The sequence below is a fragment of the Anoplophora glabripennis genome, unplaced genomic scaffold, assembly GCF_000390285.2.
Source record: "Anoplophora glabripennis isolate ALB-LARVAE unplaced genomic scaffold, Agla_2.0 scaffold1114, whole genome shotgun sequence".
Taxonomy (NCBI): Eukaryota; Metazoa; Arthropoda; class Insecta; order Coleoptera; family Cerambycidae; genus Anoplophora; species Anoplophora glabripennis.
Window position 1 is genome coordinate 1 of NW_019417188.1, and position 72,089 is coordinate 72,089.

Here is a 72,089-nt window from a genome sequence, read left to right on the forward strand (position 1 = left end):
GAGGAGAGGGGGTAAAATTCGTCAAAAATGACCAGGATGAACCTCCATAAGAAAATACATGGGATTTTGGCTCCGTACGCCTATAGCTATACTACTGTCACCGAACCCGAGACTTTGCATTAAATCTAATGTAAAATAAATACAAAATCATCGTAGACAGAAAAAACACAGCGACATCGCTGTCATCAGTCATCAGACATCAATAAAGTTAAATTTAGATAGTGACAGACACTTAAATACGAATCGACTAATGACTCTCGGACCACGGTAAACCAAACCTCTGACTATTATTTTAATATCAAACCATTTTAGAAAGTTTCTGATTTTTTTTTACAAAAAAAACAGCAATCCTAAGTTTTACGCCTTCCTAGAAGTCTCACTAGCCGCGGCTTCGAAAAAATCGGGTAACAAGAATCTACTAGGAAACGGAGGCGTAGACATTGGTGACAATCGCGGTCGTAGTTTGCTAACTGACGAATTTCGTGAAGGCTGCCCAAAATTGTTTGTTGTTCTAGAAAACATTGATGTTGTACGAGAAATAATATTGGCCGTCAAAAAAAATTGTTCGGCATTGGATCACACATAATTTTACAAACGCTCAAAAAGGCTCGTGTCGATTGGTCGAGGGAAATGCTTCAGAAATCCGATTACGGTACTGCAACACAGATGACAAATCATGAATCTATGCGTATGAGCCCGAAAGTAAACAGCATTCGACTGTATGGATCTTTCAAGATGAGTCAAATCCAAGAAAAGTTGTTTAGTTCAAACCAAATGGTCGCGTGTTTTTGCGGAAAAACCAGACATGTGGTAACTGTACCATTAATGTAACATCGGACGGTCAACTCTGAATGGTACTCAACCATTTTTTGTCAGAAATCTTCGGAAAAATAAGGGAAACCAACCGCCGAAGACGCATCATTCTTCTCCAGGACAATACGAGCTCTCATACATTGGCTCAAACAAAGCACTTTTTGAGAAATGAGAAAGTCGAATTCTGAGTCATCCTCCGTACAGCCCCAATGACTTTTTTATTCCCGCACATCAAAATTAAATAAACGAGGTCAACGTTTTTCGAAGCCTAAAAAAGCGGTTCATGCGATCAAAATGCATGTTCTGAAGGTACCTCATTCGGAATTGAAAAAGTACTTCGAAAATTGGTTCAAGCTCATGCAGAAGTGTATTGATTTTCTCCTTTTGTTCTTTATTCCCAAAATATAAAAGGCAACTCGTATGAACATCGCCCTGGAATCCCTAAAATCCCTTAAATAAAAATTCACTACCATCTGACTGTCAAGTCCTAATTATAATTAGCCCTGTTCCTAAAGCAATCTAAAACAGTTTCCGATATTCAGTCGCATACGTATTCCTATATGTAATATAATGCTTACATAAGATTCAAAATTCTTTGTTTCGAATCAAATGCAATTGTCTCGGACTGTAGCAAACTGTTTCCAATGCACGAACAACAAAGCCAATTGTTCTTAAAGAGAAAGATGTTTAATTAATTTTTAGGTTTGGAATTCAACGCTTCTACGGAAAAAAGAGCGGATTATTATTATCAATGATAAGTTTTGTCACTTACCCTGTGTACCCTTGGAATTCTTGGAGATTTCACACATGATAGCGGTATAGGCGACGACGATGACGAAGAGAGGAATGAAATACATGAACATGACGCACATTAGGTTGTAGGCCACTTCTTGAGCAGGAGAAGTAAAAAACTCAAAGGAAACACACTGGGTGTAGTTAGGGTAATTGGGGTGGCTCATCACTCGAAAAATGAAGCTCTGTAAAAAAAGAAATAATTTGTATGATGGCGTTTTTTATAAAAAGAATTATATTATAGAAGTAAGAATACCGGAAAAAGGCTTATCATGTTGCTAGGAATATATTCCTTTGAAGCAATGAAACGGAACGAAAGAGGAAAGCATCAGCGTTCCGCTTGCTTATTTTTTCGACTGTAGTAAGAAATAAGGTAATTCTCAAATTTTATTCGGTTATGCTGTAAACCTCACGAAATTTATTCAGTGAATATGCTCTCACAGCTTTCTTATCTGAATTTCTTAGACGTCGCTTAAAGTGAGACTCTCTGAGCTTGCAGAAAATGAAATCGATTATCAACACATGCAAAAATAGACTAAATTTGCATACACCAGTTTAACTCCTACTAGGACTTTTTATCATCCATTTTTCTTACAAATATACTTGTTTCGTACATCCCTCGACACTTTCAATTAACAAATTGAGTCAATTTTATATGGTTGTCTTATATTTAATACTGTTTATTATGTAACTTAAGTTATTAATATATATTTAATAATTAATATATATTAATATAAATTATTGAGAGTAAACAAATATAGGTGCAAAAATTCGATTTGATGAGGGTTTTAAGTAGCATTTTATCCACGCAAGAATGTTTAATATTCTTAAGTGGAGTCAATTAAAACACGAATGCAATACAACGTTTTATCCACAACCACATAATCATATTTGTGGAGAATTATTGGAATAATATAAAAAAATATTAGCAGACTTGATATTTCTTACTAGTAGTCAATGAAACGTGGTAGGTTTTATTATACCTACTGGTACGTCGTTTATTATCAATTATTTAGTAAACAGTTCTATCTGATTTTGGTAAAAATACAAGAAAGTAATTGTGTTCTTCTGGCTGTTTTTGAAGAAGCTCAAGTAGCAATTTTTCATTTATTACCAGTGAAATCCAGGGAACATTACGAAAAAGTGCTCGCCGAATTTAACGAATAGAGGGAAATACAGAGAGTAATGACTATAAATGAAGAAGTCATGCTATCATATTTTTTAAATTTGTAGAAAAAATATGCAATTTCGTCTATGTAGTCGAAGTATTCGATGTTGAAGGCTACTATAAAGGTCTACAAAAAATATAGATATTAGAAAATATGATAAACTTACTGCTTATTTAAGCCATTACTTGCCAAAACAAGAAAAACTCATTTTTTAAAGATTTTTTTTATTATTAGTATAGTATATTCAAAACACATACATTAAGACTAATTTGCTATTGAAAAAAATCATAAACAGTATTTTGAAAAAAAAAAAACACGTAGGTGCGTATACGCACCTTTGGCTGAAAACAGTTATTAAAATTAATAAAACTAAATTAGTTTTTTATGTGAAATTTTCAAAGTAAGCTGAATGCAAATGCATTTTACACAAGTAAATAGTATTATTTTTGCGAAATCGACACTTTTTTCTTGCACTATTAACCTCTCTATAATAAAATATGCCCGATATTGTCAAATTTGGCTTCACCTGGTAGAGCGGATTGAGAGGGTCTTCCATGGGTTCAGTTGAATACTGCGGTATTTGAAGCAACATCGCTGTTTTCTTTATCTAAAGAGAGAGCTAAATCCGAAAGAAATTTTAGCTGAGATTTCGTTGTGTGCACAGTGTAAAGTGCATTTGCATCCAGCTTACTTTGAACATTTTCACATAAAAAACTAAAAGCGCCATCTTCCAAATCATCATCACTATCTATACTTGGTTGTATTTCATACGTTCCTGCAATATCCGTCTGCAATCCCTCTTCTCCAATAATATTTTCATCAAAGTATTCCTCATCTGTTTCTGGCGGCACATAAAAAACATCAACCAATTCGGCATTTTCACAATCTGAGTTCTCTTCTAACAAAGCAAGTAACTCTTTAGTGGCTGGTGCCCTTTTCATTTTCTATTTTAACAAATGACTGCAATAATATAAACAAAATTATATCTCTATAGCTTCTATACAACTCAAAAATCTCTTGCCTCATATTGGCACTAGATGTATCCAAAAAAATAACTATTATGCATTACAAAAAACTTTAGTTCAAACAATATTTTATACAAAACTACACTTTTTTATGCAAAGGAAAACCAAGAAGTACACTCTGCTAATAATGAACTGATATATGTTCTGACAAGTCCTGTATTTTATATGCCAAGGTTTGTCCAGACTTGCATAGGGTGAATAAATATGTCAATCGTTATTGGCCAAAGGTACGCATACGCATCCACTACATATATGTATCATTATGACCATCGTTTTGAAAACATATGTAAAAAAAAACTACATGAGTATCAAAATAGATATTTTATTTACGCCTGGCTCAAAAAAAAATTGTCTGCTCATTTTTACTAACTTAGAACAACATTTGTTTGAAAATGTGTTCTAAAGTTTTAAATATCGTATTTTCTTTAAAAAAAGTAATATTAAAACAATATTATTTTTAATTAAATAAAAATACTAGTACACTCTCTGGACTAATGGGTTAAAGAGTGAATCGAGAGGATACAAAGCAAAAAAGCTGCAGTATTGGAAATAGCACATATTGAAGAATTTTGACTGGGGCTTCCGATAAAGAATCTTTAATGATTAAGATAATATCTCTTTACCTTTTACATGTTGTTAGGTATACCTATAGAGAACGTTGAGTTATTTTACGTTGCACTAACAATGAGGGTTTCTGGTGCCTGTCGATGCTGCGAACTGACAAATTTGAAAATTAGTTAGGTACAGAACGTTGGCAGTTACCTACTTGTTTCAATACCTGACACCAAGTCGGGCATTTCAAGAAAATTTACAATATAGAATTTACAATTATAGAAGAAGGATTTTGCGTGAATGCTGTTGAAATATGCAGAAAATATATTTCTCTGCGCCCAATTCGCCTAACACAAGATTCTTTTTAAGATAGATCAATCAGAAATGTACTTCTCAGCCTGTTGGAATCAACACATTGTCGAAGGTACCCTCAACAGTTGCTTCATTCCCGAATATCACAAATCCAGAAGCATATATTGGTCATTGTATGAGGCGCACTGCATCAACTTTATTGGCCAATAAAGGTGCAGATTTTACAACCATCAAACGGCATGGTGGATGCAAGAGCTCCTTTGTAGCTGAAAGTTATGTTGAGGAGTCTATATCTAACAAACTTGATATTGAAAGGAAAATCCAAGGAAAATGTAGCTGTTTCTTACAAAAAGAGACATTCGTAACTTGTGCAAATTCTTCACAAACTTCGGCAGATTTTATGTGTTCTGAAAATGATTACGACTGTTGTTATTAACGGAAAGGTTAAGGCGTTAAGTTAAATGTAGTAAAACAAAAATGGTCTATTAATATAAATGTAAATGTTAATGTTAATAAGTAAATTAATTAAATTTGATTTATTATAGGTTTATTATTTTTTCATTAATCTACTAGTGAAATAAAGTTTATTTTATTCCACTAGTGGATAAAGTATCACTTTAGACGGTTCATATGTGTGGATAATAGTTATTTATTGTATAAATGTTTTAAGTAGCATTTTATCCACGCAAGAATGTTTAATATTCTTAAGTGGATAAAAGGCAATTAAAACACGAATGCAATACAACGTTTCATCCATAATCACACCACAATCATATTTGTGGAGCCAGAATTATTGGAATTTAATTAAAAAATGTTCGCACGACTTGATATTTCTTACTATTACTATAAATGTAATTGTTAATGTTAATAAGTAAATAAATTAAATTTGGTTTATTATAGGTTTATTATTTTTTCTTTATTCTACTAGTGAAATAAGGTTACATTATTTCATTAGTGGATAAAGTATCACTTTAGACGGTTCATATGTGTGGATAAAAGTCCGATTATAAGGTGATTGTGGATAAAATATTTTTTTTATAATTTCCACTGTCTTACCACAATAATAAGAAGAAGCATTTTTGGAATCGCTGACTTTATATAAAGTTGTGTAACTAATTCACAGTTTACTTTATAATTTTTATACGATTTGCCTGGTTTATGGTTATGACCTAGTATTGTGGTCTGAGCACTACTTTTATCAGAGATAACAAGAAACTTTATGTTATTTTTTATTTTTAAAGATGTCTCTATATTTTACATATTATTCAGAAAAAAAACCTTATTTCTTTACTATTAACAATTATGCAAAGTTTGATGGGGCTGTCTCTAATAGTAACAGGGATGCGTCAATAGCATTACATTCACTGCAAATATGCAAAACATAATCCCACACGATTTATCGTAAATTAAACATGTGGGTGCTATTTTTTTCTAGATTCATATTAATATCCAGTCAGCATATTAGGCATATACTAATTAAATCGAGATATTGAATTATAAATTCTGCCAATTAAATTGATGTACCTCGATTTTAATTTCATACATGCATGCATGCATGTAATTTTAGGTGAAAACTACAATTTTTTTATTTCAGTAAAATGTCAACAGCATTAACATTTTTTTCATGGTCTATAAAAATTCCAGCGAAAAATTTGCATAAGATATTCATTAAGCTATCTGCTTCACATGAAAAATTTTTAATACATCCCAAAGGGAATAAAAACTGAATTCGTCTATGTATGAACCCAGGGATAACAATTCCGATATCACCACGAACACTTGTATTTTGGCGCATTAATCAAATTCTCGTTTTTGTAGGGATCTTTTATATACAATTCTAAGAAAAAGACATTAGATTAGTAAATTAACTCTTCAGCAGACGCAGAAGTCACTAAAACTAATTTCTTTACAGCTGGTAAGCCGGTAATGAATTTATGGACTGAATTGCAAGTATTGAGACCAAGATATTCGCTCATTTCTACAGAAGCTTCAAAATTTTAAATTAAATTATTATTTCCCGAACAAAATCCGTCTCATTTGGCCTTTTCAATATTATAACCCGGTCAAATTAGCTCAAAAAATATGGGTAAGCTTACAATAATTCGCATAAAGCTGAACATTGGTACGAATGTTGGAAATACCTACATTATAAATGAAATGTGAAAGTCCCCATCGATCCCATATCTGCAAAAAAATTTATTCAAGGTCAAAGTTCGCAAATATGGGTTTTTTGCATTTTTGAGCCAAACGGTAAGTTTTATCAGAATAATAGATCTGACAGAAATTGTAGGCCATGCAATTGTCCATAAAATTGTTCTTACACTTTTTGAAAAACAGTTGAAAAAGTTGTGTTCTCCATAATATGCACTCGTTTCCACGCCACTTGTGAAGTATTGTATTTGGCGCTTTTTTTTTAACGTGGTTTCTCCAGTATGCCTATTCCACAATCTATTGTGGTCCTATTTAATTAAATAATATTGTATTAAATAAAAAATGGTACTACTGGAAATGATAAAAGCGGTATGAATTATGAATAATTGGGGAAAACTATTCGTCTGATTGATAATTATCTAATGGAACTTCAATTCAAGTAATGTACTGTCTTATTCTTCTTCTTTTCCTTCTTCTTCTTCTTCTTCTTCATCCTGCTGGATATAAGTAATTTGTTCTAACAGCGATGCATCAGATATCTCCTCGCTAATATCGTAAGAATCCTCTTCTGATGGCGATTCAACATTGGAGCACGACTGGCCTTAACAACTGGTACACGATAATGAACAAAACAATCCAACTATTTTGCAGTCGCACTTAGCACTACACCCCCTTTTGCAATTGCAAAAAATTGTATTGAGGAGTTTTTCCGGTGCAGGTGGCAGTAAACCCTGGATTGGTTCCAATGTACTGTTATTGGAATTAACTTCAAGAATTAACTTCCAACACCAGTCTTCTGGGGTCCAGTTGATTACTAAGCCACACTTGAACTTTATAATATACCCGAAATAGAAGTTGATGAGCAGAAGCAGAGGTTGGGGGAAGACAAACTAATTGCGCTCGTTTGTTGTCACTAGTATCTTTTACAAAAGTTAAGTATCGAAACTTATCTAAGCAGGTAATTTTTTTGGAGCTCCATTTACAGAAAGAAGGAAGCGAATTCCGTTGGTGATTACAGTTTGGTAAGTTTTGCATGACACGTGGAGCAAAGAAAAGTAATTAACAAACGATTTTTTGAACGGACAATGAGCTATTTCAAATTTCAACCCAATTTTTTATACGCAATAACTGGCTGCGATACGACATCAGCAATTTTCAGAAGAGATAAAATAACAGTTTTTAAATTGTTTGAATAACAAGATTTAGTTAATTGTGCTAAAGTTTTTAAACTTTTAAACACTCGAGAATGATGGAGATATCTATGCGTTTATCTCAACTTTTATTTTGACTGTCATCAGTATAGATGGGAAAAGATTCAGCTGTACAATTTAATTTATAATGAGTTTAAGTCTAGACGACGTCTATTGTGCTACTTTTAGAATATGAAGTGGAAAGGAAAACTACTTTTTAAAGCGCATTTTTTGTTCATGAAAAGTAATATCATAAAGAAAGGAAAAGCAAATATATTCCAAAAGTCTCGGTTAAGCCTTGGTTAAGTAATCACATAATTAGACTGTACGTATTTACTTTATAATCGTCTATTCACAGTCTAATCGCCTGATTAATTAATCAAGTCAACCGAGACTCAAAGTACCGGGCCTTAATCTGATAAAAATTTTTTATGTATTTTTTGCATGTAAATTTGTCGTTTAGTTTGCATAGTGTATCGATAATATAATAAAGAGAGACGACTCGAGCTACATGGTTTGATCTCTTGAGATCCCGTCCTGTGTCAATTTTTAGCTGATATGATGTGATGTTTTAGTGACGTGAAAGGGTAAAAAATTTAGCATATTAGACCGATCAAATTAACTTATTTAGAGGGAAAAAAAATAAATTATTACCTGGAGTTTTATAAGTGGAAATGGTAAAGGGGCTTATAACAAACGAAAAAAAAAATAAATGCGAGAGCAGGGGCGGCGGAGGGTTGATTTGGGGGGTTGAAAAGTTCTGAAAAATTGTATCATTGGGATTTCTGGCGAAAGTTGACGTCAAACAAAAAAGTACCTAATACAAAAGTTGTAGATCATGCAAAAATCTATAACTTTTGTAGAAGTCATTTTTTAACATAACCTCAAAATTTCCGAAAAAAATGCGAAAAACCGATTTTTTCTGATTTTTAGTTTTTTATTTCTCATTTCCGCAAAAATAATTTAATTTTGACGAAACCTGGTGAAAGTATACCTTTTTCTGTCTTAAATAACCTCAAATGTTTTTAGATAAAAAAATCGAGAGGTTTTGAGATATTCATTTTTTTCGGCCTGAAACACTTTTTTTCAAAGAAAAATTCTACTTAAAAAAATTATCGTACAGAGTTCTGCCGGTAATCATTTTTTTCGTTTTGACATATACTTTTTGGTGAAATAAATACATTTGCAATCACAATTCAAAAACATACTCAAAAATAAAAAATGACTTGCAGCAATGAAATTTTCAGTAATTGTTGTTAATTTGTTTAAATTTAAAAAAAAACTGATTACACCATTCAATTGTACGGAAAAAATACAAAAAAAAACTGTCTCATTGTTTGACCCAAAACTATTTTTATGCAGTCTATAAACATTCTTTGAAAAAAAGTGTTCCAGGCCGACAAAAATGAATATCTCAGAAAGTTCTTGATTTTTTCATCTAAAAAAATTTCACGTTATTTAAGACAGAGAAAGGTATACTTTCACCAGGTTTCTTCAAAATTAAATTATTTTTGCGGAAATGAGAAATAAAAAACGAAAAATCAGAAAGAAACCTGTTTTTCGCATTTTTCTCGGAAATTTTGAGGTTATGTTAAAAAGTGACCTCTACAAAAGTTTTTACTTTTGTAATGGATACTTTTTTGTTTAACCTCAACTTTCGCCAGAAATAACAATGATACAATTTTTCATAACTTTTTCAATCCCCCAAATCAACCCTCCGCCGCCACTGCTCACGCATTTATTTTTTTTAGATTTATTATAAGCCTTTTTATCATTTCCACTTATAAAAGTCCAGGTAACAATTTTTTTTTTCTCCTAGTGTAATTTGGTTGGACTATATATGATTAATTTATCTATTACAACGGGCAACTTTCTTAAAATTACTGTTATTATTGACCGCTTCAATTATTCCAATACATAAAAAGAATGAATTGCAGAGTAAGTATAGTCAACCGTAGTAGTTTCTCAGTCTTATAAAAAAATTTTGTAGGAAAAATGAGCAATTTGTTAATAAAGTCTAACCAATGTCAATGGGTTTTTATAAAGGCAAATCAACCAAATCTGCCTTACTGAAGCATATTTATAAGTGCCATGATAAGGGTAGACACGTGGCAGTTTTTTTTGACATAACAGGAGAATTCAATTGCTTAAACCTTGGTTTTGTTGAAAATAAATCATTTAATTTGGGATTTAGAGACATTTTCTTGGAATGGCTCTAATGAATGAAAACTGAGAAAGGTGCAAAGTTTTCAATGTTTTAAAGTTTTTATAAAAATTTTAAGAAATTTCAAATATAATACAGGTAACAGTAAGTATCAATTGAATATGTCGCGATTATAAAAATGTATCACTTTAGCTTTGAAAGTACGAAAGTGATCTCGATCAAAACTGAAAATTGCTGTAGATACCAGTAATTTTTGGCCTCTTGAATAAATAAAAACCCCGGTTGGTTTGTTTGTCCGTTTTTGGCCATTTTTACTCCTTTGCAGACATGTGTGTAGATGGAGCAAAAACGCAATGCGGATAGCAATGCCACTCTTATGCAAGGAAGGTAATACCCATGAATATCAGTATGTAAGGGTACGGGTAACGTGACAGTTCACGTTACACCTCCCCCAAACCGAGCAAAAACTGCAACGAAGAGGGGTTAAACGCATACATTACCTATTCCACTGGCCACATCTATAACATTCATTTTCAAGAGAGATAGAACTCACAAACATATTATTCGGGGCAGTTTTCGGGTGGTTGAGGGGGAGGGGTACGGATGCGAGCGGCGTGACAATATGTTCATGGGCTTTTCCTTTCCTGCAAATGGGTGACATCTCTATCTGCACTGCGTTCTTACTCTATCTGCACACGTATCTTCTACAAAAAGGAATAAAAGTGACCAAAAACAAACAAATGATCTGCCTGGGTTTTTATGTTCGGAACTTCATTCCAGAGACCAAATGTAACTGGTATCCAAAGCAATTTTCAATTTTGACCGAGATTTTTTTTAATTGCCAGTGTTGCGAGAAACAACTACTCCGTGGGCTATATGCCCCGACCGGCATTGAATTATACTCGCAACACCTACAGCTAGGATCGTTCGTCAGTTTAACACACCAGGCACAGATCGGTTTCGGACTTATTAGTCGTCATCAGTGTGTCATAGGTGAGACAACCAAACCGACGAACGATCTAGCTGTTATGCTGCCGTACCCTCATGACAAAGAGATACATTGTACGCGGAGCGCAAATGGCTCCATCTGTCGTGCTGACTCCCAACTGTACCATTCAAATGCCTACAGTAGGAAGCGACCTGCTATATTGCCAGGTACTTTGTTGCATGACTGCCGCCCATAGAGGGCGAAACACAATGTTTTAATTGCCAGCTAGTGGTCGTGGTGGCTGACGAACGATCCTAGCTGTTGCGCTAGGTGTTGCGAGTATAATTCTATGGCGGTCGGGGCATATAGCTCGCGGAGTAGTTGTTTCTCGCAACACTGGCAATTAAAAACATTGTGTTTCGCCCTCTGTGGGCGGCAGTCGTGCAATAAAGTACCTGGCAACATAGCATGTCGCTTCCTACTGTGGCCATTTGAATGGCACACTTGGGAGTCAGCACGACAGATGGAGCCATTCGCGCTCCGCGTACAATTGACCAAGATTACTTTTTAATGTAATTAGTGCGTGGTCCTTTGAAGCGGCTATCATAAGAAAACCTGTAAAATAAAGAAAAATAATAATAAAATTTGATCAACCTTTATCTCAAAAACGAAGCGTTTGCAAAAGTACTGTGCAAAACCGTACTTGTCTTATCAACTTCGACGTCACCTGTTACATAGGTGTTGTATAACAATGAAAAAGTAATATTAACGGTCGATAGAAAGAAGCACAAAAAACAGGCACTTAGGTAGGAAATTCTGAAAGGAAGCCTAGTTAGTCGAAGATAGGGAGTTGAAGTGCGAACAGTGTGGAGATCGGTAGTAAGACGATCGGCGAGCAGTGTGTCAAGTTGTGAAAAGTTAATTGTTTAAAGTGTTATTAGTTAGCAGGTAATATTCTTTAAGTACTTTGTTGTTAATTGTTCTATATAATCTTATGATTGTGATGGTTATAGATGTTTCATGATAATAATTCTTTGTATGTTTAGCTTCCATTGCTTTATGCTCAAGGGCATATATTTTTCCAAGGTAAAATTGTTATAATTATACTTAAAGTTTGCCCATTATTTATTTCATGTTAAAAATATATTTATTGTCCTGATTGCCAGACATTGCAATAATAACTCCTTTGTTTCACATCTAACTTGTTTTTGTCATGATTACATTGTTCGTAAAATATAGATGTTTCATGATAATTCTGTATATCTTTAGCCTTCATTGTCTTACGCTCAGGGACGTGTATTTTTCTAAGATAAAATTGTTACAATTATTATTATAGATTGCTCATTATTTATTACATGTTAAAATATGTATATTGTCGTGACTGCCCAGATATCTTGTTGAATTTACTAACATTTTCGCCCGTGCGGAGCAAATCTGGATTAAGCTCGATTGCCTCCGGTATTAGACTCCAGTGTTATGAAAGATCTTCCGAAATCTCAACTATAGCTGGATTGCCTCCCGTATGGGACGCCAGTACCTTCCGGCTCTGCCGGCTAACTAACACCAAACCTCTTCAGTTTTACTGGAAGTGTGTATGACCAATATGAGGTAACAGATGACATTTAGTGACACATTAAATGAGACAGGTCTTATTTATCACCAGCAAAGGATCTTAATTTATGCCTTTGGTTAGCGGTTGTTTTGTATTTATATTTGGGTGGTAAGAGCAACGATCGTGGGTTTCTCTGCCATGCTCTTTCCCCACAGGAGCTTTAGGTGAGCTTGGCACTCTCCTTTTATGTTTAATGGTTGTTAATGTTTTTGTTGATCTTTCTATTTGTCACATGTTTAATTTGAATTGTATGTAAATAAAGGTTAGGTGTATTTACTTTGCTTTTGTTTTATATAATTGAACCATACATCCCCTCTACAAAGTTAGTAGCCAGCGCCTTCCGGTCAATTAAAAAAATGGATACACACAACGTAGGTTTTTCTTATGACGATCACATATTTTTGGCCACAACTACGCTTACTTATTTTTTGTCGAACCTAGGGTTGTTATACTACAGTACGTTCATATAATTTTTTGTTTTCGGCTATAGAATCGCTTCTAGAATTTTGCTGCTGGAATATTGGAACACCCTGTACATAGATTGAGTCACTCTATGGGTAAGACTGATTAAAAAGTTTCTAATTTTTTAATACTTTATTGTAATAAAATTTCAACTAAGAAATGCCAATAAATTTATTACATCACAGTACATTTATTTCCGAACAGTCATAAATCGAGATTGAACTTGATATATATCTTTAGAACCTATACAAGGCAGACCATACGTACATTTATTTAGTTTTTTATACAAAAACTCGCTGAAACAACGCAGAAAGGCCAACTGAAGCGTGGAAAACGTGACGATATATAAACAGTAATGATAAATATTAGGCTAAGGATGAGTTATGTATCATATTTTTTTGGTTACGCCAAATTTTTTATATGTTATGTCTGTAGTCCCTCTTGGACCATATTCGGATTTTGCTACAAAACGCAGTACTCTGTAATCAATAAGCGGTATATTTTTAAGCAAATCCTTTATTCAAATCAGTATCTAAATAATAGTGTAAGGTCAAGAGTTAAATGTTGTCGTCAGCTTAAATTTCGTAATAATAGTACAGGATGTAACTTTGAGTGGAGGTCATATTTTTACAGAGGCTTCCTTCGACCTTTAGAAACATGTATCAGTAGTTAAATTTTTCAAATTTCGTCGTGAAAGCTAATTTTTTTATCCCTTTTTTCGTAATTTTCTTACCCCGCCGCTGGACAAGCGAGTGTAACTACGGCGCGCTTTAGTCGCAAATTTTATTTTTAAAGAAAAGTTCAAATTTCCACACTAAGTACTTGCCGTGCGGTTTGGCACGTTTCTTTTGTTGTGTCGGTATTTACCACGAGCTCTTCCATCCCACAAAAAATAAAGTTATCATTATAAATAAAATAAACTATGAAAAAATATTTGATAAGTAACCTAGCAGCAAACTCAAGCAGTAATCAGTAATGATAAATGAAATACACAAAAATAAATAAATAATCTGTATCCTCTTCCACGGCGTTTAAAATTTCAGCAGGATTTTCATTAAGATTTTATAAAAAATAAGACGCAACTATTTGGATATTTTATTAATCCGCTCTGAAATAATAAATAGGAAAAAATTTTCACGTCATTTTTTATTACGGAGATCTTCGCCAATAGTCATACTATAACCGTAAATTAAAAAGTTATATTGCTATTCATATATTATTAATAATATCAGAACTTTAAAAATTCTATTTACAATAAAATTAAGTACTTAACAGAAAAAAACAAACTGACATATTTACCGAATAATTAACAAAATTGTTCCTACTTGGTTTATAAATATTTAAAATATGAAAAAATATAAAAACAAATATTCATAAGGTAGCCAGTAGTGACCCAAAAAAACAAAAATTTTTTTTTCGTGTCTCGTTCTCGGAAATTATATTAGTTTATCATGTTTTAAGAGCCCCCTCAAAAAATCAGCTCAAAAAATTTAGAGGTCGCTCAAGATTTTTAAAAATTTCCAAAATCGACAAAATTTGAATTTTTTTTTTAAACTTTTTTCTCGTTATTTTATCATTTTCTAAGTTGAAAAAAATTTCGATTCGGAAAATTTGAAATAGATATTTTAATTTCTAAAGGTCACTCATAATTATTTTAACTTTAAAGGTAGTGTACCTCAAATGGAAACATTTTAGGTACACTTAAAAAATTTCTCCAGGCTAAATTTACTACCGTACTGAGTATCAAATATTTTTAATTTTTTAAAATTTAAGTCGTGATTTATTTCTATTCTTTTGTTCATCAAATTCAATAAAAAAATTTTTAGTTCGTTGATATTAATTTTTAGAGGTCGCTCGAAAACAGAAAAATTTTCAGAATCGAAATTTTTTTCAACCTAGAAAATGATAAAATAACGAGAAAAAAATTTAAAAAAAAAATCAAATTTTGACGATTTTGGAACATTTTTAAAAATCTTGAGCGACCTCTAAAAAAATGTTTTTGAGCTGATTTTTTGAGGGGGCTTTTAAAACATGAAAAACTAACATATTTTCACAAGAGACCAGAAAAAAAAAAATTGGTTTTTTTTGAGCCACCCTAGTAGCCAGGCAACTTATTTATTTACATATGAAACAACGCCGCCAGCTTTTCGTTTGCCTCCACTTTTAACAGAATATTTTAAATACATAGTGAACGGGTTTATAAAACAGGTTTATTCGTCCGTCTTTTAAATTTGCAGATTTACTTATAATGTCTTCATAAAATTAAGGATCAGCACTAAGACTTTGCAATAGTTCTTTTTCTATCGTCATCACTGAAAAGTTGTTTAAGCGCTCTTGTGCCATCGTATTTCTTAAGTACCTAGGTACCTAACCTAACTCTTACTGCGCTTAAGGCTTAAGACACAAAAAGTTTCTTTCTACCGGGACACTTGTTGCAGGAATTGTTAAAACTGGGCAAAACAATTTGTATGTTTCCGAAAATACCATTTTAAATTCCTTGTATATTTCTATCGTTTTTTTGAACTTTAAATTACGAAGTTGGTCGTGTCTATACAAAATATTAAGTTCGTTTTTCAACCATTTCACAAACGTTTGGATACATTTGTAATAAATATTCAAACGATTTTTCGGGAAATTTGTTTGCATATTCGGGAAATTTTTAGGAATCTATTAAAGCAAAAATATTTAAATCATGTTACTTGGTAGTCCAGTAATATTTCTCGCATAATTAAAATTATTTTTAAAATTTTCTTCGTTTCTTGATTCAGAAGTTCTTTGACTAGGGATTGTAATTTGTTTAGAGCAGTAGTTTACTTCCGTGAAAAAGGTGTTTCAAGAGATAAAATAATATTATGAGATATATTCATTATTACCTACCTATGCAGGTATTTGATAATATAATAAGTATCTATTAAATTACGTTAAATTTAGTATTTGTTTTGTTGTAAGGAAGCTGATTTTTATTTACTTTAAATTAGTACCTGTCTTGTCCTTGTCCTTAAAGCCTTTGCAATATCTCTCATACTGACATCAAACTACCCACGTACTATGCGACGCGTGCATTAACCGCTAACTCAAACTATAAGCAACTTTGAGCCGGCCTCAGTTCCCTCCTAAATCACGTTATTATAACCGCTTCGCATGGAAGGGGAGCTGTAGCATATTGTAGGCAAGTGTGACGTAACTACAAGCAAAAAATTTCTGGCCTCACTGTGGTGGGTACTAGTGGGGACTGGGAATAACAGTATCCAGTCATGCCATAGCCTCTAAACCAATCTGACAAACATTTTCTTAATCGGTACCTATAACTCGGCGTAATCTATCAGATATCGTTTTCTTTGCTCCTGACGAAAAGTATGCTCTAACCATATCAACTCTTTCTTGATTCGTATACATGCTTTTTCATAATGTACAAAAACTTAAAATTAAAACATAAAATTTCACTGTATCGTCACGGAACACTGAAATAAACATCTTAATAAGATTGTACATAAAGTTACACCACAGAAAGGCACTTTCCCCAAATGGATAAAGTCGAAAACTAAACAGATATGTATTGTAATAGAATGAGTTGAGCCAAAGATTTTTAAAATATCAAAGGGAAAGGTAAATTTTTGAAAATAAAATTGGTAAAATTGATTTTAAAGAAAAAAATTATAAGATGAATAAATGTGACCAATAGGAGTACAGTAAATGGTGGAAATTGAGAAAGGAAAGACAAAATAAATAAAATTATTACATGATCAATTAAAATTTTTGTAAAAAGAGGAATTACAAACAAAATTTAAAGAAATATAATATAATAAAGTATATTCGAAATAAAAAAAATGTGATTGGTAATTATAATTTGGATTAGTAGAATTAGAAAATGATTTATAAAAAAATAGTGGGATATGAAAAGAGTGAGGTAACTAAGAAAAAAATAATAAAATTGGGATGGCAGCAAAAGTGGTAGAAATTATATTTTGAATTTAAAAAAAGGAAGATAATATAATAACCATAAAGAAACGAGTGTAGTTAGTAAAGAAACAACGAAACAAGTTAAAGGTTATAGAGGAATAACCAGCATCAAGTACGCCCACACCTAATTAATGTCATAGACCAGGAAGTAGTAATAATGAAATATTAGGAAGAAGACAAATAACAAGCAATTGACAGATGACAAGACATGGACAGAAGTTGTGCTAGACGGTTCAGAGAAGGATTAGAGGAGAGAAAGGACCAACAAGAGAAGAAATAAGAATGTTAGACAGTGATCGAAAGGTATAAACTTTAATATAAAACAAACTGGTATTAGATTTAATATTGAAATCCAAATAATTGGATATTGTTATTTAATTAAGTTAGAGTAGGACGTGGCGTAGGTAGAGCTTAAGAAAATTTCATTGATCGAAGATTGGATAATGTTGGTAAAATAAAAAAAAAATAAAATTAAGTGTTAGCCATTCACATTATTTTATTTAACTGGAAATATAGTGAATTCAAGTCATTAAAAAAATTAGATCTTTTTTACAAGAAGTAGAATAACTAGTCAATTAAAATTCAAATATATATTTTTTTGTCTTTGCCTTCTCAAAATTTAATATCTAAATTAATTAATCAGTCTAATATTTTAAAATTAGTTTACTAATCTTCTCAGAACCTTACCCTGAGGTGATACTACTCATGTTAGATTAAAATTTGCTAGGTATCTTAAATTAATTTGTTTTCAAATAAAAGCTTTCTCTAAACATAGTGAACAAAAATTTGAATTAAAGTACGATTATATGCTCATGTGAGCTGGTGCCCAGGCAAGATGGAAGTAAAATACAAAGAAGAAGTTAAGCAGAATAAGAAATTAAGGTAAGAAAAATTTCTATATCTCAAAAAATTATTACAGTATATATTGTAACCAATTGAAACAGTTAAGTTTTCGGCCATTCCTATTTCAATAAGGTGTTGTGACAGTCGACTCTTCCGTGCCTTCAGAACAGCGGTTTTTTAGTGTTTGACGCTTGGTCCACTTTAACGAGAAAAAAATATGGTGATTACAAAATAACAGGTCGTTCTAATATTAAAGTAATATGTTTTCATAAAATTATTTTTAATTAGTTTTGTTGTCTAACAGTTGATTAAGAACTTATTTACAATTACGTAACAACGTTACAACTTATCTCTGTACAAAATATTCTAACAAGAATACAAGTGGTTAATATATAAAACTAGATTTAATCATGAAGTTTGTTCGAAGGTTTGTAGACAATTAAGTATGACATGTAAATGATTTGGTTGCAAAAATTAGATACTTTATTGTCTACGTGAGAAGCAATAAAGAAAATTACAGCCTAGGTAACATTTAACTCCTGTAGAAATGCAAAAGACAATTAATTCCAGCTGTCATATTGCTGCCAAAGTAAAATTCTTTAGAATGTGTGTAAGAAATTAAGTTTACAACATTACACAAGGAATTATGCATAAGAGATTCACGTCCATTCCTATTCTTGTTGCTATTGTCGTAACATAATATCCAAGTTGAAAGCACGAACTTGCAGAGAGAAGTCAGATATAACTTATTCAAAAGATATTTATGTCTCTATTCGTTCCTAAATTTCACATACATTCCGTGTTTCACAGGCTACATATGTTCTAAGAAGCATTAGGTACATATAAATATCACACTAAACCATCTTATTGGCTATCTATGTCTACGAGTTCGTTTTTTTATACCCTACAAATTCTTTTATGAGAATAAATCTGAGTAATGTCGGCTTTCGAAGATTTTATTTCAGTTTTATATCAAATTTAGTAAGTACTCTGGTGGAAAGTTGGTTACGAATTTTATTGGAAGGCTGCCTCTATTGTTGAAAACTAAGCTATTTGAAATATGTACGTGAGGTATTTCAAGTCGTCGTCTATTAAACTGCACTTAAACTTTTGTGTACGCCGTCAGTGGACGGCACCCGGACGGGAGTTGTCCCAGTGTTGTCAGTTCTTACCTGTTTAACTTTGTTGCCTGTCGGTGCTTTTAAGTATCACAAACTCAAGTGCTTGGAAAATGGATATGTTGCAATAATTTTAAATTTACCTAACGCACTCAGCAGCACTAGGTATATTTTCTCTTTGATGGTAATAAAAATATTTAGATAACATAAAGTTACCCTCTTTAGGGTTGACAAGAATGGATCAGGAAAAATGGAGAGAACATAGTAATATAAAATGGCATTATAAGAAACCAACTTTCTGACAACTAATTCAGTCAGGATATAGTTGAAGAAATGATGGCAGAAGAATTACCATTAGATAATTATTTTGATACTGACAGTGCCGATTTCGAACCGTCCTTTCTAAATGCTTTTCAAAAACAATTCAATAAACCTAGTTGTAATGACAAAGAAATGAATATTTCTTCGGCAGTTTCTAGTCAGCCAGATAACCGCAAAGAAACTGTCAATGTATCAGTACCTACATATGATATTAAAGCAAATAATCAGAATAAACAGAGCTTCAACAGAGCAAGTCGCGAATCCTTTATTCCAGAACCTTCTAATTTAAAATGAAAAACGAACGACCTCTTCGCAGGTGAGATAATATTATTATGGAAACAAAAATTTCATTGTTGTGAAGCAGAAGGTGCTGCCAAAGAATTATTGACAGATAAAGAGACATTAACAACTTGTCTTCCGGCTTCACTATCGACCACATTAGTTTTAAAAGTAATGTACATATCCAAAGAGGTAGAATATTAAATCTGCTGCTTGCAGGTGGTGATAGGTATAGCTTATCACCAACTACCCGGTTGGAAACATTACTGAGCTACTTAGTAATCCTGACTTAGGCATTCCAAATTTGATCAAATTTGTATTGTAATAATAACTACAAATACAAAAAATATAATAGACCGTTATAATGATACTCAATGAACATTTCCGAATCCCATACAAATCAACAGGTGTTGGTGAAAGTAAGACACTTTTTATAGGTGCTGAAACAATATAATCAATTCAAAAAAGGATAACAGTTTTGGGGTTTAGCTAGCAAAAATATTACAGTTCTAATTTTGAACTATATCAAGAAAAATATGAAGAATTAAAAAATGAATTTAAGAAATATTGCTAGAATTGTCTTGTACTGTACCATTATTGAAAATATTGCGGGTTGAAAATAAAATTCAATCAAACAGGCCAGATTTGCCTAAGAATCTGGTAGCTGATAAATCTCTCAACAGAGAACTATTTCAATTATAGTACTCCAATACCGATTTAGGTATTTTCAAAGGAAAGGACAATGGAATTGTCAATTTTTCAACTAATTTTCATGAAACCGAACAGTGTTCAGTTCAGTTCAGTTCAGTTTTTTGAAAGAAATAATAAAGGCGAAATGAAGACAAACATAAATTATCTAATAGTTCTAGATGGTTACAATCGTTACATGGGCGGTGTTGACGATGCAAACGGAATTAGAATTATGTATGGCATGAACTGTAGGTCAAAAAGTTGGTGGTATCGCTATTTTGGGGTTTTCTGTAAACTTCATTTGTGGATGCTTATATTACATATTGCATCCTTTTGACAAGATTGTGATACAAAGAGAACAAAATCCATTCTAAAACTAATACAAAAACGTCAAAAAATATAATTTTAACGTCTTGGATAATGGTCGCCTCGGAAATAGATGCACCCATAGGATAAAATTCATACTTTTTGCATAATTCACTAAATATTAACTAATATCAGTTCGTGACACCCCGTAGAATTCCATAGGCGTAGTGAATAAGAAAACTCTAATTCTGTTTACCAGTAAAATAGCCTTCCTGTACAAAAGGAGAGAATTTCGTTTCATTTATTTTATTCACGCTGTATAACCTTTATTTTATATAAAGCCTCTACTTTACTCCATAATTACCCAACCTTTCCTCACAACTAACATCGTGAACCTCCTGTATTATGGAGCGTACCCTATATATGAATTAAAGGGCCCTGCACCGGAATTGTAAAACGCGTGAACATCTAAGATCACACTCTCTATTAAACCTTTGTAGCAAACAGATCGTGTGTTTGAGATTCGATTTCAGATTTTAATTCTACGGGGAGACTCTGTCATTTGACGAGCACACATAGGGTGTTACAAAATTCCGATTACTTCACAGACTTGCAGTTTTTTGACTGGGCAATTGACAAGTTTCTAGTCTGGATTGGAAAACAGTTGTCTCAAAACTTCAAGGATTTGAATAAGTTAAGCTTTTCGTTTTCTTTCTTATTGCAAATAAAAGCAGCTTACTTCTTCACTCCTTGTGGCAACTACATTCAACCTTATCTTTACTCACACAAATGTTGAGACTTTAAACTTGGCTAAACGTATTTTTTAGTTTTTTAGTTATAGAATTCAAGTCATAGCAAAAGCTTATAGTTCATATAATTTTTTATTATCTCTTATCTTAAAATCTTTGTTATACCACATTACGTACATACCAGGTTGGAAGGGTAAGATTTTACTTAACCACGAAATTTTTTCACAGGGTGTTATTTTTCTTATTATTTTTTGGTCTCGATGCACAGCATATGATATGGTTGTTATTCGAAATTATCTTATTGTAGTAAATTATTGTTAATTAAATTTGATGGATAATTTAGATTTTGAGTATTTTTTATTTTTCATATTTTGAGTACATCACATTTACAGATTTTCAAATTCTGTTCATTTCTGATTCCAATATAATTGAGCAGACACCATATTTAGTTTTAAAATTTCACCGTACTTACAAATTGTAATATTACTAATTTAGTTCTTTAGCCTTAATTGTAAATAGTAATTTTAAGAACCTTTGTACTTTACAATTTATTACTCAATCACCGACAACCAGTTTGATCTCGTATTATTTTATTATAAATATCCTACTTGCTTACACTCTTTTCTATTTTCAAATTGCAACTGAAACCAACCATACCGCGGATCTTCTAACCACAATACAAGTTCGATTGGATCCACGCCATCGTAACAACCATAATCTTTGATAGGAGGTTGTCATGGAGTCTCTCGACTAATAAGCATTTGGTCATCCCATCCCCCTTAGATACGTGGAACTGAGTAAGACCCATCCATAAAGCAGCCAAATCTCGTCAGAAGTGATCCTCGCTGTTGCTTTTAATCATATTACGTACAAGTAGGAAATATCTATCCCATTTTATCACAGCTTCAATCTGATAAGACTAGTGTTGTCGTGAATTTTAATCTAATATTATTTTCTTGTTCACTGAAAATTTATTAATGTAATTTCGTAACTAACCTTAAATTTTATTAAATCCTTCCTCATATAATTGAATATCAACACAAAAAGAATTTCGTACTACAACCCATGACCTTGCTGTAATCTCAGTGCAACCCGATTGTAGTTTAGCTGGAAGCTTCCTATTTAAGTGTACCTACTTGTTTTTTTTTTCTGCCAATTATCCCAAGCAGTTATTTCTTACCTTAGAATAAATATTAAATAACGTTACAACATAAAAGAATCAATAGTAAAGAAAAATCACCCGTTATTAGTTAGAAAGGTATTTTTCATTTTTTTTATAGTAGTTTTAAACGAATTATGTAGACAAATGTGGCGCCCACTACGTTGTGAATAAATAAACCCCTTGGAAGTAACAATAATACAAGACAAAACAAAAAGAATTTGCCATCCTAAAAATTCCACCCAATAAATTGCGTTTGAAGTTTTTTCTCAAAATAATTTTAATATTATTTGGGATTAGCTTATGTATTTATGAAGCGTTTACCAATGCAATAAGCGTTAAAGCTAACCCAGGAATACATTCTGACGTCGAGGAAGCTATAATAGCTTTAGAGCTCATTCGACGTGTGCTTAAAACTTATTTGCGGTTGTCTACAAATGATAATTGAATTTAGTGAGCACCGTCATAGTCGCAATAGAAGCCGACGGGATATAAAGATGTTCAGGATAACATAAGCATGCTGATGGAGTTTTAGAAATGATATTTTGATAGCATCGAAGTCTATTAAGAACGTCCTTCAATATAACAACACAAAATTGGGGACTAATCTTTAACAGAAATTTAATAAATTTTCATAGTCAAGTAACGTTTGAATATGACAAATATAAAATCAAGAAATGCGTATAAGTGCAAATCCCAACGCTGTGGAACCCTTTTTGTCAGTTGCAATATGACGTTATACTAAAACGCGTACATTTCCTGCATAACATCAGATATTCTTGAGAAGTGAAAGATGCCACTGTTACACTTTTGCATCACAGCTTCAAAAAAGTGGTTCTATGATCTTTCACAATCTATGACCTGTATAGTATCAATACATTTAATGAGAACAGACTATCCTGACATTTTTCAGATGGTAAACTAATATGTCTTTCAAAATGTTCTTGAGTACTAATAAATCGTCCAATGTAGTTGCATTTTGGGCTTCATATTTCAAATACGACTAGATTTAGAGTCATTAGTAGCAATTATACGATTTTGATGTGTTCAATTCTACCTAACTATTAATTAGAGATATCAAATCACATTCTCCATTACAGAGGATTACAAATGTATGAAGCTAAATTAATACTGTAGCTTTGATCTGTACTGTGATACAATATTCAAACGCAAAGTGAACCTCCCGGAATATTCCCGATTCGATTATGAACTGGAATAGAACTTTCGCATGAAAGAACACAAACAGACTTGTATCAACAAATTCTTCAAATTTTTAGTTAATCAGTTTATGAGGTTTGATTGGACAGATATCAATTCATTTTAGAATACAAAATATATACATGAAACGTGCAAAGTACCACTTATACAAGGCTTGATGAAAAAGTAACGGAAATTGTTAATTTTCTCAGAAAGTAGTCCCCCTGTGTGATTTATGCTAAGGTAGTTTTAAGTTTGGGAAACATTGGTGGAACAAATGTTGCCTTTATTTCATCTGTTCTTGAAAAACGTTATCCTTTGAGTATCCTTTTGAATTTGGGAAATAGGAAAAAGTCACAGGGCTCATGTCCTGAGAATAGAATTGTTGCCCCGGTGAGCTAATGTAAAATCCACGATTTGTCTCTCGCGTTCTTATCATTTCTTCATGAGTGTTAAAAGCAAATTGCGCAGAACTTGTAGGTAGTACTATTTGTACGACCGGACAATAAAAATTCTTGTAATTAGTAAATATTTGGTAGAAGGTAGAGGCTTTATACAAATTAGTACGATAATTTTTTATTTGGAGAAGATGCTGGTGCCGTATGTTTAATCGGAGAATATGACTATTTATCATTTCTACCTCACATTTTATTATACAGGCTGTTACAAATTCGCTTCTCACTACAGGGATCTCACAAACGGTAAGTGGTACGAAGTAGCTTAAATGGGGGCAAAGTTGCATAATTAGAGGACCAACATTATGACTCTAAAAAAATCAAGGCTAATATGATTAGTTTTCGAAATATTTGTAAAAAACCGAAATTTGGGGAATCCGTTTTTGTTTCATATCAGCCATAGTTTAAATAACTAGATGGATTTCACAGAGTCTAACGATACTTACAGTGTACGATAATTCAATAAACAAAGAAATCTAAAAAAAAATATTTAGATAAATTTGGAACGAATACACTGAAGATGAATTTTTCGAGACAAAACGTCTAAATCTGGTTCGGGCTGAGGCAGTACAGTATTGGGGGTCATAAAGGCTTTTTTTTCAAATATTTTGAAAACTAATCGTGTTAGCCTTGATTTTTTAGAGGCATAATGTTGGTCCCCTGATTACGCAACTTTGCCCCCATTTAAGCTACTTCGTACCTCTTACCGTTTCTGAGATCCCTGTAGTAAGAAGCGAATTTGTAACATCCTGTATTGTTTAAGATTTTATATAAAAAGATTACTCTATTCATTTTTCGTCTTTGTAATAAACTGACCATATTGAAACGTTCATAAAAAGATTGTTGTGGAAAACCCCTTGACGGATAGCGGTCATCAAGTGCAAACGCAGCTGATTTGAAAAATCGGCTGTACTTTTTCAATACACATTATACGAATATGATTATTGTAGACAGGTGCCCAAACCAAAAAATCGTACTCAAGATTAGATCTGACAAATGTATTGAACAATGACTTGATGGTATTAGCTTTGAAAATTCGTCAAATTACGAACAATAAACCTTAAAGTTTTGTAAGCGCTTGTAAATACATTATCAGTATGTTTCGTAAAAGAAAGCTTAGGATCAAAAAATACTCTTAAATTTTTATTTATATCAGGTCGTTGTAGGACGAGTTTATAATTATATTGTATCTGATTCAACTGCTGACTAAAAGTCATAACGTTACAATTAGCGGCATTTAATGGCATAGTCTTTCCGAAGTCAGTTGAACATGTAAAAAACGCCTGGCAATAAAATTTAATAATTCATAGGCGTCCCAAAAAAGTTTTCTGCTAAACGTAAAAAATTATAATAATTTGTAAATAATGTGTAGAAAATTATATGTTCATTTGGCCAACAACATATTTTAATTATTTATGCCCTCAAACAATTTTATTATATTGGTAAATTTCGTTTTGTTCCGTTTCAAAAGGTCTCCAAAATGCCATGTTGTAATAATATTATTTCTACCTTTCGCAATTGTAGTATCAATGGTTAATAGAACGTGCCTATTAAATTAAAATTACCTGAATCACACCAAATTCGGCATTGCTGCATTGCACTGCTGAGCAATTTGTCAACCACTTGTCAACAGCTAAGATTTATTGCCCAATGCAGCTGTGTTTGTATTTCGTTTGCCTGCGCTCGCATTCTTCAACTGGGCGTATACATTTCTACCACTTCCACGTTTAGTTCGACCAGACCTGTATATGGGTATGGCTAAAGGACCTAAATTGGACAAAAATCTGTAGCGCCTCATAGAATAGGGCTACATAAAATAACCAGGGCGATTTTTGAAGGTATGAAGATGTACTTTTATAAAAAAAAAAATGACGAAATGCTTCCAATATGGAAAATCCTTTGAAAATCCCGCTGAAACCATGCTTTTTTCAATTTTTTTTACTATTTCTCCTTAAACATAAGTGATTAGTTACTATAGTTTGTAAAGACTAATTACAGTCAGTCCCTAAAATTTTGATATAAAGTTAATTAAAGTTTAAAATATTAGTAAGAATGTATATGTTGTTTATGAAACATCCATCAATAAGTTTTGACATAAGCCTACTTTGAGAAAAGGCACTTATTTTATACACCGTAATATTGTAAGAATTCAATTAAAAGCCTTTTTTCTCGAAAATCGTCCACATTAGGAAGTTTTAACAAGAGTACATTATTTGTAGAAAATAAAATTGTACATTAGAAATTGGGGCGCGAATGGTAAAAAACCTAACCTTATAAAAATTAGAACTAAAAATGTAATAGGAATGTAACATAACTAGCGTCCTCTACGAAATATACAAAAAATAATTGGACCAGCGTATTTTGCATCCTTAAAACCCCCGGAATACCAAATTTCATAAAAATATTTCTCACCGTTTGGAAAACACGTAAAAATTCTATTTAAAAAGTTTTACTTTGTCGCTTTGTATCTTGAAAACAAGATGAGATAGACACATAGTTCATAAGAGAAAAAATTCTTATTTTTTGTCGTACTATCATCCCCTGTATTTACCGAAGGACTTTTTGAAACATCATGTATTGTACATATATTTCATTTTCGCAATTTCGCTACTTTAGCTGTAAAACCGATTCTACAGCACTTAGAAACCTCTTCAAAAAACCAAATTACAGGTCTTTTACTTTAATTTAGTAATCTACAATGTAATATTCTCCTGGTTCCCTTTTCACTAAATTCTGAAGAGAAACAAGGCAAAAATGTTAAAAAATCTTGTTTTTGGGGAGACTATCGGCTTAAAATGGTTGTAACTTGGATTCTATAGCACCTAGAAACTTCTTTAAACGACCAAATTGAAGGTTCTTTTCTTTACTTTAATAATCTGTGATAAATTTTTGTCCCAATTTCCTATACACTTATGTTTAAGGAGAAATTAGCAAAAAATTTGAAAAAAAAACATGGTTTTAGTGGGATTTTCAAAGGATTTTCCATATAGGAAGCATTTCGTTGTTATTTTTTCATAAAAGTACATCTTCAGACCTTCAAAAATCGCCCTGGTTATTTTCCGTATCCCTACAGATTTTTGTCCAATTTAGGTGAATCAGACTATAGTGTGTCGTCGGCATATAAGTAACGCACATTCAAGTCAGACATAATATCATTGATAAAAACTGTAAACATTAAAGGTCCAAGGACGGAACCGTGTACTCTTCATTACCTACTCACTTGTTCGCTAAACACAAACTAAACGTGGCAGCTGCCCAAATTAACAGGTATGTCACTAACAGTGCTACCAATACATAACATTCAACTCGATAGACAAGATAATACGTATAACAAGACGCATAATTTGAAAATTCCCGTTACATTTTGATCAAACCTTGTATTATAAATTATAAACAATCTGTTTTTAGTGTATATCAGTAAATATGATTAACATGCAATTTAAATTTTCATTACTATCAGTATAACTAAAATAACTTGCTAAAAATCTGTAACAATAAAATGTGTATTTTTATGTTGAATCATTACCATGGATAAAGGACTAAAATAATATACAATTCAGGTAGTAGGATTCGATACAAATGTTTCTATTCGATTCCGGGAATTTATTTTCAATTACCTAAAGACACTGTAGACGAATTTCCGAGCATGACATGTTTCGGAAATAGCTAGTCATAATAATTTAATTTTAGGGTACAGCTCATTTCAGTGATTTCAAACTTGATGATTTCTCTGTCGCTACACAGAAAACGATCCGAAGGAAATGTTTTCAAATTATAACTCAATGTAGAAACAGTATTGTTAAATCTTCATTAAATTTATGATGTTGTAACTGTGAGTGCTTGGGACTAATAATAAAATGAAAACATAAAGATTTTAAGAGTGACATTATAGAACAGAATAAAAAATGCAAAGTTAAAATAATTTCCATTATGATTAATAATAATTTTGAACTTTTAAGGTTATTTTTGTACATAAAGTAATACCTTTCTTAAGAATAGAAATTTTATCATAAGTTTGGACATAGTTATTTAATGTTTATTGTGAAAACGATTTGGTTAAAAACATGAGTAAAAGAATTGTGCTTAAAAGCGACGTGAGTACAATGATAATTGCTGAGATAGAATTCGAAGAAGACTCCTGCGTCAGTTCCTCGGAATTAACTGCATTCGACACCCAACGTAGAAAAATATTGGCGGTGTGGCGTTTATCACGCCCTTGCTGCGGTAAATTGTTACGGTAGTTCCGTTGTCAGAACTTTATTAGCTTCTTCTTTTCTTGGAATTCTATCTCAACAAATATTGTATGATTAGTACGGACTGTACAATATATTACCTTCGATTTTTTTACGTTGTAAGAAATAGTAAATTTTTCAAGAGACTATATCGACTTTTGTACACTGTAAAAAAATGTCACTCAAATTTCACTCAAATTTACTCGATAATGTATCAATTTCTGTCCACACTCGATTGAGTGAAATTTTCACTCTATTAGTATGAGAACAACTGAGTGAAACTATTGCATCGGGAATGAGTGAGTTTTACTCAAATCCGACTATCAATTGAGCAACTTTTGACTCTATTCTGAGTATATAAAACCAATTTAGAGTTGACTTTTTCTCTAATATGATTTAAATTTAACTAGCATTGAGTCATTTTTTACTCAGACTTGCTTTTTAATTAACTAAATATACGCAGAGTGCAAAAATAAATCACTCATAAATGATTAATTAGGATATAGTGTTGACATTAATTCACTTCGCGGGGCCTCTTCCTGGCCTGGCTGAGACCCTCCAGCTGAGACCCGCCACCGCTGGCTAAGGCCTATCAATTATGTATCAACTGTGGTCGAGATTACAGAAGCAATATGTAAGTGGTGCCATATTCACGACGCCATTCAAATTCCGCGAAATTAATATACATTTAAACTCACTCGGTAATGAGGACATTGACTCTGATTTAGGTACAAGTGCACCAAATACGAGTTTACGTGAAGAATTTATTTAAGGAGTACCAATATTTGAGTGAAAGTACTAAGTTTTAGTTTAAATATAATCACAAATGTGTAAAATGATCAAAATGCCCAATATTGAGTGAAAATGTACCCAATAATTTCACAGTGTAACATTATTTTGATAAGTATTATTCGATTGCCATGACTTCTTAAAAGTTTTAATGAAATTATCATGTTAAAAATGTTTAATTTACAGTGATGTATCTGATCTAAATTTAACCTACCCTCTTCCCTCAGAAGGTTCGGAGATCGCAACACCTGAGAATTCACGAAAAGAAGAGGAATTGCTACATAAACGGTTTAGATTTGCCGTGTTTTGAAAAAATGAAACTTACGAAAAATGTGTTCGTTGCTTATTTTCCAGGAAAAAAAAACAAAGCGTAAAATCGTTGAATCGGTCGGAATATTCACTGATAGCCGAAAAAGACGATGAAGTTAACCGCTTGTAGGAATATGTATATCTGCTATACATTTAAAGTACTTACATAGTTTTTTGGGTTGCTACGCTGTTGCCAACGTTCCTGGTTGCAGCCAGCTAAAGTCTTACATTGTAGTTCCTTAATCATAGCCAGAAATCTCTAACCAGCCCTTGTTGTTCTCAGGCTAGACTCTGTGGGGGCAGATACGCTATGAGAACCTTAAAGGCCGTCCTGATGGTAATTTCGGTTCTTGGTAGTTCTAAGACCACTACGGACGGAACCACTCCTCAGACAACTGCCTCCCTCTGGGAGGTTCCTTAACTGGTCGCATTCAATGCTTTCAACAACTCTGTGATAGGTAACTAATTTATAAATCAAAGAATTTTAGTTTATTTAACTTGTATTGATTCTAATTTTACCGCAACACTAAAGAAACATCGACCACCTCCCTCAAATGAAAATGTTTTCCTTAATTCTGTAATTGTCTAAGTGATAAATAGCGGTTTAATCATTTCCCTCTTTTGCTAAGAACGAAATAATCGTGGTGATGATAATTTGTGAGGGAATTACAATCCTGGCGCCAGCATGTTGTTAAGGACACTTTTCTCCAAAGTAATTTAAAGAAATTGGAGAGTAAGCAAAGTCTCTTAATCAGGGTACGTTTTTAACTCTGCGTGCATTTTTTAAAATCTAAAGGTTAAACGTCAGAGTTACATTTACACATCTGTGTCGTGAAAAAATAGCCCGGAATTAAATAATTACGTAGATCTCTGAACATTTAAAAAATACGGACTAGAAAGGCAGACAAACTCCGTTGACACGGAGTTTGACCTTTCTCTCGGGCCTTCGGCCTTCGGGCCGCGCTGCGCACGGCTTGAGCAACGCTTTGCGGTGCTTTCCTCGCCGGTTAGTAGATATAACATTTTTTGAAACACCCTGTAGTTTAGTTTACAAACACTCTGTATATGAAAGTTATCAACATCGGAACTTCATAATTATCAATATTATCGTCGTCATCAAGTCATCATGAAGTCACCCTCATCCCCATCTCCATCTTCATCTCTATCTCTATCTTCATATTAATCGTCATTATCATCGTCATCGTTAACGTCATTTTTATTGTCGTTTTAATCTGTCCGTAATTAAGAAAATCCAGTATATGGATTTTCAAAAAAAAGCGTCTGATTAGTAACTAAACAGGGTGTCCCGAAATTCATGCAACAAAATTTGGTCACAGATTCTTAAGACAAATTTAGGGGACCCGTACTTTTTATTTTTGCCAAGTGGCCCCCTCTTTCGAAGTTACAGCCCCCTGAAGTCCGCCCCTAAGAATAATCTTTTTCTTATATCTCACAACCCTATTGTACGAGAATCACTAAATCTGGTACGCAGGGGTTTTATGACATGTGGAATCTGATGGTGCTATGTTTTTTGGCGGGGAACCCCCGTAAGACAATTTTTCGTGGCCCCCTTGTCTTTGGAGCCAAAAAAATTTGGTCGCATATTTAAATTTCTTAAAAATTATCCGTCCACTAGAAAACCATTACATTTAGAAACTTTTTGTCCTTTTATACTTTTTTCGCAAAACGCAATGTTTTCGAGAAAAATGTCAAAATGTGATCGAATGCATATGTGATTCGTCATTTTCCTTAAAAACATTGCGTTTTACGAAACAAATATCAAGAGACAAAAAAGTTTCTAAATTCAATGGCTTTCTAGCTAACTAACAATTTTTAAAAAAATCAAATTTACAACCAAATTTTTCTGGTTCCAAACACAAGGGGGACCACGAAAAAGTGTCTTAAGGGGGTTTCTCGCCAAAAAGCATAGCACTGCGAGATTCCACATTTCATAAAACCCCTGTGTACCAAATTTAGTGAATCTCGTACAACATGGTTTTGAGATATAAAAAAGTCTTCTTAGGGGCAGATTTCAGGGGGCTGTAACTCCGGAAGAAGGGGCCAGTTGGCAAAAAGTAAAAATACAGGTCCCCTAAATTTGTCTTAAGAATCTATGACCAAATTTTGTTGCATAAATTTCGGGACACCCTGTATAGGTTTTCATCTAGAGATTTCAATAAATAATGTGGGAAAGTAGGTAGTGAAATGAGAAAGAAATCCTAGTCCGCCTGTGTCATTTTTATGAAACACTCAGTATATAAATTTGCAAAATTCTTCTGGTTACTACAATATAAGATTTTTCATAAAAATATTGCCATCAATAAATTTCTGAAATATATAGAAGCTTCTGGACCGATAATTCAGACCTTGGTCAATTATGTAGAACATCCATTATATGGATGGATTTTCAAAGAAAGCGTCTGGTTAGTTTACGTAGACCTCTGTACTACATTTTAAAAATACGGATCTTCCACCCTATACTTGTCATCTACCACAGTTTAGTTTTGTTACAAACAATTTAATAGTACTTGTTAGTCCTAGAACCAATAATGATAATTTATATTTAAAAACCATCACTACGTGGTTCACTAAGGATATAATTGTTCTCATAAAAGCAAAAATATGTATTATCGTAAATTGGCAGCATATATCAGAGGTACTGGATGAACAAGATCAGGTAGATTATAACGTCGTGGTTGATATATTAAGAATATTCAGCTTCAGCATGTCGCTTTTAAATCTGTTTGTATCTTTCTGACAGAGAGTGACATTTGTGGCTATTTATTATCGTTTTTTGTTTTTGTAATAGCGATTTTGAAAATAACTCTTATTAATAATAGTCTATGTTTTGAACAAACGCAATAAATAGTAAAAAACAGATTAGAGTTTAACATATATCCAGTGTGATTCAAAATTTAGTACAAAGGATTTGGGGGAGTATTTTTGAGGTCAAAATAAGGCTTTTTTTTCCTATAAACGTGGGTCCACAAATGCTTAGTTTTCGATATACAGAATGTTAAATTTATTAATTTTTTCTGTTATTTTTTAGGAATAATTTCCATACTTTGAATGTTGGCACAGAACTTGAAGCACGGGGATTTTTTAGGATGATGATATATCATTGATTTTGACGCTGCTTGTAGAGGGCGCCACCTATAAGGGTACGCTTGAATTAAATTGGCCCTAACTTTAATACTACCCTGTATATTGACGTTTCGTATTACTGCGGTTATTGCCCTATCAAATAAGCAAAAAAGGTATACTTATTCGAAATTTCTCATCCGAATCGTTTCCGAGATATTGGCTGATGAAGCACACCTTATTTTTAAGTTTTATTAACTATTTACCGTAAAAATTTTTAAATTTATTTTCACCATCTAATCAGTAATGCAATGATCTAGAATTTTAGCTCTTTACATTTTTTTTTTCATACAACTAACTGTTTTCGAGAAAATTACTGCTGACTAAACGGGAGTAGGTATTATCACTAGTCAATAGTTTTCTGGAAAATGATTAGTTGTACGAAAAAAATGTAAAGATCTAAAATTCAAGATCATTACATTACTGATTAGATGGTGAAAATAAATTTTAACATATTTCACGGTAAATAGTTAATAAAATTTGAAAATATGGTGTTCATTTAACTCTTGATACGAATATTCGAAAATGTACGCGAATAAGTCAAATAAAAATAAAAATTCTAATTTAAAATGTTTTATTCGCGCTAAACGCAAAGACGTTATCGCTTTTTTGCGAAATTTTTAATCCTACACCGAAAGAGAGAACACTGTGAACGGCCGATCCAAATGTATAATAGTAATGGCCGATGTATAAGTTTTACCCATAACGGGCATACAAAGTGGTTAAATACTATTGAGATGTAAAATTAATAAAGTGGATGTAGCGTGAATCATCATTTTACATCTGTTACGCTTTGTGCGGATTTTTGGGGCACATTCGAGATACCAAAAACGCCTCTGCAATAAGGATTCTGTGCTACGAACGTCACGGGAATCAATCGAGTACCAATCGAACGTCCAACCTCCAGGAAGCCGTGCCAGCTGTGCGGTGGAACCTCTGGAATTCGTGGAAACTGATATATACAGGGTAATTCACTATACAGGGTGATTCAGAACTTATCCAAAAAAAATTCTGGATGTACAGGGGACCCTTACAAATACAATATTGTAAAGAAAAAATCAAAAAGGGCAGTTCGAAAATGATTTAAAAATACACTTCTGCACGGCACTGGAAACTGGTCCACTGTAAAACCTGACCGCGCACAATGCGACCGTCATGGCGGTGTAATAAAAACGGACAAAAACTTTCGCAAGGAAAGAAATGTAAATAGAATTTTATCGCAACTATTTTATATCGGCAAATTCAACTGCTTTTGCACTTATTAATTAATAAAATTAATTTGTGTTTTTAAATAATAATATCATTTGACATAACCAATGTTACAACAATTTTTCAAAATTTTATCCACCAACGTGTAAACACATTTGGGTCCGTTGTACTCAGTTTCTACGAACAAATGTTGTCTTGCTTCACCATAACACAAATGCTTCACCATAAATTAAAACGATATAAGTCAACTTCGAGTTGTTATACCTACACGCACACCATTTTTGACATTAACTACCCATTTTTCACACTAACTACTAAAAACTTTTTGTAAACACCACTATCGCAACGACGATTGCAAAATCCGATTTCAGTATTCGGAGTCGCTGAGGCCACGTGGCGAATGATGCTAGAGACTACAGTTGTCCAGCTATGTAGTGGTTGAATGTACTATAACTTCAATATTTTTTTTTCTCGGAAACTATAAGGATTTTACAAAATTTTTTTTTTACAATATTGATTCCATTTCTCATGCTGCATCTATTCCCAAATTTTTTTGGATAAGTTGTGAATCACCCTGTATTTTGACCCCCCTCCCTTAATGATAGTAGAAAAACAAATGAAGTCCAAACAAAATGGCCACGAATGTTAACTTTGCTAATTTAAATGGAACACCCTCTACATTTTTACATATTTGTATAGAACGTTCCCTGTCTAGTATAGTCATACAGGGTTTGTTGGATCCATCTCTAATAAGCGAGATAATATTAAAAAACGAAAAGAAAGTCTTTTATTAAGAAAATAAGACATTTTGTAATTGTTAGACATCTATCAGGAATTTCTGCTTTTCTTCCAGTTAGGTAGGGTCAGTTGGGGTAATCGTGAACAGGGGTAATTGTAAACAAGCTTCATAACTTTTGAATTTGGCGGGTAGAAACGACGTACAACGGCATCCGTGACATGTGGATTTATGTTTTGTTATAGTACAGCAATAACGAATTCATTGTGTTGGTTTTCTGCTTGTGGCAGTTATTTTTCGGAGATACGACTCAAAAGTTTATTAAGCAGAATTTGCTTTTGCTTTTTAAATGTGCATAAATCAGATTTTGATAAAGATAAGGCAATTTATTTATATAGTAGCGTTCATTATTGAATGGACAATGTGAAACCACGTTACTTTTTTAGGTTAGGCTTCACAAATTCATAGTAGATGTGTGTTTACAATTGCCCCGTTAAAAGATTTAAAACGGGGTAATTGTAAAAACATTTAAGGGGTAATTGTAAACGCGTTTCTATATACCCTCAGAAACACAATGGTGCGAAATTATCAGAAGAAACGACCGAACATTGAAAGATACAGCGAATTGGATCTTATTAATGCTGTTAATGATGTACAGAATATCAATAAAACAGGACAGACAGGGAGACTGACAATATTCCTATTGCCGTTATATATAAGAGGATTAAACGAAGAAAAATACCATGAAGCCTATGACTTTGCAGGACGCCGTCTTGCAATCCCAATAGATGCAGAAACGACCTTGCGAATTGCCTTATAGCTCGAGCTAGAATAGTCTTGAATTTAGAATTTATAGAACAATAAATAGTTAGTTTACATTTGCCCCAATATTTCTATAATTTTTTTTTCCTCGGTAATTGTAAACACCCTTTTTTTTCGGTAACGGTTAACAATGTTAAGTTGCACGTTCAAGGCAATCTAGAAGATGTTCCAAAGAATGTCCAATATTAAGGTTATCTTCACAACTGTTAAACTTCAAATTTTAGACTTTATCAAAGTTGATTTTATTAGAATCGTTTACAATTACCCCAACTGACCCTAAGGATTTATAGATTTAGTTGTAATATTTTGACATATCGGACATTGATATAGTCCAAAATGCTAGGTGTTCTAACTAAATCTCACCAATTAGGCCGTGATAGGCCTAATTAGTGAGAAGAGTAAAATACCTATACGCATTTTGGACTATATCTAAAAAATAGTACAACTTTTGTATTTCGCATTTTTTTATATCTCTTAAAACAAAAAAGTTAATGGGGGGTCAAAATATAGTGAATCACCATGTACCCGTTTGGGGATATTTTCTAAATTTTCTGAATTGTGTTCACCAGTACGTACCAAAGTATCTTTTTGCAAATCTCTTCTGCAATCAATTGAATATACTTAAATATCTAAATAAATTTGCTGAATTTTGATTGCTCTATTTAATCGCTTTCTTGTAATAATATAGTAAATAATACTTGCACAAAGTTGGGATCTTGATGGATCTTAAATATTTGTTCCCTAATGATAATTATTAGTTAAGTCTTTTTTTTACTTTATATGTTCGTGGACTCGGATTGAGCGTTTGTTTGGTTGTTGCCGCCCTTTACAAGCACGTCAAAAGTAATGACATATTTAAATTTAGCATCCTAAAAAAACCTTGTACCTCAAATTGTATGCCAACAATCAAATTTGTTCGGAAATTATTCCTAAAAAATCGAAAAAAATAAAAAACTTTAACACCCTCTGTAGTCTATATCGAAAACTAAGCATTTGTGGACCCACGTTTATAGAAAAAAAGACTTATTATGACCTCAAAAATACGCCCTTAAATTCTTTATACTGAATTTTAAATCACCCTGTATTTGTATAAATTGTAGTCTATTGTTCGTATATTAAATCCTCAAATTTAAGGAAAGTGGAAAATGTCAAAGGCAATAAAGTAAATTGTAGTATGCCGCCTGCTCAAATACCGAAATTACTTTGAATGGGTAGAAAATGTGCTTGCGTATATATGAAACTTTTTTTATTCAGTTTTGTTAAATTTCAGTACGTGGGTACGTGTAGAAATATAAATTTAAATTATAAAGTAACCATTAGCTTGCTCGTGCTCAAAAAGAAAATTGCGACCTTTTAACATATTATTACAATAGAGATCGTATCTCCAAATGGTCTTAAAATATTATGTGTGATAAATTGGTGTAATAGCTTATCATGTCCCCCAAGTCACTTTCTGTGGATGAAGTTTAGAGAACTTAGCTAAGTTAGCTTCTCAAAGTTGTCCTGAAGGATCTAATGTATCTTACGAGTTTGTTTACTCTTACAAATACGTACTAGACTATCTACAAGTTGCAAAATTATCCTAATTTGTTTAGTTATGTGTGAAACGAATGCTCGGTGATATAGACAGAATTATTTAATTGTATTTTTAACATTAGGTTTCTAATAAAAATGCATTCGTTTTAGATAAAATTTTAAAGATGCAAGGCAATAGTAGGTATATTGCAGGGTGTCCCTGTACTTGATACAAAAAAATCGAGTACAACTAGAGGAGGCCAAAATAATATCAGTTCCTCATATAATTTTTTTTTATACGGGCCTTCGTTAATAAGTTACGGGCCCTCAAAGGTGAAAATTAAAAAGTTATTTTTATTTACAGTCTCTAAACATTAACTTCAGTATGATGCAAATTTGGTGATCGATAACACATGCGTACAGCTTGTTTTTGCTGTTATAAGTGAACGTCATTATGCCCAGAACGGACGGACGGACTATGCCCAATGATTAACAACCCAGAATTTTTGTATAGGTGACGATAGTAATCTGCCTGCATAAAAAATAATTTCCCTGAAGAATTTGCCAACGATAATACCCACTCTCTTGGTTCAACTCGGTAAAATTAAGAGTTTAGGAAATATTTGTGATTTTATGTCACAGTGCACATCGAGTAGCACCTACACCATTTTTTACTTTAATTTTTAATTGGACATAATTACTATGTTAGAACCGTAAATATTTTTAAAATAAGAGCCTAGAAAATTTTACTGTCTGCTAATGTAATTTTCACTAACAGAATTTGACAAACACACTTTAAATATAACACAAAATAGAAAAAAACATGAATAAGTTAAAGTAAATTAAAAAAATAATTTAGAAGGAAGAAAACTATCAAAATGCGTTTACAATATGGGCATCTTCCACCTCCACACACTTCCTAAGTCTAGAATGTTATTTGCTTGGACATGAAAAAGCATTTCTGGAGTATGTATATTATCACAATGGAAATTAATTCTTTATAGCAATTTATCCCTTGTCTGCACTGGGGTTGGGTACATTAAACTTTTTAGGTATCCCTAAACAGGAAGAAGTCAATCGGATTAAAATCAAGGGAACGTGGTGGCCATGAAATTGGGCCTCCTCTCCCAATTCATTTATTATTAAACACAATGGATAAATAATTTCGTACATCAATATTGAAATGCATGAATCTAACGATTCTTCGGGTGTCTAATGGGACATCGTCTAATACTGGCTGCAAATTATTTTGCAAAAACTGCAAATATCGATGTCCATTGAGGCGTTCGTCAAAAACGTATGGACCTGTTAAATTCACTATTCCTGCCCAAACATTAATAGTGGGTAATAATTTAATAGGTATATATGTTTTTGATAAACGTCTGAATGGATATCGATATAGTCAATCATGATTTAATGTTAGCTAAACTCAAGTATTTGGGCTCTAATGACATTGTTATTGCCATGTTTAGTTCATATTTATAATCAGAAAATTTGCATAGAGAATGAATTTTCCACTGTATCCTATATAAGCTCTGGTGTTCCACAAGAGAATATTTTGGGACGCTTGTTATATATTATTTACACCAATGATTTATTTTCTAACATTAAAAATTTTGTAAGATTCTACGTTATGCTGATGATACGCAACTATATTACTCTTAATGACAATAAAGTGCAGGAAGCTGCTAACAACATTAATATTGACCTAAAAGGTATTTATGAGTATTCAATCGCGCATAATCTAAAAGTAAATTCGCGTAAATCGTAATTTATGTTATTTGGTAACAACAAACATTCTGCACTAATTTTACCTAATTTTAAGCTAAAGGTCATCCTAGGATAAACTAAAAAAATTAGGTTTAATAATAATTGACCCATTTTTAAGGTTACGAGAACATGTCAGTAGCTTAATCAGTAAAGCTTACTGGATTTGTCAAATTTTGTTTCTGAAAATTACATTAGCAGACGTAAGATTTTCTAGGGTGTTATTTTAAAAACAAGAAATGGCGGAGGCGCCGTTCGATGTGCAATGTGACATAAGATCACAAACATTTCCTAAACTGTTAATTTCACCGAGTTGAACCGAGAGGGTATTATCGTTGGCAAATTCTTCAGGGAAGTTATTTTTTATGCAGGCAGATTACGATCGTCATCTATGCAAAAATTCTGGGTTGTTAACCATTCGGCATAGTCTGCCCCTGGCGTTCTGGGCATAATGAAGTTTCAGTTATAACATTAAAAACAAGCTGTATGTATGTGTTATCGATTGCCAAATTTGCATCATGCTGAAGTTAATAGTTTAGGGAACTTTTTAATTTTCACCTTTTAGGGCCCGTAAGTTGTTAACGAAGGTCCGTATGAAAAAAAATTGTATCAAGAATTAGTTCTTGATACAATAGTATTAGTACTATTTTGACCTCATCTATTTGTACTCGACTTTTTTTGTATCAAATACCGGGACATCCTGTATATGTATATAGAGGAATCCTTTACAAATAAACTATACATAGCACATAAAATATTCGGAGGGGTGTGTGTAGATTGTTTGTGCCACNCTGTCGCGTGTCAATAAATTAATTAATAATGTTGTTCGGGTCGTTGTGTTGTTATTTTGTTTGTATGTTTTGTACTGTTATTAAAACCCTTCCTGGAAGTTTTGGTGTTTCCTTTTGTTTCTCTCAACATTAGTGTCACCCTGTACAGCCAGTCACTGGATTACATTCTACGTAAGCAATGCTTGGTAAGTGCTTGAAATTCATTCTCTGAACATACAACATTTCTAAGTTCCCACGTATTAATTAAAAGGTAATGATAATTATCCCTTTCGAGAATTAAATAGTTAACTCTTTTGAAATCCAGACTCGTTATGATACTGGTCATAACGGTAGATAGATAGTTAATGAAATAACCCCTCAGGTTACACATTACAATCAAAATTTGTGAAAATATTGTCGAAGCATGAATTACCTCTTGTGCAAGCCGTAATAGTTTTCGCCAGGCCATACGAGTGGCAAAGGTTCAACAATAAAAGAGTGTCATTGTTATCACAATTATTGAACTTAGTTACTATGACTAAGCAGTTTCATTAAAATTATATCTGTTGCTTAAGTGATATGAAACATGATAATTAAATATAGAGTTAAACATCATATCTTAAAAAAAGTAGATTATTGCGTATTAGCAAAATTTGGGGACGTAAAGTAATTTAAACTCGTGCTATTCATCGACTTTAACATAAGATCAGTCATTAAAATATTGACAATGTCATTGTGCACTCCAACCGCTTTTCAATGGAAATTTTTTACATCCTATTACACCGCTGTATATAAATAAGGCCCACTATCAGTAAAGTCTTAATTCATTCGAAATGTTCTTCAGATACACAGTTTTAGTTATAAATTTCGCGTCTTTCGCGGTTTGTGCCGACATCTTAGCAATCGTGCCAACTGCGTCATACAGCCATCAAATAGCTTTCTTTGACTTTTGGAAAGAACTTTCTTTAAGAGGCCATAAAGTAACAGTGGTTACAACAGATCCACAGAGTAACGAAAAACTAACAAATCTAACGGAAATCGACGCGAAATGGCTCTACAAATTCTACGCAGACATAAGTACCGTCGCTGAAAAATCACTAACCATGTGGAACTTTCATAAATGGGTACACGATATGTTACTCAACACAAGCCAGGAAATATTGTCTCATCATCAACTTCAAGATTTGATACATAACAAAAAGAGACACTTTGATGTGTTTCTTGTGGAGTGGTTTTATGTTGAGCTTTTAGCATTTTCAGAAATATATAATTGCCCTACAATTTTAATAAGCTCCTTAGAAGTATTCACAAGATTCCACACTGAAATAGGAAATCCTGCGCATCCTGGTTTATATCCTGATTTGGGATCACCGTTCGTCTATCCTCTGAGTTTTAAAGAAAGGGTGACAAGTACGATCTACTACCTATATACAATGTTATTCTACGATTACTTTAGTTTTCCTTTGAAGAACAAATTTATGGCCAAGTTTTTCAACACTACTTCAACAATAAACGAGTTATTGGACAACGTCGACATGCTTTTCCTTAATGTGAATCCAGTTTTGCAACATGTTAGAGCTATTGGTCCCACTACAATCAATATCGGTAGTATGAGAGATAAGTCTGCCAAACCTCTATCTCAGGTACGTATTAACAACGATTTGTTTCGTAATAACTAAATATATTGTGCTTTGTATCCATTATCTTTATAGTGCAATGTTAACAGCTACATTATTTTTTAAAGCGCTTAAATACATCTTATATGAAAAAACTATTATTATTAAATACAGATGCAACATTGTATTGTATTCAGATAAACACGTGGTTGTTAAGATAAATATCTATTTATTGAAGCTAATTAAGCTTTCTCAGAAATTAAAAGTTGTAATTGGCTATGTAACAAAGCAATTACTTTTAGGGTCGGAACAGATCAAGAGTTATTTTAATATCTCAGAAGCCATTTTGTATTAAATTTTTAAGTTTCTAAAGTATAAATAAAATGTTATCATGTTTTTTGTAACCAAAAACATAAAATTAAAATTTTTCGAACAAATATCTGAAGAATATTGAAATTTGTGATTTAATAAAACCATATACCGTATTTAATTTTTGCAAATGCATTAAATATTGCTTTATATGGAATGAACGAATATTGCTTTCTGATCAAAATAAACAGATTTAACTCAACTTACCTCTACCCTTTACTTTGTTTAGAGGGTATTAAAGAAATTAAAAAAAAATCTCAAATAACTGTGAAACGCCTTGTAAAATTTTGTTGAAGGTTGGTGAACTGTTGGTATAGGATTAGTCAGTACAAAATGCAATATTTATCATAAACACAACTACAAAGTAACACAAAATGTGTATAATAAGTACTAAATCTAGTATAAAACTTAAAACTTAACTAATACAGTCTAAAATATAATTTAGCAAAATGACAATAAACATAATCCAAGATCCACTAATACATGCCCAAAAACTCATTAATTGAGTAAAAACTGTTTTCAGTTAAATAATATTTTATTTGTTTCTTAAATGTTTTATTACAAGTGATGTTTTTTTAACGATCAGGTAATTTATTATATAATAATATTCCCTTATATTTAGGACTCTCTTCATATTTTGTTAATAAATGTACCTAATTACTAAATAATGTAGTTTTGATGTGAATTGGTTTGCCTGCGTGTGTTTATGAGTATTTACTGCAAAAAATATAAATAAAAAAATGGTATGGGAAAGTTACTTTTCCAGACTGTTTAGATACTGATGGTTTCTTAGCAGCAAACTAAAACACGATTTTTTAGGGCCTGAAATGGGAACGAAAAAGTACATATTTCCCAACGATTTCAGAAAAATTTATATAATATCCCTGCTGCTATTTGCCTGTAATTAAAAAAATCTATTATCTCGATATGTCGCGCTTAAATATGATTCAAGCCTGTAACTTATTTATTTTTTGGCCGATTTCAAAAATTTTTATTTGAGAATGTAGGGAAAAAAACTATCTAAATGTGATACTGCTGTTTTTATTAATGCAATTCAAGGCCAACTAGGATGCATTTTCTTGACATCAAAACAGCTGATTGTAATTAGCGATACTTTTTTCAAAAAACAGATTACGTATTCTCATTTAACATCCCCTAAAACGTCTTACCACTAAGTTTCATCAAATTCGATACATTTTCTGGCGAGCACTACACCATGTCGCCACAGCAATAGAAGTCTGTAACTTCTTTATTTTTTGGTCTATCTCAAAAATTTTTTTTACGGAACTAGTGCTCATCTGAAGATGTATCGAATTTGATGAAACTTGGTGATAAGATATTCTAAGGGATGCTGAAATGACAACACGTAAGTGATCTGTTTTTTGGAAAAAAAATCGCTAATACCAATTAGCTGTTTTGACGTCAAAAAAATGTGTCTTAGTTGGCCATGAATTGCATTATTGCATTAATAAAAACAGCAGCATTATAGTTAGAGATAGTTAATTGATATCGGTCAAAAAACAAAGAAGCTACAGGCTTGTGTCACATATAAGCGCGACACCCTGTATAGTAACTTGTTTTATTAATTTGTCTTTTAATATTGTTTTACATACATTAGACATTAGAAGATAGAGAAATATGCTATGGTATTCAAGAAAAAGTTGTAAAAAAAATTATCTATACTTCGCGGCCGAAATTTTAGAGAGTGACTCAGACATAATGTAAAAACACTATTACCAAAAACGTATAAAATAAAATATTATTTGTCTTGTATTAAATGATGTGCCGCTCTCTATGCAGTCTATAGACTGAGTTGCACTGAACGTCGATCTATCTTCTATCTCTGTCTATTGCACTTAATAGCAAATAGGGAAATACTTTTTAGCGGGTGTAAACGGACCTAGGACATTTAAATAAAGGGGACTTATTTATTTACATTTCTAGATGAAGCCTGGTCTATTCACAGTCTAATTGTATCATTGTTGTCAGCTGTATAATTATACTGGAAATGTACTTAATATTTTTATCGCAATTTTCATCACAATTGTGAAAATTATTATTATAGGATAGTATTATTAAGTTATGCATACAATATTGTTAAATTCTGTACATATTAAACTATTTTTCATTTTTCATATTTGCCATGTTTGAAGACTTGGCAACTACGCAATAATTTGTAGCGTGTTCCTCGTTCGTTCTGCCGTGGTTGGCAGAATATGGCGTCTCTTGTTAGAAAATAGTTGTGATTTTAGTAAGTGAAACGTGATTAGTGTTTATACATGTATTTTGGATAAACTTTTAAGGTGTGAATATGGTTAGACAGTGCAGAATTTGTAAGAAATTGGATTATAAACATCCACATCAGCTATCCTTCCACAGGTAAGCGTGCTTGAAGGTGACTTTGGAATGTATATGCAACTGTGGCCATTGTCGTGCGTGTGGGTAACTTTTATTTGAATAACGGTAAAATTTTATAAAACTGACTTGGTATTTTTTTAAAATTTTTGCTGAAATAGTAAGAAAACAATAATATGAACCACGTTTGGCCATTAAAATCAAAGGAAAATGCTGCACCACAAATAAGTTACAGACATTATTTATATTTAATATATTTATAGGTATTTCAATGTTATCCCTTATACCCAACATTACAAATTTTAATCATTCATCATTTTCATTTTCCTCTACGACAAAAACCTTTTCAAAAATATATTTACAATTTTACTAAATGCACGAGCATAAAAACTGAATAAATACAACAGCAAAAATATGGTGGTGGTTCACTTATACATAAAAATACCGAAGATGCAATCAACTGAAAGTTGCATTCATTCAACCATTTGATGTTCTCCTTTGGGAATATATTTTTATGTCTCACTGAAAATTTGCCTCAGTATTCTAAAAGTGAAATGTGAACGTTTTTAGGATGCTTGGGGATGGTGCAACAAGAAAGAAATGGTTACAGTTATTGGGATTCCAAGAAGTTATAAAAATATTATATATATTTATTATAAAAATACTGAGTAGCTGTTGAAATATATTGACTTAGGACTATAAAATATTTTATTTTGACCCATCCAAAATGTACGACATTGGAGATGTAATCGCGCGCATCAGTTGGATGAAAATAAAGCCCTCTGCTTTCCCCTTGTCTAGCTTCACCCAACATATGAGATAGACTGTGACATGCATAATAGTCCCCTTTATTTAAATGTCCTTGAAACGGACGTACGTAGTAGTTGATTTAGTGGTCGTTAGAAACGCCATAGCATAAGCGTACGCGAGGAGTCAAATTCCGTGCCTATAATAAATAAATTTATAAATTAAATAAATACGACCGGTACGTTTTAAAACGTGGTAATAATTAAAATTGATCAACGTGTTGGTTGAAGCAAACCGTCTGTTGCTCATAAAAATAATAACTGTTATGATTTGTTTTCTCTTTTCCATATTTTCTATATCTTGTTGCTTCCTAGACAGATACGCCTATATAGTCCAATTAACTAAGCCTTTAAATCGAAATTTTGCCAACTTGGCTGAATTTTTGATATGAGTTAGTTTAAGGTATATTATAACAATAAGTGAGAGTAATTTTTTGTTCAACCCCCGGCCAAGGGTGGAAAAAGATAAAACAAAGGGCTTTTTCAAGATAACTCAAAAAGGGTAAGAGCTAGAAAAAAAAGTTTTTCATGAAAGTTGTAAAGCAGACAATTCTACATAAAAATGGCCTCTTAACTTTTTCTTGTACTATTACAATTAACAGAGTTAGGGAGGCTAGAAGTTAAGGGAAGATTTCAGAAATTTAAAAAAAATCATAACAAACAGAAAAATGATTGAATTTTGTAATTTTTTTTTTCAATCTGCTCTAAAATATGTAACTTTTCTTTTCAGAGAAATAGATATATTTTTTAATTTTTAATAAGAAAGTTATAACAAAAAATCAAATTTTTAATCGTTAATTTTAATGATTTAACAAAATTAAATTTCTGAAATCTTCCCTTAACTTCTAGCCTCCCTAACTCTGTTAATTTTAATAGTACAAGAAAAAGCTAAGAGACCATTTTTATGTAGAATTGTCTGCTTTACAACTTTCATGAAAAACTTTTTTTTCTAGCTCTTACCCTTTTTGAGTTATCTTGAAAAAGCCCTTTGTTTTATCTTTTTCCACCCTTGGCCAGGGGTTGAACAAAAAATTACTCTCACTTATTGTTATAATATACCTTAAACTAACTCATATCAAAAATTCAGCCAAGTTGACAAAATTTCGATTTAAAGGCTTAGTTAATTGGACTATATAGATTTTCGATCCCCACATGCTTCATCCTCCTTACTAGTCCAAGAGCTAGCGAAGAGTCACTCTCTATAATTTCGACCGTAAAGTATAAGTTAATTTTAGATGGTAGGTCTAAATTAAATTTTAATCAATTTAAAATTAATTTTAAGGATTCTTTAAATAGGAAATGTACAAATGTTACAATTTATTTTAGACAAATTTCAAACAAAACCCTTTTTTCAAAATGTTTGTGATAAAATGAGAATGTAATTCTTATGGTAGAAATCGTTGAAAAAATAATTGGATCAAAATGGAAATAAAAATTTCTATTTTCTTTCTAGCGAAGGACTGACATAAACGAGACTAATATTTCAACAAAAAAATAATGTATGTCTGAACGTTTTTTAGAGAGGTTAAAAACGAAAAAATCGTATTTATTCCGTTTTTCGGTATTTATTTTCTAGTAGCATCAACAACTGGAGACACTGGATCTCTAATTACTGTTCGATATTCTGCATCAGATGCAGCATCAAATAACCCGACCCTAATATACCCCGTCTCCATAAATTAACACTAACCACTAGCCAAACAAATACTCCTGCTTATGAAACCGCAAGTTTGTAATTAATTATGGGCGATCGCCAAACAATCTTGCGCGAGCGGATGGAATCTGGCTCACCTGGGGTATGCAATAGACGAAGGATGCTCCCCAGGCCACGGCGAGCATGACTTTGCCTCTCCTCCTTGCGTCGTTGACTTTGAGGGGGTGCAGCACTGCGAAGTAGCGGTCGAGAGACACGCAGACCAGCACGTTGCTGCTGAGGTAGGGCCCGAAGGCCCGGAGGAACAGGAACACCTTGCAGGCGACGTTGCCAGCTAGCCAGCGGCCGGTCAGGCGCCAGCTAACCTGGAATAGAAGTAACTGGGTAATTCATTTTAGTTTTTATAAAAAAAAAATATTTACGATTTTGTCAAATGTGACTTTGTATTTTGAGCAAAAAATGGAGGCACTTGAAATGCATCGGTGGCGGTATGCGATGATCAATTTTGTTATCTTATACAGGGTGTCCCGTAATTGATTGAACATTAGCTAAAGGGTGATAGCTGGCATCAAAATAAAGCGTTTGGTTCCAAGATGCCTCAGCAAAATGTTGCTCGTTTTCGTTCTACATAATGTTTCATTAACTTTCTTTCCAATTATTTATTAAATATGTTGAAAGCTGTTGAATGGTTTTTTTTTGGTATTGTAATATTACTAATAATGGCAGCAATTTCACCATTGTCGCTAGATGACGTCACCTACAACAACATTGGACCATTAACATGGCCATAACTTTTTTGACAAAAATAAAAAAATTGCATTAAATTTCATATAAAAAGAAGTATACTTATTTGAAGTCAAAAAAGTAGACTATTTTCGAATTAAATCTAATTTTTCAATGAAATGATTAAATAAAAAACTGTATGTTGAACGGTTGTGCAAACGCAAACTTAATGTATTCTCAAGGTCTTCAATCCTAGTGGATGTTATGTGTATCTGTGTTTTCATTAAGACTTTTACAAAGCAATTAAGTAAAAGGAAATATAAAAAAGGTAATTAAATAAAAATAAATGGTTGACAAAATGAATATCCGAAATGATGATCTAAATTAAATTAAAATACAATAATCTTGAAAACAAAACATCAACAAATTGCAATAAATATTGAAAGTGTTCACCATTTACTACAACACATTGTCTAACCCTTTTATTCAAGTTTCGTTATACTTCAGTGTATGTGTACACTACCTCTACCAATGCACCTATGAGGACAAACTTCATCTAGATAATTCCTAACTTCTAGGGTGTAATATTCTGGGGTGTCATCATGCACGTACCAAGAGACTCGTCTTAAAGTTAAAGGTACATTTTCTAAAAGAATTTGTAAATAAAAAAACTGAGATATTGATATTACTGGAAAGTCCCGCGATAAAAGCTGCTGGACTGGAGTAAAATGATATGGATGCAGCTTTTGTTTCCTTATCATTCTGGACACCGAAGACTTTCTTATACCCATGGGTGCACCAACACGTCTTGAGCTGGTTTCTACATCTTTGGCAATGCGGACTACAATTTCATCTTCCATATCCGCATCAATTACTCTCGGTCATTCCGCTTTCCTGTTTTTGGGGGCCAGTTTCGTATAATGACTTGAAGGTTTTATGGTTCGGTTGCCTTATATTCCGATAAAGCTCGAAATAGCGTTGCGCTGCTCTTGGAGAATAAAAATTTTCCTTGGCATATAGGCGGACCCTATCCCGTTTTTGTACATTTAAAAAATCATTATGACGTAGCAAATAACAATAATTAAGCGGTTAACCAAGTGGTTAATAAAGAAACTTTCTCAATATCCCTGCACTTTGACAGTTATAGTATACACCTTAACGTTGTTTTTAATACCAAAACATACTTTACAAAAAGTAAATACACTTATGCATCTCATTGAAAAATTACGTTAAATTCGAAAACGGTTTACTTTTTTATTTCAAAGATGTTACCCTTTTTGTATGAAATTGAACACCAATTATTAATTTTTGTTCGACAGTGTACATACAGGGTGACCAAAAAAGTTATAGCCATGGTAATGAACCAATGTTGCTGTAGGTGGCGTAATCTAGCGGCAATGGTGAAATTGATACCAATTTCGTATTCGTAATAACACGAAATCGAAATTCGTTAAACAACTTTTAAGATATTTAAAAAAGAACTGGAAAGAAAGTTAATGAAACACCCTGTAGAACAAAAACGAGTAACATTTTGCTAAGGCATGTTGGGCCCAAACGCTTTATTTTGATACCAGCTATCACCCCTTAACTAATGTCCAATTAGTTATGAGACACATTGTATATTTAATATAATATGTAGTTCTAATGACTTAACTAAATCATAAATATGCATTATCCATCATAACATCGCAAGAAATCGGCTTAGTAAGGTACCTATGGATCAAATTAACAAAATATTATCCTAAGTTGTTACATTATTTTATTCTATTTTTAAATCGACTAAATACATATTTAGAAAGTATAATAAAAGCAGTGTTTTTATAATGGTGTCACCATTTTATCCAATTTTTTTCGTTTAAATTTTGACATACCTACCTATTTATTTTAAGCCTTTCTCCTACAGTTTCTGAGGGATTTTCAACGACTGCATAACTTTGTTAGAAAGTATTCAAATTATAAAAATATAAAATTAAAGTGTTAAATTTTTACTTAGGGGAAAGAGAGAATTTAATGGAATTCGATACAGAAGTTAAAAAATTACGAAAAAAACGCAACTTCAAATTTATGCAAAATTAACAAAGTCGACTTTAACTGATTTTTTTTTTATTGCATTTTAAAAATATATTCTATGTTTGACGTAGATTAATGTAATTTGGATTAGCGACTAAATAAAGGTAAAAATGCGCATAATTCGTATATAAATATATCAACCAGTGGCGGAGATATTGGAAGACACCCTTGCTGAGAACCCCAGAATTTCGATACCATTGATAATTTTTAAATTTTGAAGTTAATTACATTACATTGTCCAAAAAATATCTTTTTCATTTTATCCAAAAAACGACGCAGGACTAAAATATTTTAATTCTTAATAAGGGCGCCTGAGGGTATCTCTACTGGCCGATAAAATTGTATACAAAATCAATAAATTTTTACTTTTATTTAGACGCTACGCCAAATTTTATTGATTTATTTCTATCGTCATTTGAAATATTTGCTTATTTGTGAAACCCTGTAGCTTATAAATGTTGCAGTATATTTGGACTGATGCATATTTGGCACAAACATCGTATCAGATATCAAGACTATCAGGTAGCATTTGTCCTCTTTGGATGAAATACACTGTGTGTATGTGTGTATATTAATGCCGATCGTATCAAATCCTATTTTTCATTCATGGCTTTCAAGCCAACTTTTCCAATTATTATCAAAAGGATCTACAGTTCCAAAGTTAATTTCAGGGTAAATTCCAACCCACTGTAAGCAAATAAATGTAATAAATCACAAAATTAAATAGAACTTTGGAATATCTAGCCGCACATTAATTTCACTTCAATTGAATCTGATGACAAATGTAAACGGTGAATGTAAAATGTTCTACGTTGAAAAATTTTTAGATGTGAGAGCATTAGGAATCAAATTTAAAGAAAAAAATTGGACAGATATTACACTTTTATTTTTATCTATTTTCAAAACAATTTAAAATTATTTTAATTTTTATGTCATAATCATATACAGAGTGTTGACACACACTTGCAATTTTTTAAATAGAACACTTCTATTCTATCTGCTTTTCATATTAGCTAATAAAGATAAGTCATTCCATTTAAAAAATTTTAGTAATTTTTGAATTTGCACACCTTGATCACTCTATATAACTAAAAAATAATGACAACACTTCTGTGGTTTCTAACAAACAAGACTATTAATGATTGTTTATGTCGCAGATTTGTTAAAACTACATACTGAGTGGTTACAAATGGCTGCATCGGAGTCTGTTTTCGGATTTATGACCTTCTATTAGGAAAACGGCCCATCGAAACGCCCATAAACCCTATATTATTTTGCTGCATTTTGATAGGGCTATCCAAATATATAAAAATATACAGGGCGTTCTGTTTAAAAAGTTGCAAGTTAGTGTCAACACGCTGTGTATGATTAGTACAAAAAAATGAAAATAATTTTAAAATGTGCTCCCTATAGATATACGCCCTATGGATTAAATTTGAATTTGATATCTCTTCAGCCTTAGGAGCTATCCTCGTTCAGACACTAATGGCGGACTCGGTAAACAGAAACTCTCCTTGCTCCAGTCATAAATTTAGTCCACTTTTGATTTTTGTTGCGCAAGATCCAGCGAGATGAATATTTTATTTTAGGAAAATTTTAGGTTAGCTTTATGTTTAATAGCTTTTAAAATTGTCCCACGACTGAATAAAAACAACTTGAGTTTTCCTTGAATAGTTTATATGCATGTAACTTCTCTAGTCTGGGTTCTACAAAATGAACGTTTTTGAGAGTTTTTCTCGCTTTATTCACTCATTTATTATAATGTCTAGATAAATTTCAACATCTGCATAGGACATTTGATTTGCAACTTATTTGTTTTTTGAATTTTGTTGCTATATTAGTAAGTTGCTAGACTTCTCTATGAGATCTAGATCTAGCAATTTAGAGAATATAAACTATTTAGCAACTTCTCGTATTCATTAACAACGGTTTCGGTGTCATGTTTACCGCGTAACAAGTCACCTGGGAATTATAACTGATGATTTAGAAGCCGTTCAGACAGTAAGGCTTTTTATTGAGAGAACGTGAGAATTCTGACGTAGTGAAAGTTACAGACAATCACGTCTGCCAGACTAAGATTTTATATAATGGCAACATGAATCGAGATTTACTAATAAGGAGATTTAGTTAGTTAAAAAGTTTGTTTCGCTAGCTAGTACCAAGCTGACGCTGAAAAGAAGTAAAGTGAATTCCAACAGCATTTAAATTGGATACTCATTAATGAAAGACGAGCAAATACTTGTTTAGTAGTTCAATTTTACTTACACCCACATTTAAACTTCCAAAAGTAAATGTCTATTAAATTTTAATTTAAATTTCTCCTTGGTATCACCACAGACAATATAGCGTATCGCCACAGACTGCTTCTTAAATGCTGAAAATTGGCAACCCGAAATGAATGCAGGGTCTCCTTAGCCGGCTTCCAGCTATAAAATTTAGCGTGGTAACTCTTCTACTAGGTAATAGGGGGCAGTTTCAGCGGTGGCTTTGTTGCCAAATAATAAGTGCTAAATAAATTTAATGCTTTCAATTATGCAATTAGAGATATGGAGCTTATCTTCTGTTTGGAAATCACATTTGCCTTAAATGCTAAATAAATCAAGTTAGAATTAAAACTACGAATTTACCTAATTAATTATTTATTTTATATCACTTTGGAATGGGAAAATTCAAAAACTTTAAATTAATGTTTTTAGATTTGTGCGTCGTCTTCCAATATGGTACTATATTAACACCTATGTTTAAAAAGATTGCATTATACAGGTTGTGTATCCTTAGATGGGTACTGCTCTCTTATTGTTGATTTCCTTAGTTAGGTAAAATAATTATTGACACAAATGTTGCATATGATGGATGCCATTCTCATATTTGTGACATAAGGTGTTGAAAAAAATTAACACAATGTAAAATTGCTGGAACCTCAAGGAGTAGTTGAATACGAAATTTATTTAAAAAAAAACAACAAATCATCAATCAATACAGAGATAAGACAATGCATTCGCTACTGCTGTTGCAATTTTTGACTAACTTTTTTGTTTTTCGACATACTGACTTCGGATCTTTTCAATTCAACGCAGAACAGACAATCAGAACCAGAGGAGTAGGGAGATTATTTTAATTATTTTTTCGATCCAATGCACCGTTTCCGAATTACAAGACCTTTTTTTACTGTATCACCTCACACACCTCTTCTTTCCGAAATTTATTTTCCACATACGGACTTCGGACGTTTTGCATTCAACAGAGAATTGACATACAGAACCAGGGGTGTGGGGAGATTTTTCAATTATTTTTTCGATTTAACGCACCGTTTCCGAGATATACGGCCTTTTTACTATAACATGTCACACACCTCTTGTTTCCAAAATTTATTTTCGACATTCGGACTTCGGACATTTTGCATTCAACGCAGAAGGAACATACAGAACCCGGGGGGGAGGGGGGAGTGGGGAGAATTTTCAATTATTTTTTCGATTAAACACACCGTTTCCGAGTTATAAACACTTTTTTATCCCATGATGTCACACACCGTTTGTCCCGATTTTATTTTTGACATGCTTGTTTTGACGTTTTTCACTCGATCACCATGGGAGATTTTTTGATACTTAGAGTCTAAGCATATACTGTTTTTTTTTTTCTTTCATATATTGTGACACCCCGCTCTGCGTGACCCACCGAGTGCTCTACTCAGAACCAAGGGGAAATTTGTTTATATTTCCAGCCATTTCCGAGTTACGAGCAAAAACCGTTTTTTTATACTATGTGACATCATAGATCGATAACGAAGGCTAAAAAGCGTTCTACCCCACGCTCCCTCCCAAGGTGTCCTGTAATTGCTGGGGAACCCCCAGAGACTCCCGAATACAGCAGAGAGACATAGAGAGAGAGAGAGAGAGAGGGGCCCTCTATGAGGAGTCACTTTATCTCTATCGCACACTATAACTCTATCTCTCTAGCACACAATCAGACAAAAACGACAGAAACGAACCTTCTTTTAAAAATACATGGGATTTATCATTATTAGAATAACCCATTTTAATTTAAAAAATTACAATGGGTTATTCTGATGACGAAAAATAAAACATAATTAACTGTATTATTCAAATAACAATAATGTGCAAAAGTTCTTCAGGAATATTGGCAAATTTATTTTGGAGGAAGAATCCCGTCAACGAACACAAACATATATTATTAGAAACCTTAGGTGGCCAGAAAACAGCCCCGATCTCAGTCCTTTAGATATATTTTTGTGAGGACACTTCAACAAAATATATTAAAACATATTTTCAACTGTATCATCACAATTACTTGCATGTTGATTTGTAAAAATTTTAGGTATTTTAATGTTATTTCGATTTTAGGTATTCTCCTTATGTTGTTGTAAATGTTAGTTATAAAAATCGTTGTTTGTTATATTCATAAGGATAAATTTTAATTTTTTAATGATTTTTTTTTATTTTAAACATATATGTTTTATGCCAGCAAATTTTGATGTCAAAAGAAATAAAGGAAAAGTCGTACAGTTGTATTTATGTTTCTTTCTATCTTTAATTATTAAACCTATAAGTAAATGTCAAAATACAAAAAAACTCTGTACCTACATTCCGCGACGTACTAATAACTCACCTCTTATATTAAATAAATTTATCGTCATCATCTTTTAAAAAAATTATATTACAAGCTGTTTAAAATATCATTACGAATTTTGTTTATTTGGAAATATATTTTCTGTAGTATTTCAATACCAAAAAATGAAAATAGTAGGTAGCTAATTAACGAAATTATGCTTAAATAATTTAATTGTAACATCGTTGCAGAATATCATATGAAACTACATAGATATTCGTTGATTCTTTAAAAACATTTTTATCAATACCTACATCATACATTTAAGTAAATACATTAACGCAAAAAACATATATTGATAAAAAAGTGTACAAAAGAAATCCGTAAGAAGGCCTGGCAACATTACCAAATTCTTGTTTGTATGTTGCTAGGATACGCGTAGGTATGCGGGCCGCTGCATTTGATTCTTCCTAAAATTCTGCTGGTGGTGTACTCTACCGGCAATTCGGAAATTTAAAACTGCTGGCCAATTCCAGTAGCGGTCTGTGGCAATGCTATTTTGTCTCAGTAATTTCTTGTAGGTGCTGTTGTAGTTTTGAGAATTAAATTGTAAATTTAGATAAATTATAGCGGTACTCATTTAGTTATTGGCACTAATAAACATACAGCTGTGAACAAAAAGAGTAAAAGTAAGTCATTGGAAAAATTGAAATTGAAAATCAAATATTAATATACCCATTGTAGATATGAAAAAATTTTCATCGATATAAGCTTGAACAAATTAAATTTCTGATAACATAATGAATAATAGAATCTAATTTCATAGATTTGGACGCAGGTATCTATCGCTGGCTTTTCATATAATGAAATTTCATATTTATCGTACTTTCTATTACCTACAGATTATTCCTGGATAGGTGACGAGACAAAAACTATCGGTGTTGAATACTCATCACTGCTTGTTTGCTTGTGACATATTTCAAATCCATACATAGTATGTAAACCAGTAAACCTTGGAAATTAAGAAATTTACATTTAAAATTGATGCGTTCTGTTTATTTGATTTAACAACATTATATTTGTTTAAAATATCCTTAAATATGTTCTAATATTATACTTATATACTTCTAAAAGAATAGTTGATGCCATTTTAATTTTGACGAAATTAGCTTGTGTTATTTTCAAACTGTAATTGAAAAATATCTTTTTCATTTCAATGAAATTGTAAATGAAAAGTATTTTTAAATAAAATTTTATCGTCAATGTGATTTTTAACCTTCAACAGATTTGCATATTAATTAAATGTGAAATAATCTTTTTGCTAGCTTTTGTTCATTGCATCATAGGATTAAAATTTCATTTGGTGCAATGTATTTTTAATGACAAATTGGAGCATATTTCAAAAGCAAATTGTATATTTTTCTACGTAAATTTAATTACGGGTATTTATCACATACATCTCCTACATCATATAATCTTATTACGATTTGAATTGTTTCGCATGTAACATCAGAAATTTCGAAATACGAAATTTTGTCATTACATATTCATTTTCATGTTGTAACATAACATTATTCTATATCGGAGAGCTAAGATAGCTTATAGCTGGGAATCCCTAGACGTTAGATAAAGTTTTTGTTCATCCGCAAAACGCGTAAATCATCAGAATCATCTTATCTAGTTTATTGAGTATGCCATTTAATATCACAGGGAAAGATTAAACAGGTCAATATCTTGTTCGAAAAAATGCACCGGATTCCACCTAGGGGATTTTGGGGTCGCTGATTCCGATGCCGAGGTCGGTTAAGCTCTATTACATCAGGTTCAAGGTCATTTGAAGATCAAACTAAGAAAAGGTGATTGAAAAAATCTGAAAAAATTCATACATAGGTTTTTTGGCTCGCTGAGTCTGAACCCGATGTCACCTCACCTCATGTTCAAGGTCGTTTGAAGGTTAAAGTAAGAATTTCCATTTTTTTTTACGAATGTTCACCTTCCCACTTTTGTCTGTTTATCTATCTTCCTTTTTACCTGCACACCTGTATGTTCGCTTGTTAGTCTGACTAAATGACTAATGTTTCTATCTGTCTGTTTTTTGTCACCCTCTAGATTAAAAAAAACTTTTGAAAACCTTCAACAAATCAATTCACTTCTTTCAACTTAAGTTTATTAATCAATTCGGGCGAGAACGCTTACGTTGTTCCCGGAATGATATTCGAATCGCTTTTCCTTTATGTGCTTTATTTGTGTCTCTTTTTAAATTCCAGCAATAGTATGCTAACATATTCTTGCCCCAAACACCTTGATACCTTTGTTCCTGGTACATTCTTTCTCCTTGTTCTTCATAAAAGCTCCCAGATTTTCTTGGAACCAATTAAAATGAGAATGAAGAAAATTAAGTTTCAGATTCATATGACATTTAGACAGAGGGTGGCAGGAAAACAGATAGATAGAAACATTTAGTAATTTAGTCAGACAGGAAGATAGACAAAATTACCGACAGACAGAGAGAAAATAAAGGCGGACGATAAATACAGACTAACAAGCAAGCAAACAGGTGTGCAGGTAAAAAGGCAGACAGATAAACAGACAAAAGTAGGCAGGTGAGCATTCGTAAAAATTTTTCCAATTTTTTTCACCTCCTATTCTTACTTTAACCTTCAAATGACCTATGTACGATTTTTTCAGATCTTTTCAACCACTTTTTCTTGGTTTGACCTTCAAATGACCTTGAACCTGACGTGAGCTTAACCGACCTGGGCATCGCAATCAGTGATCTCAAAAACCCCTGGGTACCTAGGTAGAGTCCGGTGTTTTTATCCTGTGCACAGATCAACATTTAGTTTGAACTCTAACCTTCAAACGACTTTGAACATGAGTTAGGGTGACAACGAATTCAGACTCAGCGACCCAAAACACTTACGTATGAATTTTTTCAGATTTTTCTTACCACCTTTTCTTAATTTGATCTTCAAATAACCTTGAACCTGATGTGATACAACTTAACCGATCTGTATCGGAACCAGCGGCCCCAAAAATCCCTGGGTACCTAGGTAGAATCCGATGTGTTTTTTTTTTCAAACAAAATGTTGACCTGTGTTATCGTTATAATATATTAAATTCGTAAAAGTATGTTCCTCCGAATAATTATTATCATAATTAGGTATCATTTTTTATAATATTTACACTTTATTTATTGAGAATTAATTAATAATTAGTATAATAACTTAATATAATGAAAGAAGAATAGCTTTTCTCGATTCCTATTCAAAAAAGGAGAGAGAAAAAAGCATTCGAGAAGGCAAAAACGATTTCCCAATAGTATTTTCTCGAAAATGGCTTCAAAATGTTGTTAAAATTGGCGAAAAGGGAAATATAAATAATTCACCTAATGGTAATTCAAGTGAAGATGGGATAATATACACCATTATAGTAATTAAAAGAAAGAGACGTAAATACCAACATATTAAATCTAAGATAGATATCGAAACTACAAGTAGAATCAGCATGAAAAGTTCAAATAAAAACAGTACTGAAAATATCAAAGTAATCTGAAGAGCAATTCCGTCCGAAATCAACTACAAAAACCAAAATCAATACCAGAATGGGTCTGGCGGTTTTGATAGCCAGTCCTAACATTGCTAACAAAGGCTAAGGTACGTAGGCCACGGCTAAAGCCCGAAAAACCATCATACTTTAAATTTTCAACAATAAGTAGTTATATCAATGAGACAATTTATCCAATTCGCCAACGATCGCCACGGTAGCGCAGTCGGTCGAGAGTGCGGTGGCAAGCATTTCTCGGCTAGGCTGCCTACTCTGGTCCGGGTTCGATCCCCGGTGTCGGCACTGGCAATGTCGATGGATAATGGGTGTTTGTCCGCGTTTTTTCAAGTGTAGCCCCTTCCGCACAAGCCTTTGGCTTTTGGATTTGGGGGTTGTCTCATTTCTGTGGTGTGTTTTATGTTTAATTAAATTAGTAAATTACATCAGTATGAAAGTGACTTTTTTTGTTCTAGAACAAAAATATCTTTTTCCTGTTAACCAAGGTATTCTTTGACACATGGGAAAGATGACTAAAACATCAGCATTTTATGACAGTTTTTGGAAATATAAAAAAATTTTCTTAAACAATTGTTCCTTGATAATGTTACTTGAAACATAAACAATAAAAAACGACGTACGTTTCATTAAAGAAAACTGAAGTGGAACTGATTATCTAAAATAGAATTCAATACAATTTTTCTGTTTATTATACAAATTTAAAAATAATAATTGTTTTAATAATACTGACTATCTTAACAGCCAATAACTTAAATGGGTACTTTTTGCCACACATGCTAAAAGAAACACAATTTTGTACTAAAACTTAAATCTAGAACTGACTCCATCTTTTGTTTACAAGAACGTCTTTAACGACAGCAAGATACTTGTGCTGAAACTTTGAAAAACGCAATTTCACTTGGTGGATAATTTTAGACGCTTCGTTCATCCACATAATTGAACTAATGAGATTCTTCTGCTGACAACTTAAACAAACAACCCTCCTGTGCAACCTGGAATGCATTTGAGATCATGATTGTGTCCTCCCACCTAAGTTCACTTTTAATTTAATGGAAAATTTCACAATTAATTTAGTCTCCTGTTTACTAACTCCCACAGATTTCCATTTTTACAATGCGGTGTTGAGTTTGCAAATATTATGACTATATTCTCTCAGTGACGATGGCGTTGGAACCAATTTAATTTTTTAAGTTAAAACTTATTCTAATGTTCTTAAGTCGTGCGCCAATGTTAGAAGTTTGTACGTAGGAAACTTGCGTTCGATAAATAGATAAAAAATAATGTAAAAATGATATAAAAAGTGAAATTTATACAGGGTGTCCCTGACTACAGATAGCTTGGATGAAAATAAGACTGTTTAGCCTAACTTACCTATATATAACAGGGTACGCCTACTGTGATATAGCCTTCTAAATATAGAATAGATAACCTAGGTTTTTTTCAAATAATTTGAAAACTATTTTTCTTAGAAACTTCATAGGACCCCGCACTTTTCTTATGAGAAGTGGCTTTCGGCCAATTTTTTTGAAATTTCGCAAATTGATAGTTCGTAACATGTAGATCAAAAGTCTCAATGGGCACAAATCCCTAAATCCACCCCCCCCCCCCAAAAAAAAAACTGACTCCAATTAGCGGGGACTTTACTTGTCGTTTTATGAAAAAAGGTTTCAAATAAAAGTTTTTTATTTCAGTGAAATCTAAAAAAAACTATTCTTGTTTTTTTCGAAAAATCAATGTTTTAGCTTTAAAACGCCACCAAAATTTAACACAGAGTATACGTATGATAGCTATACCGTGCTTTCACCGTACAACGCTACATAGAAAATTAGCTTCGTTCGAATTCGTAAGTTCGGAAGGGTGGAGAGCGCTGGGTGCTGCAACCTGACTGATGTGAGATATGATTCCCCTAGATAAATGATACTGTAGATAGGAAACTTGAACAAATTTCGTGGTCAGTGAGAGCGCTAACTGTTGACACTTTCTCCAACTTCTATTGCTTTCCTTTTCTAGGAATTATCGGTAATACAGCGAGTTAAATTACCTGTAGCCGGTAAAAGATGCAAGTACGATGCAAAAGATGCATCTAGTTGTACGCTCTACAACTATATACCTATCCAATATTTATTTTAGGTATCCTGCCGCCGCTAAATTTAAAATTACATAACAAATCTCACCCTACACAGATCACTCAGAAATTGGTTTGGTAAAATAATTTTCACATACATAATTTTTGTCACCATGAAAAAATAAGTACATTTGATAAAAAGCATTAAAATCACTCAAGCATTAAAGACACTTTTAAAAGCTCTAATAGCCTTCTTACTTAAAATAAGAAATAATTTTTATACTATCTTTTTGAAATGTTTATTGAAAAAAATTCAAATTTCAGTACATATTTTGAAAAAAAAAAGAGTGGAAATGATTATAGAGCAGCTTTCAGTACTTTCTATATTGTATTAGCTTTCACAGTGAATAAAAAAATATTACAAGTAAATAATTTTACTAAACCAATCTGAATAATTCTTGTAATAGAGATTTAATATGCAACTTTAAATTTTTCGTTGTGTTGATATCCATAAAAAAACTACCTACATCCGATCACGACAAACTTTCAGACATTTTTTATTAAAACAAACAAAAAACTAAACATTTTATTATTAATAAAATAATGTGATTATATGATCAGACATTATTATGTTATACAGTGAATGAAATGTCTAATAAAACACTACTAAAAACACAAATAAAACACACCAACACTCGCCAAACCTAACCAACAATAAACATGAACAACATAAATTACATGAAATGATTCATAATTGCAATTGTCAAAATTGGTATTCTACAAAATCTTTGTGGCGACATCTATAGACTCTTTCTCCAACTTGTATATCCATCTCAAGTCACGTGGTTCCCAGTTTCCCCATATTTTCAAGTACAAAATGGCCCATTTACACAAGGCCAGTTGTGAAGACATTCCACTAAGCCAATCCAACATTGGCATCGTGTAAATAGAGACAATCCTGTAAATGGAATGTCTCCATCCATTGTCCCAAGCCACTCCACTAATTATGGCCCATTTACACGAGGCCAGTTGTGAAGACATTCCACTAAGCCAATACAATGATAAAGTTGAAGGCAATCCAATAAAAATTGAATTGAAGTTTACACTTAGGCCAGTCCGCCATCCGCCAGGCTAATATCTTTGTTTAATCTTTGGTCTAGTATATACAGTTGTGTAGAATTGATACGAGAATAGCTTTGAGAGCTAAATTGAAAAAAGTATTAATTTTAACACAACAGGAAATACTCAAAATAATAGAGGAAGAATCGACTGTTGAAAGAAGATGGTGGGTCAGACCATGGCTAGCCAGGAGATCCACATTGGGCCAATCAAGTCTTATCTTAAGAGAATTAGAAATGGAAGATCTTGAAGAATACAAATTGTGCATCTCGACACTCCATTTAGACAAAACCATGTTGAAAACTGATTGCAAACCACAAAAAAAAAAAACAAAATACAAACACGTGCGTCCGGCAAAAACATAGATGACTGGCTTACTAGCTAGGTGGCTAGGCTAGGTTTGGCTAGGAACGTACGTTCTCACAAATGCCATTACACAAGCCAATCCACTTCTTGAGTGGTGGGGGACGCTATTGGCTCCTAAAATTAGAAAACGTTCTAATTAGTGGAGTGGCTTGGGACAATGGCTGGAGACTTTCCATTTACAGGATTGTCTCTATTTACACGATGCCCATGTTGGATTGGCTTAGTGGAATGTCTTCACAACTGGCCTTGTGTAAATGGGTTATTAGATTAGTTTGATAGTCAAGAATGTGATTATTTGGATCGTTGTTGGGTTGATTAAAAAAATAAATTGTTTTACATGCAGAAATTAGTTAAATCCCCCCGCTACTTGGTGGCAGTTTTTGGGGGGGAAGGGGTGGATTTAGGGCTTTGTGCCCATTGAGACTTTTGATCTACATGTTAAGAACTATCAACCTGCGAAGTTCAAAAAAAATTGGCTAAAAGCCACTTCCCATAAGAAAAGTGCAATGTAAATAAAGAATTTGGTGAGAATACATATACAGGATGTTCTCTTTCTACGGCTATTTTATAAGATTTTTTACCTCTTACAAAATTTTGATATCCTTTATGGATTTCCAGTAAAATTGGCATTTTTTATACATTAAATATAGGCAAAAATTCCGATTACCAAAAAATTATTAATTACTGCAGCCTCAAAGCAGGAAATAATAATGAAAAAATTTTACATTAAAAAACCAAAATTAACTAGACATATTTAGTCTTAGTATTAAAATAAATAAAATAAATCAACATTAGTATTTTAAATAAACAATATCAACGAATAATATAAGAAAGTCAACATTAACATTTTAAATAAATCTAAATTGATATCTGTAATCACATTAAAATAATATTACAGTAAATGCTCAAATTTATTTCCTTGTTGTTGAACGCAGGCATTAATTCTTCTCAGGAAATTAAAATGAATTTTATCCAACAATTATTGTGCATTACCTCTCATAACATTCATTTCATTTTGTATTCTTTCCCATAATTCGTTTTCTGTATTTACTGAAAAGCTATAAACTGTGGTCCTTAATGCTCCCCAAAGGAAATAATTACATGAGTTTAGGTCCGGGGTCGAGGTGGCCATTTTAAAAGGGCATTATTTCCTCTACCTATCCACCTGTCAGGATAGTGCTCATCTAAGTATTGCCTTGCCGATAAGGCAACATGGGCAGGGCCCCATCATGCATGAAAATCATATTCATTCGTAGTGTTATCGGTAACGCGTCTGGTAGATAGGGTAACCTCGTTTGGAGAAATTCTAAATAATTATCTGCGTTCAATGGAGCAGGTAATATAACAGGACCAATTAAAATAATGCCAGCCCAAACATAAATCTTAAATTCATGTTGGAACCAATTTTTACTGATTCCATGTGGAGGTTCATCACAAGAAAGATATTCATTATGCGAATTAAAAATACATCTTCTAGTAAAAGCGGTTTCGTCTGTAAACAGGATTTTGTTGTGGATATTATCGTCTCTGTTTCTGAGTTCCTGAATACATTACCTGAAAGCAAAACGTGACGGAGGATCTCTGGGTAAGTAAAAGATCTTGAACTGATTGAAGGTGGAATTAATGTACTAGCTAATCTTTTAATACTCTATTAACGGAACTTTTTGAAAGCCAACCTCTCCCGCCAAACGCTTTGTACTTACTTGCGGAATTTTTTCGAACCTTTACAAAATTTGTTCCTCCAGCTGAATAGTTCTAGCCGTACGTTGTCCACGATTTAATGTTACAGATAAAAAACGTCCTGTTTCCCGAAGGCGTCTCTCCACATTAGCAAATGTTTTGTGATTTGGAATTCTTCGATTAGGAAACCTTTCAGCATATGTTGGAACACTACTACAACAATTTCCTTCACAATAACCCAAAACTAGTAAAATATCAGTTTGTTCAGCAAAAGTATAAATTGCAGTCATAGTAAAGAAGATACTAAAAGACAAAGTAAGCTAAAATTAAATGACACCTAGCTTGACACTGAACCTTTTAATTAGTTAAGTTGTAGTATTTTCAACCTTTATATCGCTGGGCTTCTGTAGTCTCTAGCGTTATCAGAATGCATTCTATCCGGGTTGTGTGCTGTGCGCAGTGCGCTCTCTTCCACGTTGCCCTAATCGAATCGCAATATTGATTTTAGTATTAATGTTTTTGCGATAGCGTTTACATTAGTTTTTCAAGTGTCAAAAATGGCTTACGTGTGCAGCAACTCGAAGTTGAGGGATACAATTTTAATTTATGGTAAAGCAAGACAACATTTGTCTTATGGTTAAGCAAGGTATGTGAAATTATTTTATTAATAAAATTTGTGGTTTTAATTATTTAAAACCACAAATTGATTTTATTAATTAATAATAACAATAGCGGCAAAAGCAGTTGAATTTGCTGATATAAATAGTGTGTTATAAAATTTTATTTATTTCTTTCCTTAGGAAAGTCTATAAATTTTTTGTTTGTTCATATTTTATTACATTTTGCCGCCATGCCGATCGCCGACTGTATGCTTTGCCTTGCGCAAAGTCAGGTTTTACAGTGAACTAGTTTCCAGTGCCGTGTAGAAGTGTATTTTTAAATCATTTTCGAACTGCCATTTTTAATTTTTTTTTTTTACAAAATTGTATTTGTAAAAATCCCCTGTACAATAAATTTTTTTTATATAAGTTGTGACGCTGCAATTCACCAATAGCACCAGGACTAAGTACCAAAAGCGACGGGAACTGACAACTGCTTTCTATCCACTTGACGTTGAAAGTTGATGACAATAAAACACCTCAAATTGTCGATCGTTAAATTTGAATTACACATAATTAAAATTTTTTGCATAGGGTGGCTGTTATTACGTTCCGAGAGCAAACTGTTTCTGTTGTTTATGTAATTTCTTTTATTCTGTTAAGGCGGGTATCCACTTGTGGCAATGCTCCGTAACGTAACAACGAACATGTTACGGCCTGTTGCAAAAGGTGACACGGTTCGCTGCGAAATTATGTGTGGTTTTGGTCGCATCATTAATTCCGTAACGTAACAAAATAAGGTTACGAGACGACACAGAAACATAAACACGCAGTATGAACCTGACTGCACTTATGTGACTTTCATTTTCACATACCATGGAAACACCCTACCCAACATATCTTTTAAAGATATATAACGTATCCATTAGTGGGTATACTTCATTACACTTAAATTATATTATTTTTATTTTTCATTTGTTTTGTGCACAAATGTCCATAAACTCATAATCAAAATGGAATGAATAACATCCGTATTAAATTTGAATCTCGATCATCAACCGAAAATATTAGAAAAAAATGGATTTGAAAATTGTAACAATATACTTTAACTGAAGTATTTTTGTATACAAGACGTTCCATTTTAAATTACGTAAATACCTGAATATCTTATCGGGAAGCCACCAATCTGAAAATAACCCTTATGAAAGTTGTTCAATACGGAGAGGTACATCGGACGGTAACCTTCAATTTGACCAATTTGACCTTGACATTGACCTTCAAAGTCATTTGAAGGTCAAATCTATTTTTTTTAAATAGGAACCTCTATTTTTAAGGAAAGAGCATAAAATTTTACGATTATATAGAAACTAAGGCTCTTCTTTGTAATGACCTTTAGAGGTTATTTCAAGGACAAAATATTTAAATTACGTACCTGAATATCTCGTCAGGGAAGTCACTAATCTGAACATAACCCTTACAAAAGTTGTTGGGTATGGAGGGGGAAATCCTATGGTGATCTTCAATTTAACCTTCACATTGACCTTCAAGGTCATAAGAAATCAATTTATTTTCAATAGGAACCTCTATTTTTGACTCCAGATTCGGAAAAAGCACAAAATTATACGTTTAGACAGTTCCTAAGGCTCTTCTTTGGAATAACCTTTGAGGGTTATTTCAAGGACAAAATATTTAAATTACGTACCTGAATATCTCGTCAGGGAAGCCACTAATCTGAACATAATCCTTACAAAAGTTGTTGGGTATGGAGGGGCACCTCCTATGGTGATCTTAAATTTGACCTTGACATTGACCTTCAAGTTCATTTGAAGGTCAAATCTAATTTTTTAAGTAGTAACTTCTATTTTTGACCCCGGATTTGGAAAGAGTGCAAAATTCTACGTCTAAATAGGTACGTAAGGCTCTTTTTTGAATAACCTTTAAACGTTATTTCAAGGACAAAATATTTCAATTAAGCACCTGATTATCTCGTCAGGAAAATCACCAATCCGAAAATAACCCTTAATAAAGTGGTTGGGTTTGTAGGAGAACATTGTATGGTGAACTTCAATTGGACCTTGTCCTTGACCTTCAAGAACATTTGAAGGTCAAAATCTAATTTTTTAAAATGGGAACAACTATTTTTGACCCCAAATTCGGAAAGAACACAAAATTTTACGTTTAGGTAGTTACTTAAGGCTCCTTTTAATGATCTTTAAATGTTATTTCAAGGACAAAATATTTTAAATTACGGACCTGAATATCTCGTCAGGGGAGCCACCAGTCCGGAAATAACCCTTATGAAAGTTGTTGGGTTCGGAAGGGGAAATAGGATGGTGCCCTTCAATTTGACCATGACGAAGAAGAAGAGTCTTAAGTACCTATCTAAACGTAAACGAGCCATAAGTAAAATTTTGCGCTCTTTCTGAATCAGGTGGTCAAAAATTGAGGTTCCTATTTAATAAATTAGATTTGACCTTCAAATAGCCTTGAAAGTCAAGGTTAATATCAAATTGAAAGTCACCATCCGAACCCAACAACTCTCCTTTTCGAATTGGTGGCTTCCCTGACGAGATATTCAGGTGAGTAATTTAAAAGTGACACCCTGTATAGATATGTATTATCTAGGTATATAAGTCCAAATAAATTATTCAAGGAGAGTGTGGTTACCGGAATGATCTTCTCTGGAACATCGTTTATACGAGATAATGTTTGCAAAACTGAAAATTTTATTTTATTTTGTTTTTTAATGTAGAACATAAAAAGTTGTTTCTCGTACTTAATTTTTTTATAAATATTGATTAAAAAATTATGGGGATATTCACGATAAAGTTTTAAACTTTCTTTATAATATGAATTAAAGTTTAAGTAGGCTAACTTCTTCCGACCTTTTTGATTTTGAAGCCTACTAAAACAGTAACTTAGTTTTAAGATTACTTTATAATTCAATTTAGAGGATGAGTTTTTTTTATAAGAATAATCTCTCTAAAAGTGAGAAGTTAAATAGAGGAGATGTCAAGGGAAATGTCGTCACATTTGAAATATATTACAGTTAACAAAACCAAAAAAAAATTGTGAAAATAATTGCTAAGTTCATATCTCATAATACGATTTTACTATAGTTTTTTGCTTCTTATGCTCACCATAGATATTTGTAAAACATCATGTATACAATTTTCATATAAATAAAACTAATACTTTTCGCATGGTTTTCGATGCTTCTTTTATTTTTAAACATTTTTGTACTAATTGGTCTTTTTATGACAAATAAAGTTTCATCAAGTCCAACCTTGACCTAACATAAATTAGACGTCCTTATTTGAGCACTAATTAGACCTTTACTTTTGAGCAAGGAACGTTACAGCCAATGATGCAATATAATCTCGTCTAATGTTGAACACTGTCTCGCTATCACATTCCATCTTAATTTTTTGAAACGTCGAAATTATTGTTCTAGAAACCCTACTAATGAAATCATTTATAAACAAAACAATACCATTTGAAGACAGTCTGAAGATTTAACCAGAAATAATACTTTTTTACTTAATTGGCCATTTCTGATTAACTGAAAATAAAAATAAATACTTTACTTATGTATATTCTTTTCAGAATGGCAGTAATGCGCTTTTATAGTAGGAATCAATTATTGTATAAAAAATATCCAATTTCCTTAATTCGACGATTTTCCTTAAATTAAAGCCTTGCCGATAAAATGCAAAACATCTGAGTAAAAGAGATATTTATGTGGTTAGAAAGAACGATTGTACCTACATTTCATAAATTAAAAACTTCCCGTCTCCTAAATATGAAAAATTAGTTTGTATTCATAAAGTAATGGAAGCACTCAACCATTTTATCTCCACATAAATTATCGTTTCCCATTGACCTACTACCCCATTCGTGGAGTGTCCCTGCCGATGCTTTCCGCAGTTTCACTTGGATAACTTAAAAAAATTGCAGCTTATAATTATAGTTCACGTGATCGAAATTTCATTCCATGTTTGTAATTTTGTTAATGTAAACTGTTTAAAATTTATGTAAAAATTATACCACAAATAATTTGCATATTTCTGTGCTTTTTATAGAATTCTGTTCCGAGAAATACAAAGATATACAAGGGGGTTCACAAACGTTATCACTGTGGTAGATATTTAGCAATGATTGCCTCACTTACGGTTACACATCAAATGCAATGGTACCGCTAGAGCTTTTCCATCGTGAGAAAAATTTGAAATTCTCATCTGTAGAGTAAATAAAACTAGAAAACCATTTCGATTCTATATATATAGTAACAATAGGCACAATAACTTCTCATCCCAAAAGCACTTTCATTCAGGATACAGGGAATACAATTGAGTGGTTACAGAACTAGAGAAAGCCTATTTTATATCAAAATGAAAACTAGCTTAACTGGTGTCCAGGATAAAGGATGTAACAGGGATGTTCCTGTTCTTCGTATACTTTCTTTCTTTGCTGAAGTTTCCTTTATTTCACTCAATTATTTCAGCAACAAAGACAGACTTTTCTTGCATTTGTAGCTAGTAAAACACATCGACGTTGCAGATGAAATACAAAGCTTGGTGTTTACAGGAAACAAGAGTGCTTTGTAAAATAATATAATTAAAGTCAATTGCTATAATATTGTTCTTCTGTTATTACTAATTGGTTGAATGCAATTTTTTTCCATAACGATTAGACTATAACATACAGGATGTTTACAAATTTGGAGAGGATTTTTTAATGGTACGTAGAATGTATTATTAATAAGCATTTTCAATGATCAAAGCGTTGGAATATGGCGCTTAAAATTAATAATAACAAACACTTTGTGACCTTTGACATTGACTTAGTTTAGTTGAAAGCTAAAACAAGTATTATTAAAAAGTTTTAAATTCTAAACAAAATGCGGTACATTTCCAGTCTTTTTCTTCCAGCAAAATTGAACCGTGAACAGTTTTAATTTAAGCAGATTCTCATAATACTTCCGAAGGTAACGGTCATCACATGAATATACGAATATACAGGGTGTTTCTAAAATAGGGTTCCAAACTTCTGCTGCGTTTATAACTCATTAAAATAAGCCAAAAAGTTCCTATTAACATTTGCCCTAAAACGCACCCTTAGGAAGTTATATGCCCTTAAAAGGGCTCAAACAAAACTGTTTTTTTTCTATTATTGACAAAACGGTCGCAAATAAATAGAAGAAAATTTATGGGTCTTACATAACTTTTTACGTTAAATAACATGGGCTACTCCGTTTTCCGACATGCAAGTCATATGCGTCCCATTTAGGTTGGTGAAGGGGGTTTTCGGCCCGTAATTTTTTTTATTTCAATTTTTTTACAATTTTCTCTACAGATTTATAAAATCTTAACAATTTTACGTAAAAAATATTATCTTTGTCCAAATCGATATTTCCAATGGTTTTCGAGTAAATTGAGTTTACTCTGCTCTTTAAGTTATTAGGCCAAAAATTACAAAAATCTGTTTACCATGGCAAAAGTGGTGAGTGGAAAATTTAAGTAGGTATACAACATTATTGCAATTCATAAAATAGAGTCATATTCAAACACGGAAATGGCAGATATGCACTTTATGTAGGGCCGTGCGGCTGGAAATGCATCAGAAGCGAGGAGTCTGCATGCGGCAGCATACCCCAATAGAAGACTTCCTTCTCGACAGGTATTTCAGAGGATCCATCAACGTTTAAGAGAAAATGGTTCGTTCCAACCAAGAGTAAATGATCGCGGCAGAGACAGATTTGTAAGAACACCGGTGATGGAAGAAAATGTATTGAGAGCTAGCAGGACAATCCAAGGGTTAGTGTATGAAGTGTCGCACGTATGCATAACATAAGTTTTTCCGTAGTTTGGCGAATTCTTTGTGAACGACTACTTCATCCTTTTTATATCCAGCATGTTCAAGCTTTAAATCCGATTGACTACGAACCACGTCGGTAGTTCTGCCAATGTTTTTTGCGAAAATCGAGGCGGATTCCGAATTTTGCATCTCTTATTTTGTTTACGGATGAAGCAAGCTTCAGTAAAGATGGTTTTGTCAATTTTCATAACGCTCATGAATGGGCTGATGAAAAACCACACAGCATGTTTCAGTCCAGACATCAGATTCGGTTTTCCGTCAACGTTTGGGCAGGCGATCGGCTAATCGGACCGTTTGTGTTGCCTAATCGGTTGAATGGTGAGGATTATTACAATTTTTTAGTTAACGACTTGCCAGGACTTTTGGAAGATGTCCCTTTAATTGAACGCCAAAGCATATGGTATATGCAGGACGGGGCGCCACCTCATTACCTACATAATATAATGTAAGACAACACTTAAATGAGTTGTATGTAGAAAAATGGATAGGCCGAGGAGGTCCTGTTCCCTGGCCTCCACGTTCCCCTGACCTTAACCCCTATACTATTTCTTGTGGGGTCAACTTAAGGTAAAGGTTTATAAAATTCCAATTGAGATCATTCAGCAACTACGGGAGGAAATTGAAACCGCGTGCATGGAAATAAGGCAAACACCTAGAATTTTCTAAAGAGTTTGCAAATCATTGAAGCGTCGAGCTAGATTATGCATCGAAATGCAAGGTGGTCACTTCGAGCAGTTCTTGTAATTTAACTTATTATTACTAATTTTAATCTCATTATTTTCTGTTTCACATTTAGCTGTTGTCTGCAGTAGTAATTAGTTCTTTAATTAGTAAGTGCAACTCTAAATTTAAATAGTCTTAGTTTATGTCCTAAATTATTTATTAAATGATCGGATCCTTCATAACTGCAATTTATTTGAAAAAAAAAACAGTTTTGTTTGAGCCGTTTTAAGGGCATATAACTTCCTAAGGGTGCGTTTTAGGGCACATATTAATAGGAACTTTTTGGCTTATTTTAATGAGTTATAAACGCAGCAGAAGTTTGGAACCCTATTTTAGAAACACCCTGTATAAATTGTTTTAGATTGATTAGATTGTTTTTAGAAAGTATGTTTTTTATTCTGTCAATTATGTTTGCAGTAAAACTGTTAAATAAACGAAATTTAAAATTGTAATTGCATTGTTTTCTTTAAAGGCATATTTCTTGCTAATAACGATTGCTCCTATTTCGTTTATCAGTAGAGTTGAAATTAACTTTTAAACAAAATTTTTTCTGCATTTACAAATTTAAATGCCTTTTTGTTGAAAATGGTTGGCTCTGGCGATATTAGCAATGGATACCTTTTTTAAACAGAAAGGTTGGGGGAAAAGATTTTTCAATCCCAAAGTGAAATACACCGTGGCACTAAAAAGTTTTGCCAGTTTAAATGCGTCCTAATGGTTGCTTGTGGCGCCCTCTAGAAAATACAACGAAATTGTCCATAAATTCGAATCTCTCATACCAAAAACCCCCAAATACGAAATTTCAGGAAATTAGCTCAAAGTAGTCGACAGATATTAAAGAAAATATTATTTATTTTTTCAAATTTAACATCCTATAGCTCCGTTATTATCAATTTTTGGACTAAGGCAAGTTTAGTTAAATCAACTTATTTCGAACCATGCTTTATCTGGTGTAGCGTTGTACACACCCTTTAGAGACACCCTGTATATCTTAAGGCCCTGTTTTGCCACTTCTGTAACATTTTTAGATCAAATTCTTTAAGTAGATATAGGATGGTTGAACAAAACGAAAAATGAGGAAAAACCACTGTATTATAGATAGCCAACGTAGCCCACACACACTTCATCTATCCCCAATTCTTCTCAACAAATTAGCTTTTTCAGCTACTTTCTTTGCTATATAGGCTGCATGAGTTAAGAAACTGAGATGAACGTCCAAAAGTAATTGATTTCCTTCACTTCCTCAATAATTGATGAATCAATTAATATATATTAACAGTTAACAGTGTTTAACTTACTCATCTTATTTCTAAGTAACATAAATTTAGTCTTATTTACTGAAATGAACACACTGTATTTCAAGACACGACACAGAGTAATGGAAGAGAAAAAAATTTAAAATGTATAACACCAATTCATAAAATTATAACGTAGACTATAATGAAGTCATAAATTACATTTAAAGAGAAAAATCCCATTTCATATTATTATCATTCAAAATTTAACTAATACATTTTAATAGAGAAGCAAGTCAAAAAGACAAAGTTTAGGATCGAAGTGAAAGCATGAAAGCACAAGTAAAATGCCACAAGAAAGGCCAATTTTAGCAGATTTACAATTAAATAAACGTTAAATAAATTAGTACAAAAGAAAATCAAATTATTATAGTATCAGAAAAACACATAGGCTAGAAGTTTATTATAAAAATTGTCATTCAGAATTCCACATAGAAATTTCTTGTAAAATAGTTTTAAGACGTCAAAAATACTACGCATTTACAATATACAAATTACGCCGTAATTTATTAAAAATAAAATCACAACGCAATATGTTGGAGAGAAAGTGCGCAGCAAGAAATCAATATCACATATATACAAGTGACCAATAGAAGGACAAATCAGAAAATTTTACCTTCCAAGGGAAACAACACAGCATCGTTTCGAAGTAAACAAGTTGGAAAAGAAACTAGTTGGTCTTAGACACAGGTTAGGGGTGCATGTTATCCTGTAGTTCCCCAAATTACATCGTAGAAAACCAGGACGAAACCAACTCACAAGAACCATCCACAAGAGACGATATCAGCTGTCCACACACGACTAAAAAGTGAGGTTAGAGTGAATATTGGACACTGCAACGTCGAGAAAATGGAAACGATAATGTAAGTCCAGTTGCCTAAACATACTCGCCGAAATATAAATTAAAATGATTACAAATTCAAATTAAAACATTTTGTGAAGTCAAAAATTCTTTTTTAAACCATAGACAGTATCACTGAATAGAAATTCAAATCATATTTTAGAACATTTCGTAGTATAAGAGTTAGTTAAGTTTCTTTGTTCTTAATTTAAGTTAATTTGTTTCATTATACATTTAAACCAATTAAAATTGATTAATCAAATA

At 32.5% G+C, this 72,089-nt stretch overlaps 1 protein-coding gene across 1 annotated transcript; it reads right to left on the minus strand.

Annotated features, from left to right (window-relative positions):
• Positions 1 to 1,585: 1,585 nt before the first annotated feature.
• LOC108915548 (gonadotropin-releasing hormone II receptor-like) lies at positions 1,586 to 47,920 on the minus strand (the record flags this gene model as incomplete). Its single annotated transcript, XM_018721608.1, has 3 exons — positions 47,750 to 47,920; positions 46,475 to 46,702; positions 1,586 to 1,790 (listed from the first exon to the last, which is right to left on the minus strand). Coding segments are annotated over exons 1-3 (604 nt in total), but the record flags the coding sequence as incomplete, so codon positions are not given.
• Positions 47,921 to 72,089: the final 24,169 nt, after the last annotated feature.